This window comes from Aegilops tauschii, chromosome 6 (assembly GCF_002575655.3).
Source record: "Aegilops tauschii subsp. strangulata cultivar AL8/78 chromosome 6, Aet v6.0, whole genome shotgun sequence".
Classification (NCBI taxonomy): Eukaryota; Viridiplantae; Streptophyta; class Magnoliopsida; order Poales; family Poaceae; genus Aegilops; species Aegilops tauschii.
Window position 1 is genome coordinate 352,272,747 of NC_053040.3, and position 72,089 is coordinate 352,344,835.

Sequence of the window (72,089 nt, forward strand, 5' to 3'; positions counted from 1 at the left end):
AACATTAAGTTCTCTTGTTTTTTCCTCCTTGGTCATGGTGCACAACCAAAGATAACTTATTCAACTGGATGGAGGGAGTAGATGGTCAAAGTTTGACACAAAATTAATGCATTGGTAAACATAATTTTTTGAGGAAAACGAGTGCATTAATTGATTGTTTTTGCAAACTACAAAAATTATTCCACCACTCATCATCTACCTTGGTTGATGAGAATTTTGAATTGAGCCCTATAAACCGGAAAGGAGGTAGTACTAGTACTCCTACATTATTGGCGTCGGGTGCCTTGGCCATTGTTTCATCTTGTTGGACAGGTGTCACGACCGGATTTTGGGATACAAATTCCCAGAAAAACGGCCTGTGCGCTCATCAGCCCCAGGATTACTGTTAGCTGATGAGGTACCAACTTGATACAAGAATTCCAAGCAAGTACAAAAATATGTAGTACAAGACCATTTAAGCCTAGGGGTACAACACTAGGTTTGCTAGTGGTTGATGGCGGAAGCGGTCTGTGGTTCATCTGTGTCTATGGGACTCCATTTCCCACAAGAACAGCTGACCAGGATAACTCCTATCTTCGCGAGGTTTCACACGTCAACACGCGGGTTCTGATGTTGTCACCGCGATGCATATCTCCAAGCGAGGAATCTGGCCAAGACAATAGCCAGGGACAAGCCAGTGAGTACGTTTGAATGTACTCGCAAACATTAAGAACACGGGCAAAATATATCAAACATGCTCCGGATTAATGAGAGGGTCACACGTCTGACACGAAGTAGACGAAAAACCAAGATGCACACATATGGTTAAAAATGTACCAAAATAAAATACTGGGTGCCAAGCGAGTGTCTGAATGACTCCTCGAGCGAAAAAATGCAGAACAGTAATACTGGTGCCAAACGAGTGTCTGAAAGACTCCTCGAGCGGAAAATGCGGAATAATAATACAGGTGCCAAACGAGTGTCTGAAAGACTCCTCGAGCGAAAAATGCGGAATAGTAATGCCGCAGTCGGGCGTCTGAGCGACACCACAGAAAGGGCTTATAAGAAAATAATCACAGCGGATATCCAGGAGGTAGGACCATCCCAGGGATACTCAATCATATACATGAAATAAAAGGTTAGTCCAGAATAATAAAGATCATAATCCATAGGGGCCACAATCATAAATAATATTTAGTACAGTCGTTTCTCCATCCAAAAACCGATAATTTAGTCAAGTCGTATCTCCATCCGAATACCGTTACTACGATCCAGTTAACCGTGTCTCCATCCGAATACCGTTAGAGTTCTAGTTAAATCGTTCTCCATCCGAATACCGTTACCAGACTCGACTCAGACTGTGGTCTTTACTCAAGAACATGACTATCCAACAGGATATATCCTCTACAGAGGGAGTACCATTTTCCACGAGTAACGGGATTACTCAGTCCCTCGGGACTAATTCCGTCTACGATCTTTTGATTGAAAACACGCCTGACCTGCACACACCAGCTTAACTCACCAGTGTCTGGAATCACCCACGACACCTGCCAAGCAAAACTCTAAGTGGGGAGGCTACAACCTCGACGTAGCATGGGATCACAAAATTTATACCGCGCGCAATCTAGGGGAGCAACCCCCCCTCGGCTCCAACCGGAAACACCCATGCCCCCGGACCGAATGACAGGCTTTAATCCCTGGCCACGGGACCCTCATCACGGCCTCTCTGTACGGTGTGTGCTTTGGAAAGGGGTTGACAACCTACTGAACCATACCCTGTCCCCTGCAGGAACAAGTGGTGGTACCAACAAAAGGGAAGCTATTGATCCATACTCGGTCTACAATCGACTCAGGTGGTCCAAGCATCCACCAACAAAATTGCCACTAGTGAAATAAATCACCACTCCTCGAGCCTCACCAAGCTATGCCGGGCATACTCGTCTCGACGAGGGATTAGGGACAAGCTCGTGTCTACCCAAGACCACGACTTTCCCGGCTTCCTACCGGTGTGCAAGAGGAGCTCACGAGGATGACCCAAATCACTAGTGTATCCATTTGCTGACCACAAAACAACTCCAAAGTGCACTCATGCACGAGACTATATCGGTACATAAACTATCACATACTCCAAGTCACAAGGTGTTGTGATCGCATCAAAACACCTCAACAAAATATTATGCCAGAGTTCAGAAATGCTTGCCTTCAAGAGTATGCAAAGGATGCACTTATTGGAAGCTTTCCTTTTCCTCCAAAAATCCTATTTGCAAAATACACAAATAACAAATATTTCAAACACAGTACCAAAACCTGTCTCAAATATTTTTTAAATAAATCTTAAAATAAACTAGATGAAATTTGAGAGAGGTAGGAAAAAGAATCAACTCATTTGGAGTTTTATTTTAAAAGTTATAGCCAGTCAAAGTTTGGTCAACTCTGTTTTTAAATAAAACCAGAAAAAGGAAAACGCTTCGAGGGAAATACGCTTTCGCAGCAGAGAAACATACGCGGAGTTTTGCGCCACCACTTAACCAGAGAGGGCGGACGCGCGGGCCACTGACAGTGGGCCCAGAGGGCCCACTAGTCAGGTTTGACTGGTCTCCCTCTCCCTCCTTTCTCTGTGCCCGAACGGTGGCGGGGCTCCGGCGATCGCCGGCGACGAACGGCGGCTCCTCGAGGGCATCTGCGGGCAGGAATGGGTTGGCTAGACCGAGGCGATCCTCTGGGTGGTTGTTGGGTCGTCGGAGGTGGAAGGAATCGCCGACGGCGAGCTCCGCGGCGGAGAAAGGCCACGGTGGTGAAGTGCTTTTTGTGCTCCGGTGGTCTCTGCTCGAAGATGAGCAGCTGGGCAGCTCCGCAAGGACCAGAGGGAGCGACTGGTGGTGTTGGATTGGTGGGGGAGGGCTTGGCTGTGACGAACGGCACCGGAGCTTGGCGGCGGCCGAGCTGGCCGGAGTTGAGGAAGACGGCCACTACGGGTCGATCTACTGCGTGGGGAGCTCTACGGGGAGGGTCTGATGTCGCGTGAGTGCTCGGAGGGGCTCGGGGACCCTTTATATAGCGTGACGAGGCTGGCTCCGCGGCGGCAGAAGATAAGATCGCCGGCGACTACTTTCCTGTAGTTGCAGGGCATCGTGGCGGCGACGAACGCGTTGCGACGAGCGGGAGGATAAGCACGGCCTGTGCTCTGAGGCAGCTGGCGCGCGCTGGTGGTTTGGGCGGCGCCGTCCGCGGCGGAATCCGCTGCCGACGCCGGCGTGCCGCCAAGGGCGCGGCCAGCGGCGCAGCAGGGCGTCAGAGATACCGTGGAGCAGGGGGTGGCTAGTGCGCGGCTCAGCAATGCAGAGGGGGCCAGGGTCGGGTCGCGTCGAGTGCGGCAGTGTGACGTGTCGGCGTAGTGCGCGCGCGTGCAAAACGTGCGCTCTGGGCGCGCCCAGAGCACGCACGGCACCTGCTCGACGAATGCCAGCGCGCTCTAGAGCTCGAGGGTGGAGCTGGCACTGCACAGGATGGAGGTAGGGGTAGCAAGGCGCTCAGTGGACAAGGTGGATAGGTCAGGGGCCCAAGTCCACAATGCAAACCAGAGAGCTTGCCAAAAACGACTGTGCACACCAGGTGTTCGACATAATGTCCAGTGCACTTAGGCAACTCTTGGAGTGGTCAAACTCTCCAGATCAGTGTCTCCTTAGATGTAGGAGATGATGGTAAGGTTAGTTTGGCAAAAGCAGAAAGTTGATAGTGCAAGTTTTGCAAAACTCCAGTTTTGGACAGAAAGAAAAAGGGTTTAAAGCATGCACTTCAAAACCTCCAATGAGCACAATCTCCTGGACTTAAGAGTTTGGTAGGGAGGGCTACAAGTAGGAAAAAGCTCAGGGTTACTAGAGCAAAGGAAAATAAGGTTGCAGTACAAATCATCAAATTGGACCAGAATGCAAAATAGGCTGATCCACTCAAATTTTCCAAGGAACATCACTGGGTTTTTGCTTGAAGATGAATTTTATACATCCATTGACATCCTCAAACACTTGGAAGAATTTTTAAAGAAAAATTTAAATGGGTTGCAGTGTAAAAGTGCCTACTGGACCAGATTGGGAAAGTTGGTGAAGAGCTCAAAATCTCCAATGGCCAGAAGATATTTTTGCATAAAAGTGATGTGGGAACATTACATGACATCCCCAAATTTTGGTGGAATTTTTTAATACATTTGTAAAAAGGTTGTAGTGCAAAACAGGCCCCAAATGCAAAAGGGATCATTTTGAAGGGGTAAAGCTTTGAGAAAATAAATCTTGCAACAATAGAATCTACTGATAAATAATTGTTTTATTGTAGAGAGAAACCTAGTCCAACAATACCTTTGAAGGTTTTTTCCCACAAGGGGTACAGATCCAAAATCACAAAAGGTAAAACTTGACAATTGGAAAAGTTTTATTTCCTGGCAACATTTTAATAAATAAAAATAAGGCCAAAATTTTGGGTGTCACAACAGGATGAGGCTACTTCCAATGCATCGGTGCTTACATGGGGTGCTAAGCACATTAAAAACTTTAGCAACTAAATCTTCCAATGCATAGGTGCTTAACTTGTTGGTGCTAAGCATCCTTTATTTAATGATTTTGTAACTAAAGTTCTTCATGCATTGGTGGGATTCTTCCATTTAAGTCTTCTGTCTAGGTTCTCGCGCTTACTACTGGGGTCACCACACTTATCTCTCTCCTCTTAATCACCTTGCCACATCGGACTTTTTGCCTACATGGCAGCCTTAGCATCTGTACAATGCGGAGCATTGGGAGGGGCCTGAGCATACAAGCATAGGGATACTGTAGATAGGAAGTCTTCACGATCCATTATTCCCCATCTCGGTCAGAGAGAACTATTCAACTAGTTTTCACAGTGAAGTGACAATACATGCTGCAGCAGATGGGACACTTAATTAATAAGCTGAACCAGCATGTTGGTGTTACTAAATCAGCCTTACCCAGTACTGCCATCATGTTTGCCAGTGGAGCACGCTTCCGCAAATACGACTATGCACATCTATCCTCCATTAACTGACATATGGGCCCTCTTGAGGTAGACCCACATGTCATCGATGTAACTATTTACACTCCAAAGAACGGTATATCCTGGTAGTAGTACTAGTAGAATTGAGATTTAATGCACTTTCTTCCCCATCTTTCACTCTTCTTCCTCCTCTCTTCTTCTTCCTCCTCTCTTCCCCATCGTCGGCCGCACACCATTTCCCCCACTCACTGCTCGCCTACTCGTGCCATCTTCCTTGGTAGCTCGCGCGTACCATATCCCCCCGCTCACTGCTCGCCCACACGTGCCGTCTTCTTCGCTCGCCTGCCCGAATCCACTTCCCCGCTGGCTCGTAGGCACCGAAAACCCCAGTCACTCAGCGCCCTAAAAAACCCTATGGAAGAACTGACTGACACATAGAGCCGCGATTGGAATTCCCTCCCGATGTTCTCTTGGAGCAGATCTGTAATCGTATGGACCTGCTCAGCACCGTCCGTCTGGCCGCATGCTCGGTGTCTTTGTACCGTCTACTCGTCTGCAACCGGACGACTCTTTTCAACACACCCTGCTTGCTGATGCCCGATCCTCGCAGGTGGCCCAGACACCGACTTGACAATCCTACGGAGGTTGTCGTGGTGCCCCTCGACATGCTACCACTACCCGTCTGTCGGTGTCAAAACCGGCGGATCTCGGGTAGGGGTCCCGAACTGTGCGTCTAAGGTCAATGGTAACAGGAGACAAGGGACACAATGTTTACCTAGGTTTGGGCCCTCTCTATGGAGGTAATAACCTACTTCCTGCTTGATTGATCTTGATGAATATGAGTATTACAAGAGTTGATCTACCACGAGATCGTAATGGCTAAAACCCTAGAAGTCTAGCTTGTATGACTGTATCCATTTCCGGACTAAGCCCTCCGGTTTATATAGACACTGGAGGGGACTAGGGTTGTACAAAGTCGGTTACAGAAAAAGGAATCTTCATATTTGGTCGCCAAGCTTGCCTTCCACGCCAAGGAGAGTCCCATCCAGACACGAGAGAGAGTCTTCGGTCTTGTATCTTTACAGCCCATTAGTCCGGCCCATGTCCAACAGGCCGGATGCCCGAGGACCCCTTAGTCCACGACTCCCTCAGTAGCCCCTGAACCAGGCTTCAATGACGAGGTGTTTGGCGCGCAGATTGTCTTCGGCATTGCAAGGCGGGTTCCCCTTTCTGAATACTCCAAGATAGTCTTCGGACGCAACGAACATGGCCGGATCTGCAACACAAGTACCACACACAACCGCAGAGAGTATAATATTTCATGAGTCCAATCTGCTGACAACTTTTTGTAACGTGACATCATGCTTGTCCGGTCTTTATTTCGAACCGTTTCTTGTTCTGTCGTTCCACGTTTCGAGGCGTGGCTTTTATTGGCACGTCTTGTCGAAGCAGAGATTGTGTCCCCTTATTGCGGGATTCTCATCAATACGAGCGTGGGTAACCCAACCGTTCCACAGGGAAGATTCCTTAGGAATAGGCAGGTTTTCAGGCTTAGGAGGAGGCGTTCGATACCCGTTGCCTTTATAAAGGAGCCGAGGGTCGTCTCTTTTCACGCCAAACCTCTCCTCAGCCTTTCCAACCTCGAGTTCTAGCACCCAAGGTTCGACTTCGTTGCTTCAAGCTTCCCAATCATGTCCGGACCCAGCCCACAGGGCCGGTGGGTGGCTTCCTCTGTTACAGAGGAGGACATTGCGAAGCTTCGGGCGGCCAGATACCTGACCGCGGAGATCCCCCACAGGCTTCCTGCTCAAGGACAGGTTATTCCGACTCCTAGATCCGGCGAGAGGGCCGTATTCATCTCTCACTTCCTCCGAGGGCTAGGGTTCACTCTTCACCCCTTCGTTCGGGGGCTCATGTTTTATTACGGACTAGATTTTCACAATCTAGCCCCAGATTCTTTCCTCCATGTCTCGGCGTTCATCATCACGTGTGAGGCCTTCCTCCGAATTCCCCCACACTTCGGCTTATGGCTCAAGACCTTTAGTGTGAGGCCCAAGGTGGTCGACGGGAAACAGGCGGAGTGCGGCGGCGCTGTAGTGAGCAAGCTTACCAATACTCTCTGGCCAAAAGGCTCTTTCACCGAAACTTCCAACCAATGGCAGCGGGAGTGGTTCTACGTCACAGAACCCCGCGGTACCAAGTGGTCGGCTATACCTGCGTTCCGTTCTAGCCCTCCGTTACAGCTTGCATCATGGATTAATAAGGGGCTGGACTGGGGATCAGTTGATGAAGTGCAGACTCTACAGAGCCGCATCCGAACCCTCCTTGAGAAGGACATCGATCTTGTCAACGTGATTCAAATAATGCTAGTCCGCCGAGCCCTGCCATGCCAGCGTAGGCCTCTTCGCATGTGGGAGTTTAATCCGGAAGGACCATGAACCCTCCAACACTTCTTCGGCACTACGCACAAAGGGATGTGGAAGTTGTTTTTCGGGAAACGAAAACAGTGGCCGGACACCATCGAGGACATCGGCCTCGACTACAACCATCCGAATACCTCGGTAAGCGCTCAACTCCCGAACACTTTGTAGTTAAGTATGCCGTAATATGTTACTAAGCAAACTATCTTCTTCTAGGGCTGGATAAAGAAAGCGGAGCGAATTAGGTGTTCGGCCCCCTCCCCGAAGACTCAGCGGATCCCGTACTAACAAGGATGCTGGCCCCGGCACCATACCAGATGCTTGTGGAGGAGGACAAGGCGGAAAGCGGGAGGACCAAAAGCGGCCTCCATCCCGAAGGTATATCAGACATTGCGTCCGGGGGAATCAAAATTCCATCGTCCGAAGACAAAAGTGAAGGAGAAGTCAAGGTCTCTTCCCCCCAGGGTAAGAAAAGGGCTGCCTCCGAAGATTGGGGGGAAAGGGCTTCTAAGCGAGGCAAGGTGCCCCAGTCGGGCGGCTCGGGCTTGGAGGATGGCGTCCTCGCACAGTCCCACGATGAGGACAAGCCTCTAGCCGAATCGTAAGTGAACAAGGATGTTTTTAAACATATCCCGTTCCTTTCCTGTTACTAAGGTAACATCTAGAATATATGTTTTTGCAGCTCGGCAAATAGTCTTCTTCACCAATCCTCTTCCTCGGGAGATCTTCTTCCGGAGATGATGGAAAGGGAGACACCTCCACCGGTCTCCTCACCCAATAAGGCGGACGACTTTGAGGTGTCGTCCCGGAGGGTCTCTCCTGATCAACAAGTGGTGCGAGGGGTGATGAAGACACTACCCGAAGGTGATACTTCGGTAGCCCAGGATCCGGGGCCAACAATAAAGGCCCCGGACTGTCCGGTTTATAGCCAGAGACGACTCTGGGGACAGATAAACGGAACCCTACGAAGGGAGGCCGTGCTCATACAGCAGCTTCCGGAGGTCCAGAAGCGCCGGATATATTGATGAACATGCTGCAATAGGCGTCTGTCTCGGAGGAACATCGTACCTTGATGGGTACGGTGGTTGAAAAGGTTCTGACCGCGAAAAGAGGTTTGAATGAAGCCTGCGCGAGCCTGTTAAGAGGCTTCGAGGTTTGTACTGGAAAAATCTTTGAGTGTGTTTTATTCACAAACTGCACCTGTGTATAGGTAGTAGCCCTGAGACTCTGATTGGCTTCCCAAGGGAGGCGATCAGAGGATCAAAAAGATATGCCCAGGAAATAATCTGATTAATTGGAACACAGGTTGTTACCCCCTGGCGACTGCCGGGACTACAGAGGTTGCAGATCTGTAGCGGAAGCGTGATGTAGCGGATGATGACATTACGAGATGCAAGGTATGTCTCGGGGGTAGTCATTACATGCACGTGCTTGTAATTGATCATGATGCCAAGAATTGTATATTGAAATATGCATGACTGTAGATGGTGCCGCCGCGGTCGAGATCCTTCGGGCTGAGCTGGCCCGGGCCAAGGAGCAAGCCCGGATTGATAATGCGGCTGTCGAGAAGGCATCTGCCGAGTTAAAGGCCGAACAGGCTGCTCGGCGCCAATGCGAGGAGAGAATATCCAAGATGGCGCGTGAGTTAAAGGATGCCGCTAGCCGCTGTGAATTCCTCGAGAAGGATAATAAAGCCAAAACGGCTGATCTTGACAAGGCCTTATGAGAGGCGAAAGAAGTGCGGTCCGAATCTAGAGCGGCCCGGGAGGAGATCCGACAAGCTGGGGAGATCGCGGCTAGTAAGCCCTTTTTATTGCAAACTAAGTTCGGCGATCCGAATTATGCTCCGCTTAATCAAGTGTGGAGTTCTCCAGACGCGTTATTGGACTTGCCGAAGAGTGCTTCCGATGCGGCGCAGTTTTACCAGGCGCAAGAAGGGTATGCGACGGAGAAGCTTTTCTGGTCACAATTCGGTGCGTCAAAATGCCCGTTGTTGCTGAACGAACAGATGACCCAATGGGCCGAGCTCCATAGACTATCCGGTTCTGCCATGAAGGACGTCGTGACCAGGATGTGGCCGAACGAGCCAATTTCGAATAGTTATTTTGGTTTGGTGCGGCGACTTGCTGATGCGGTGTCGCGTATCGTCGTCGTTAAGCGGTCAACATGCATTGAAGGTGCACGGATGGCCTTTGCCCGTGTCAAGACATACTGGGCAAAGATGAAGGACATTGATGTTGCAGCGAAGGGTCCACCCAAGGGCAAGGACCATCACGCACCAAAGCATTATTTCGAGGATGTCCTGGAGGGTGCCCGCTTGATAGAGGGTCAATGCTCGAAAAACATGATATTCGAGTGAGATGTATGGAAACTTGTAAAAACAATATTATAATAAGGCTATTTTATGTAGTTTCGCCTAAAACTTTTGTTCCTCCTGTGCGGCCGTTTGTGTATTAATCTGAAAGTTTTCCAGTCAACGGCTTCAGCCCCCTTGTATAAAGTATGGGGGTGTTCGGAAAGGCATTTGATCACTCTTAACCCAACGTCTTGGTCCATTAAGGAGGTGTCAATGCGGTGAACTAGGCAATCGGACTATAGGGCGTTAACACTTTCACTTAGCCATAGGAGTTTTATGGGGGGCTACAATATAGCCCCTGGTATGTACACGGCTTACTCCAATATGGTGCGTTACATATATGACCTGAAGAAAAAGGTCCTTCATATAATACGGAGGGAATCGTGAAAGATTCCGATAAGTCATCGAGTGGTTGACCAGCTCTCGCCGCATCATGACAGTCAGTTTTCGACTTTCTCTACTAAGGTGCTTGACCAGATGAACCGGAAGCACAATTGCAGTAGTTCTCCCTTTACTACCCTAGCCGATAGAGCAGAACGTAAGGTAGCAAGCACAGGAGCCGGACAACCCAACTATTGACCCAAGACATGATTCGGAGCTGATGCATATAAGGCCAAACTCGCGATGCCGAAGTATGCTATAAAGCTGTTCGGACTTGTCGGCAACTCATTTGTTCCCATACCGAGCCCCTGGCAAGTTATGCCGAGGTGTATGTGTGAAACAATCACAGGAGCCAAATTCGGTTCTTTTAGGAAAAAGCGAATGCTGGATGCGGATTATGTTTACTGGGACCTGAGTGATATGCCCATCATTATTTTATAGATAACAAAGCCGCAACCTCGGCTATTTGACATGCCCGGGGTCGAGGGCGGAGGAATAAGGCACTTTACAGGCTCGAAATAAAGAGTGCGGTCTATGAAAAGTTATTTTGGACCTCCTGTCGCACGTCTACGCCGCCTGTCCTCAGTGAGGGGCCTCCTTGACGGAAATAGCCCTTAGGTGAGTGTACGAACCCGAACTCCGATTGAGTCCATGAGATGACCAGCTTTTGCGTCACCTGTGGTAAAGAAATGAAAAAGAAAGAGTAGTTAGAAAAGAAACAGAAGTTATGGGAGTACTTGCAGGCTCGTCCGTCTTGTGCTTTCGCCGATGCCCAGGGTATCTTATGTGCATAGTTATGTACGCGCGGTATAGATTTCGCAGTTATATGAGGTGGACGGCAGAAGCCAAGCTGCTAGTCCCGCTCCGGAATTGGTCGATCCTGTTGAATGGAGACCGGTGGCTTAATGGCCGACAAGGTATGCAGTTTAATAAGACCGCTTTGTACTTTGGCTAAGGTTGCCGTAGTATGATCCTCGGTCCGGAGGGAGTGCTTCTCCTGCTCCCTTGTAGAATTGTGTGTCACGTATACCATGTTCACTGTTTTTACTTCGGGGGGAAATTGCTTCTGACCCCCGGTATTTGGTTGGTGAGTCTCTTCGTCGTCGCTATCACCGGGCGGCCTCCTCCCCTTGTGTTCGGCGTTGAGCTTGCCGGCCTGCTTGAAGACCCAACAACTTCTGTTGGTATGATTAGCTGGTTTATCGGGGTGGCCATGAATCTGACAGGGCCAATCCAATATCTTGTCTAAATTGGATGGTCCGTCTCTATTTGCCTTGAATGGCTTTTTCCGTTGACCAGGTTTGGGACCGCTGAATCCGGCGTTAACCGCTGTGTCGTGCGTTTTTTCATTATTATTGCGACGTTTGTTCTTGCTGCGTCGCGGCTTGCCATTGTCGTCTCGGACTTTGGAAGTGCCCGGATCGCTGGCGCTGTTGCTTCTACGAGCGAGCCAGCTGTCTTCTCCCGCGCAAAAGCGGGTCATTAGAGCGGTAAGGGCTAACATGGATTTTGGTTTTTCTTGACCGAGGTGGCGGGCGAGCCACTCGTCCCGGACGCTGTGTTTGAAGGCCGCTAGGGCTTCCACGTCCAGACAGTCGACGATTTGGTTCTTTTTAAGTAAGAACCTAGTCCAGAGCTTCCTGGCTGACTTCCGGGCTGCTCGACAATGTGACTTAAGTCATCAGCATCTGGTGGCCGGACATATGTACCTTGGAAGTTGTCGCGGAAGGCGTCTTCCAAGTCCTCCCAGCTGCCAATAGAGTTTTCCAGCAGACTGTTTAACCAGTACCGAGCTGGTCCTTTGAGTTTTAACGGTAGGTATTTGATGGCATGGAGGTCATCTCTGCGGGCCATATGGATATGGAGAAGAAAATCCTCGATCCACACCGCGGGATCAGTTGTTGCATCGTATGATTCGATATTCACGAGTTTAAACCCTTCTGGGAATTCATGCTCCATTACTTTCTCAGTGAAGCAGAGTGGGTGTGTGGCGCCTCTATATTGGGCCACGTCGCGACGTAGCTCAGATGGAGTCCGTCTACGGTTTTCGGCCCGGGCGTGACTAGACTTGTCACATCCGAATAGGTAGCCGACGTTGCGTGTAGAGGCACGTCCTCGTGATCCGTAGATCGATCTGGTATGTTCTGCTCTACTGTCCAGGTCCTGCCGAGGGTCGTATGTATGACCCCGAGCTGTTTTGTCTCTGTTTTTTCATTGGGGTGAGGCGGGCTGCTGTTCGGCTTGAGCTGCCGCTTTATCCCGACCGCGTTGTGGTCGGTCGGCCGCATTGTCCCGACTGCGTGGTACAGGTTCCATCGCCTCCTCATCGAACTGAGGTAGCAATCTGCGCTTCGGGTAACCCTAGGTTGGGTGCTTGAGGTCGTATTCTTCGGCTGCTAGGATATCTGTCCATCTATCGTTGAGCAGGTCTTGGTCAGCTTGAAGCTGCTGCTGCTTCTTTTTTAGGCTCCTTGCAGTGGCTATTAGCCAGCGTTTAAAGCGCTCCTACTCGAGAGGTTCCTCAGGCACGATGAAATCCTCGTTGCCAAGGCTCTCCTCATCCTCAGAGAGTGGAAGATAATTACTGTCCTCCGAGTCTTCGTGTATGGCATGTTCATCAGGGCTAACGTGCCCGTCTTCCCGTTCATCTTGTTCGGAGGTTGCCTCAACAGGGTCTTCATTGTCTTCGGCATCGTCCGGAGTATTGCTTTCTCCGGTGCCGGTATTGCTATCTTTTGCACGACGTGACTTAGAGCGGCGCCGCTGACGCCAGCGTCTGGGCTATGTCTCAGGAGGTTTATCCTCAACTGGATCTTCTTTGTCATCGTCGTTAGTTTCTTTAGGTGTATCCACCATGTATACATCGTATGAAGAAGTGGCCGTCCAGCGTCCGGTAACGGGTTTTGGCCTTGTTCCTCATCGGCATTGTCGTCCATATCGTCGATGTCTTCGGAGCCGTGATCGAGCATGTCGGTTAAGTCCTCGACAGTAGCTATGTAGTGGGTGGCGGGTGGGAAGCGAAATTCCCCATCATCAGCCTCCAGTTCGAACCGTATATAGTTCGGTTGTGAGTTCCCCGCTAAGGATAGATTTTTAATGAGTTCAGCACGTCGTCTAAAGGCGAGTGCCGGAAGATGTCCGTGGCGCTGAATCCGGCGATCGATGACCGATCCAGCCCGACATACGCGGATGCACATGGTTCAGAACTTATTGCCGGAAACGAGTCCGAGGTTCCGGTGACATAGAAATCACTCGAGGTTAGGTCTGTGTGCGGCTCCAACGCCGCGGAATCTGTGGCCTCCGTGGCGGGGTTGATCTCCCCGTCCTTGGATGGCGCGATCTGCTCCGGATCTAAGGCCAGAGCGGTTACCGGTGCAATTTCCTGGGTATGGCCCGATGACAGATTTAAGTCATGTTCATCGTGGAGAAGGGGAACGACTGTCGTGGTCTCGAATCTATCGAATATCAAGTCTCTGCGAATGTCCACGACGTAGTTCAAGCTCCCGAATCTGACCTGATGGCCAGGGGCGTAGCTATCGATCTGCTCCAAATGGCCAAGCGAGTTGGCCCGCAGTGTGAAGCCACTGAACACGAAGATCTGTCTGGGGAGGAAGGTTTTGTTGGAAATATGCCCTAGAGGCAATAATAAATGGTTATTATTATATTTCTGTGTTCATGATAATAGTCTTTTATTCATGCTATAATTGTATTGTCCGGAAATCGTAATACATGTGTGAATACATAGACCACAACCTGTCCCTAGTAAGCCTCTAGTTGACTAGCTCGTTGATCAACAGATAGTCATGGTTTCCTGACTATGGACATAGGATGTCATTGATAACGGGATCACATCATTAGGAGAATGATGTGATGGACAAGACCCAACTTAAGCATAGCATAAAAGATCGTGTAGTTTCGTTTGCTAGAGCTTTTCCAATGTCAAGTATCTTTTCCTTAGACCATGAGATCGTGCAACTCCTGGATACCGTAGGAGTGCTTTGGGTGTGCCAAACGTCACAACGTAACTGGGTGACTATAAAGGTGCATTACGGGTATCTCCGAAAGTGTCTGTTGGGTTGGCACGGATCGAGACTGGGATTTGTCACTCCGTGTAAACGGAGAGGTATCTCTGGGCCCACTCGGTAATGCATCATCATAATGAGCTCAATGTGACTAAGGCGTTAGTCACGGGATCATGCATTGCGGTACGAGTAAAGAGACTTGCCGGTAACGAGATTGAACAAGGTATTGGGATACCGACGATCGAATCTCGGGCAAGTAACATACCGATTGACAAAGGGAATTGCATACGGATTGATTGAATCCTCGACACCGTGGTTCACCCGATGATATCATCGTGGAACATGTGGGAGCCAACATGGGTATCCAGATCCCGCTGTTGGTTATTGACCGGAGAGGCGTCTCGGTCATGTCTGCATGTCTCCCGAACCCGTAGGGTCTACACACTTAAGGTCCGGTGACGCTAGGGTTGTAGAGATATATGTATGCGGAAACCCGAAAGTTGTTCGGAGTCCCGGATGAGATCCCGGACGTCACGAGAGGTTCCGGAATGGTCCGGAGGTGAAGAATTATATATAGGAAGTCCAGTTTTGGCCACCGGGAAAGTTTCGGGGGTTATCGGTATTGTACCGGGACCACCGGAAGGGTCCCGGGGGTCCACCGGGTGGGGCCACCTGTCCCGGAGGGCCCCGTGGGCTGAAAGTGGAGGGGAACCAGCCCCTAATGGGCTGGGGCGCCACTTTGGGCCTCCCCCCCATGCGCCTAGGGTTGGGAACCCTAGGGGGGGGGAGTTTCCCCTTGCCTTGGGGGGCAAGGCAACCCCTCCCCCCTTGGCCGCCGCCCCCCCCCTTGGAGATCCCATCTCCAAGGGCTGCGCAACCCCCCTTGGGGGCCTATATAAAGGTGGGGGGGGAGGGCAGCATACTACAGCCTTTGGCGCCTCCCTCCTCCCCTGCAACACCTCTCTCTCTCGCGCAGAAGCTCGGTGAAGCCCTGCCGAAGAGCCGCTACATCCACCACCACACCGTCGTGCTGTTGGATCTCCATCAACCTCTCCTCCCCCCTTGCTGGATCAAGAAAGGAGGAGACGTCGCTGCACCGTACGTGTGTTGAACGCGGAGGTGCCGTCCGTTCGGCACTCGGTCATCGGTGATTTGGATCACGGCGAGTACGACTCCGTCATCCACGTTCATTGGAACGCTTCCGCTCGCGATCTACAAGGGTATGTAGATCCACTCCTTTCCCCTCGTTGCTAGTAGACTCCATAGATGCATCTTGGTGAGCGTAGGAAAATTTTAAATTATGCTACGATTCCCAACAGTGGCATCATGAGCCAGGCCTATGCGTAGTTACTATGCACGAGTAGAACACAAAGAAGTTGTGGGCGTTGATGTTGCCAATTCTTCTTGCCGCTACTAGTCGTTTCTTGTTTCGGCAGCATTTTAGGATGAAGCGGCCCGGACCGACCTTACACGTACGCTTACGTGAGACAGGTTCCACCGACTGACATGCACTAGTTGCATAAGGTGGCTAGCGGGTGTCTGTCTCTCCTACTTTAGTCGGAACGGATTCGATGAAAAGGGTCCTTATGAAGGGTAAATAGAAATTGGCAAATCACGTTGTGGTCATACGTAGGTAAGAAATCGTTCTTGCTAGAAACCTACAAACCACGTAAAAACTTGCAACAACAATTAGAGGACGTCTAACTTGTTTTTGCAGCAAGTGATATATGTGATATGATATGGCCAGAAGATGTGATGAATGATATATGTGATGTATGAGATTGATCATATTCTTGTAATAGGAATCACGACTTGCATGTCGATGAGTATGACAACCGGCAGGAGCCATAGGAGTTGTCTTTATTATTTTGCATGACCTGCGTGTCATTTGAATAACGCCATGTAATTTACTTTACTTTGTTGCTAAACGGTTAGCCATAGAAGTAGAAGTAATCATTGGCGTGACAACTTCATGAAGACACAATGATGGAGATCATGATGATGGAGATCATGGTGTCATGCCGGTGACGAAGATGATCATGGTGCCCCGAAGATGGAGATCAAAGGAGCATGATGATATTGGCCATATCATGTCACTATTCGATTGCATGTGATGTTTATCATGTTTTTGCATCTTATTTGCTTAGAACGACGGTAGCAAGTAGGATGATCCCTTATAATAATTTCAAGAAAGTGTTCACCCTAACTGTGCACCGTTGCGAAGGTTCGTCGTTTCGAAGCACCACGTGATGATCGGGTGTGATAGATTCTTACGTTCGCATACAACGGGTGTTGACGAGCCTAGCATGTACAGACATGGCCTCGGAACACACGCAATACACTTAGGTTGACTTGACGAGCCTAGCATGTACAGACATGGCCTCGGAACACGGAGAACCGAAAGGTCGAGCATGAGTCGTATAGAAGATACGATCAACATGGAGATGTTCACCGATCTTGACTAGTCCGTCTCACGTGATGATCGGACACGGCCTAGTTGAGTTCGGATCATGTTTCACTTAGATAACTAGAGGGATGTCTATCTGAGTGGGAGTTCATTAAATAATTTGATTATATGAACTTAATTATCATGAACTTAGTCTAAAAAATCTTTACACTATGTATTGTAGATCAAATGGCCCACGTTGTCCTCAATTTCAACGCGTTCCTAGAGAAAACCAAGCTGAAAGATGATGGCAGCAACTATACGGTCTGGGTCCGGAACCTGAGGCTCATCCTCATAGTTGCCAAGAAAGATTATGTCTTAGAAGCACCGCTAGGTGAAGCACCAATCCCTGAGAACCAAGACGTTATGAACGCTTGGCAGCAGCGTGCTGATGATTACTCCCTCGTTCAGTGCGGCATGCTTTACAGCTTAGAACCGGGTCTCCAAAAGCGTTTTGAGAAACATGGAGCATACGAGATGTTCGAGGAGCTGAAACTGGTTTTTCAAGCTCATGCCCGGGTCGAGAGATATGATGTCTCCGACAAGTTCTTCAGCTGTAAAATGGAGGAGAACAGTTCTGTTAGTGAGCACATACTCAGAATGTCTGGGTTGCACAACCGCTTGTCTCAGCTGGGAGTTAATCTCCCGGATGACGCGGTCATTGACAGAATCCTCCAGTCGCTTCCACCAAGCTACAAGAGCTTTGTGATGAACTACAATATGCAGGGGATGGAAAAGACCATTCCCGAGGTATATTCAATGCTGAAATCAGCTGAGGTAGAGATCAGAAAGGAACATGAAGTGTTGATGGTGAATAAAACCACTAAGTTCAAGAAGGGCAAGGGTAAGAAGAACTTCAAGAAGGACGGCAAGGGAGTTGCCGCGCCCGGTAAGCCAGTTACCGGGAAGAAGTCAAAGAATGGACCCAAGCCCGAGACTGAGTGCTTTTATTGCAAGGGAAGTGGTCACTGGAAGCGGAACTGCCCCAAATATTTAGCGGACAAGAAGAAGGCCGGCAACACCCAAGGTATATGTGATATACAAGTAATTGATGTGTACCTTACCAGTACTCGTAGTAGCTCCTGGGTATTTGATACCGGTGTGGTTGCTCATATTTGTAACTCAAATCAGGAACTACGGAATAAACGGAGACTGGCAAAAGACGAGGTAACGATGCGCGTCGGGAATGGTTCCAAGGTCGATGTGATCGCCGTCGGCACGCTACCTCTGCATCTACCCACGGGATTAGTTATAAACCTCAATAATTGTTATTTAGTGCCAGCTTTGAGCATGAACATTGTATCTGGATCTCGTTTAATTCGAGATGGCTACTCATTTAAATCTGAGAATAATGGTTGTTCTATTTATTTGAGAGATATGTTTTATGGTCATGCCCCGCTGGTCAATGGTTTATTCTTGATGAATCTCGAACGTGATGCTACACATGTTCATAGTGTAAATACCAAAAGATGTAAAGTTGATAACGATAGTCCCACATACTTGTGGCACTGCCGCCTTGGTCACATTGGTGTCAAGCGCATGAAGAAGCTCCATGCAGATGGACTTTTGGAGTCTCTTGATTACGAATCATTTGACACGTGCGAACCATGCCTCATGGGTAAGATGACCAAGACTCCGTTCTCCGGAACAATGGAGCGAGCAACCAACTTATTGGAAATCATACATACCGATGTGTGTGGTCCAATGAGTGTTGAGGCTCGCGGAGGATATCGTTATGTTCTCACTCTCACTGATGACTTAAGTAGATATGGGTATGTCTACCTAATGAAACACAAGTCTGAAACCTTTGAAAAGTTCAAGGAATTTCAGAGTGAAGTCGAGAATCAACGTGACAGGAAAATAAAATTCTTACGATCAGATCGTGGTGGAGAATATTTAAGTCACGAATTTGGTACACACTTAAGGAAATGTGGAATAGTTTCACAACTCACGCCGCCTGGAACACCTCAGAGAAATGGTGTGTCCGAACGTCGTAATCGCACTCTATTGGATATGGTGCGATCTATGATGTCTCTTACCGATTTACCGCTCTCATTTTGGGGTTATGCTTTAGAGACTGCCGCATTCACTTTAAATAGGGCACCGTCTAAATCCGTTGAGACGACACCGTATGAATTATGGTTTGGGAAGAAACCTAAGCTGTCGTTTCTAAAAGTTTGGGGATGCGATGCTTATGTCAAGAAACTTCAACCTGAAAAGCTCGAACCCAAATCGGAAAAATGCGTCTTCATAGGATACCCTAAGGAAACTATTGGGTACACCTTCTACCTCAGATCCGAAGGCAAGATCTTCGTTGCCAAGAACGGGTCCTTTCTAGAGAAGGAGTTTCTCTCGAAAGAATTGAGTGGGAGGAAAGTGGAACTTGATGAGGTGATAGTCACCCCTTCCGAGTCGGAAAATAGCGCAGCGCGGGAAAATGTTCCTGTGGTGCCTACACCGACGGGGGAGGAAGTTAATGATGATGATCATGAAGCTTCGGATCAAGTTGCCACTGAACTTCGTAGGTCCACAAGGACACGTTCCGCACCAGAGTGGTACGGCAACCCTGTCCTGGAAATCATGTTGTTAGACAACGGTGAACCTTCGAACTATGAAGAAGCGATGGCGGGCCCGGATTCCGACAAATGGCTAGAAGCCATGAAATCCGAGATAGAATCCATGTATGAAAACAAAGTATGGACTTTGACTGACTTGCCCGATGAGCGGCGAGCCATAGAAAACAAATGGATCTTTAAGAAGAAGACGGACGCAGATGGTAATGTGACCATCTACAAAGCTCGACTTGTCGCTAAGGGTTATCGGCAAGTTCAAGGGGTTGACTACGATGAGACTTTCTCACCCGTAGCGAAGCTGAAGTCCGTCCGAATCATGTTAGCAATTGCCGCATACTATGATTATGAGATATGGCAGATGGACGTCAAAACGGCATTCCTTAACGGCTTCCTTAAGGAAGAGTTGTATATGATGCAGCCGGAAGGTTTTGTCGATCCTAAGAATGCTAACAAAGTATGCAAGCTCCAGCGCTCAATCTATGGGCTGGTGCAAGCATCTCAGAGTTGGAACATTCGCTTTGATGAGATGATCAAAGCGTTTGGGTTTACACAGACTTATGGAGAAGCCTGTGTTTACAAGAAAGTGAGTGGGAGCTCTGTAGCATTTCTCATATTATATGTGGATGACATATTATTGATGGGAAATGATATAGAATTCTTGGAAAGTATAAAGGCCTATTTGAATAAATGTTTTCAATGAAGGACCTTGGAGAAGCTGCTTATATATTAGGCATCAAGATCTATAGAGATAGATCAAGACGCCTCATTGGTCTTTCACAGAGTACATACCTTGACAAGATATTGAAGAAGTTCAGTATGGATCAGTCCAAGAAGGGGTTCTTGCCTGTATTGCAAGGTGTGCAATTGAGCACGGCTCAATGCCCGACCACGGCAGAAGATATAGAAGAGATGAGTGTCATCCCCTATGCCTCGGCCATAGGGTCTATTATGTATGCCATGCTGTGTACCAGACCTGATGTAAACCTTGCCGTAAGTTTGGTAGGAAGGTACCAAAGTAATCCCGGCAAGGAACACTGGACAGCGGTCAAGAATATCCTGAAGTACCTGAAGAGGACTAAGGATATGTTTCTCGTCTATGGAGGTGACGAAGAGCTCGTCGTAAAGGGTTACGTCGACGCTAGCTTCGACACAGATCCGGATGACTCGAAGTCACAGACCGGATACGTGTATATTATGAATAGAGGAGCAGTAAGCTGGTGCAGTTGCAAGCAAAGCGTCGTGGCGGGATCTATATGTGAAGCGGAATACATGGCAGCCTCGGAGGCAGCACAGGAAGCAGTCTGGATGAAGGAGTTCATTACCGACCTAGGGGTGATTCCCAATGCGTCGGGCCCAATGACTCTCTTCTGTGACAACACTGGAGCTATTGCCCTTGCGAAGGAGCCCAGGTTTCACAGGAAGACCAGGCATATCAAGCGTCGCTTCAACTCCATTCGTGAAAGTGTTCAAAATGGAGACATAGATATTTGTAAAGTACACACGGACCTGAATGTAGCAGATCCGTTGACTAAACCTCTCCCTAGGGCAAAACATGATCAACACCAGGACGCAATGGGTGTTCGATTCATCACAATGTAACTAGATTATTGACTCTAGTGCAAGTGGGAGACTGTTGGAAATATGCCCTAGAGGCAATAATAAATGGTTATTATTATATTTCTGTGTTCATGATAATAGTCTTTTATTCATGCTATAATTGTATTGTCCGGAAATCGTAATACATGTGTGAATACATAGACCACAACCTGTCCCTAGTAAGCCTCTAGTTGACTAGCTCGTTGATCAACAGATAGTCATGGTTTCCTGACTATGGACATAGGATGTCATTGATAACGGGATCACATCATTAGGAGAATGATGTGATGGACAAGACCCAACTTAAGCATAGCATAAAAGATCGTGTAGTTTCGTTTGCTAGAGCTTTTCCAATGTCAAGTATCTTTTCCTTAGACCATGAGATCGTGCAACTCCCGGATACCGTAGGAGTGCTTTGGGTGTGCCAAACGTCACAACGTAACTGGGTGACTATAAAGGTGCATTACGGGTATCTCCGAAAGTGGCTGTTGGGTTGGCACGGATCGAGACTGGGATTTGTCACTCCGTGTAAACGGAGAGGTATCTCTGGGCCCACTCGGTAATGCATCATCATAATGAGCTCAATGTGACTAAGGCGTTAGTCACAGGATCATGCATTGCGGTACGAGTAAAGAGACTTGCCGGTAACGAGATTGAACAAGGTATTGGGATACCGACGATCGAATCTCGGGCAAGTAACATACCGATTGACAAAGGGAATTGCATACGGATTGATTGAATCCTCGACACCGTGGTTCACCCGATGATATCATCGTGGAACATGTGGGAGCCAACATGGGTATCCAGATCCCGCTGTTGGTTATTGACCGGAGAGGCGTCTCGGTCATGTCTGCATGTCTCCCGAACCCGTAGGGTCTACACACTTAAGGTCCGGTGACGCTAGGGTTGTAGAGATATATGTATGCGGAAACCCGAAAGTTGTTCGGAGTCCCGGATGAGATCCCGGACGTCACGAGAGGTTCCAGAATGGTCCGGAGGTGAAGAATTATATATAGGAAGTCCAGTTTTGGCCACCGGGAAAGTTTCGGGGGTTATCGGTATTGTACCGGGACCACCGGAAGGGTCCCGGGGGTCCACCGGGTGGGGCCACCTGTCCCGGAGGGCCCCGTGGGCTGAAAGTGGAGGGGAACCAGCCCCTAATGGGCTGGGGCGCCACTTTGGGCCTCCCCCCCATGCGCCTAGGGTTGGGAACCCTAGGGGGGGGGGAGTTTCCCCTTGCCTTGGGGGGCAAGGCAACCCCTCCCCCCTTGGCCGCCGCCCCCCCTTGGAGATCCCATCTCCAAGGGCTCCGCAACCCCCCTTGGGGGCCTATATAAAGGGGGGGAGGGCAGCATACTACAGCCTTTGGCGCCTCCCTCCTCCCCTGCAACACCTCTCTCTCTCGCGCAGAAGCTCGGTGAAGCCCTGCCGAAGAGCCGCTACATCCACCACCACACCGTCGTGCTGTTGGATCTCCATCAACCTCTCCTCCCCCCTTGCTGGATCAAGAAAGGAGGAGACGTCGCTGCACCGTACGTGTGTTGAACGCGGAGGTGCCGTCCGTTCGGCACTCGGTCATCGGTGATTTGGATCACGGCGAGTACGACTCCGTCATCCACGTTCATTGGAACGCTTCCGCTCGCGATCTACAAGGGTATGTAGATCCACTCCTTTCCCCTCGTTGCTAGTAGACTCCATAGATGCATCTTGGTGAGCGTAGGAAAATTTTAAATTATGCTACGATTCCCAACAGGTTTCCCCTTGGACAGCATCGTTGTTGACGTTTGAAGGAGCCATCAAACCTTTTGGGGACGGCACAGTGGAACTCTCAATGAAAGCACCAATGTCGGTGTCAAAACCGGCGGATCTCGGGTAGGGGGTCCTGAACTGTGCGTTTAAGGTCAATGGTAACAGGAGACAAGGGACACGATGTTTACCCAGGTTCGGGCCCTCTCTATGGAGGTAATACCCTACTTCCTGCTTGATTGATCTTGATGAATATGAGTATTACAAGAGTTGATCTACCACGAGATCATAATGGCTAAAACCCTAGAAGTCTAGCTTGTATGACTATATCCGTTTCCGGACTAAGCCCTCCGGTTTATATAGACACCGGAGGGGACTAGGGTTGTACAAAGTCGGTTACAGAAAAAGGAATCTTCATATTTGGTCACCAAGCTTGCCTTCCACGCCAAGGAGAGTCCCATCCGGACACGAGAGAGATTCTTCAGTCTTGTATCTTTACAGCCCATTAGTCCGGCCCATGTCCAACAGGCCGGATGCCCGAGGACCCCTTAGTCTAGGACTCCCTCACCGTCCACATGTCCTTCATGCGCGGCCACTATTGGGCGGGCATGAAGGCCAACTGGATCGTCCTCATCCACCAATCCGGTAGTCCATGGCGTCTCGTGGATATCTACACCCAGCGAGAGATCACCCTTCCATCGTTGGATACCGCCGCCATCGAGCCTCGCGGCCCGCCGGACACTCCTGCCTACTATGCACGAGACGCGTCGAGCTTTTTGGCTCGACCTCTGTTTGCTGAAGGTTGTAATCTGCGAAGTGCCCACACCATCAGAAGACTACATGGATTACAAGCTCATTGCCGTGTTCAACATGGGATTAGTCTATCTGGAATCCGGTCACCATACATGGTTATGGCTCATCGTCAATCCTCTCCAGCCAACATTTCTGTCTGATACACAGATTGGCTGCCTATACTGGTGGAATCTATCGTCGTGTAATTGTTCTATCTCATCTCATCTTTACCTTATGAATACGACTGCCTGTTCATTGTTACAAATTTAGAATATATAAGGCCTGTTCGGTAATTCTCCCGCTTCGTGAAATCTGAGAATTTGTAGAGCGCCTCCTTCCCCACTCCGTGATTTTAAACTGTGGCTCCTCCAGCTCCCGGAGCGGAGTTGTGGAGGAGGAGGGAATCCGAACAGGCCTATAGTATGTCTATAACCACATCATTGCTATATGTTCCTCTCATTTCCTAGATTTTTATGACCACACATTTTATTGTTAGAGTTGATATGAGAACAATTGGCATCTAATGATTGTTAGAATAGATATTATGAGTATAACCTCATGATTGCTATATGTTACTCTCATTTCCAGGATTTTTATAACAACGCATGTTATTGCTTAGAGTTGATATGATAAATGTAGTAAGTGCTATGGTAGAATATGAGTAGGCCCTGTCATATCTGTTTTCCTCTCATTGTTACATGATGTTTGAACCATGATATATTGCTAGAATATAAAAGCCATTGGCTTATTTTTTTAACTTGGGGTATGATTATGACCACGGCATTGTAATTCTCCGAGTCTATGATATGTGTCACTGTTATAATAATCTTAATTCCACACATACTCTGAACATGATTGTTTATTTTTGTCCTTTTGGTCTCCAATTTGAATTATTGCAGCATACGCAAATGCGCTGACCTTCATGATTCCAGGGCCTGGAATCATACCAGCCGATGGGTGGTGGTTTATCGCTCGTTCAGTCGACGGCGGTCATTTGATGCTCATTTGCACGTACCAAATTGACCAAACCATTTCATCAAACCACACGCAGTACAATGCCTGGGGTGTTCGTGACATTGATGGCTATGGCTGCTTCGTGTCGAGAAAGACCCCAGCTCCGTTGGGCCAGGCGTATTCAACTGGAGGCGGGTTTACAGCCTTGACAACCACTCCATGTTCCTCGGGCTCAATTATCCGATCATCCAACCAATCATCGATCATATCACCGGCAATGATTACCGTGCTATGCAACTTCCATTCGCCAGGGGGAACTGTGTTTACACATCATACCATGGGTTTCATGAATCACCATATCCAGAGATTCGTCGGCACAGCTTGTTGCCAGATAATCTTCAGTGTGTGAAAGGCATCAAGCTTCCATGCGATGGATGGCTTTTGCAAACCCGACATGCGGCGATGTGGTTCATGCCAACAGCAAATATGCACAACTTGATTCGTACTGATATCTAGACTGAGCCATGTATCCTGCTGCTGTAGCCATACACACACACACACACACACACACACATATATACCCATATATATATAAATAGGGTATATATATATGTATATATATATATATATCAATTAGGCTTCAAGTGTGTACTTGTTGGTGAAAGTGTTGTCCAATGGGAATTATATTTTGTATTACTCATGTAGCCTACAAAGTCTGTCGCACAGCCTTGTAACTTCTTACCCTATTTCTAAATTTGTACTAGTCCTCTATACCGTATATTGCGCTACTCGTACTACTACCTCCCTCCTGGTTTACTGGTCCCCTTCGTAATTTGTGTCAAATTTTGACCATCAATTTCACTAACTAAATGTTAATGCATGTCACAAAAAATTATATCGTTTTATTCGTATTTGAACATAGTTTCCAATGGAATAATTTTCAGTGACATGCATTGACATTTTATTAGTTAAACATATGGTTAAAATGGGACACTAAATACGACTAGTAAGTAGTACATTAGCAGTATTGCTATACGTCGGTCAAATTATTCATCATGTCCTCACATTGAATTGACGTGACAACACGCTGCGCGTGAGGTGACACAAGAATCCCGGCGGCGTGTTCAGGTATTGTGGACTTCAGATTTGGTGTACTACAACTTATCTGTCGAAATCTTTCATCATTCACTTGAAACAGTCGATTGATCATACATTGAGTACCATATAACTGGAATTAACCGATGCAACTCCAAGAAGGATTGGCCGGTGTTGCCGGCTGGCGTCAAGTTCGATCCCACGGATCAGGAGCTGATCGAGCACCTTGAGGCCAAAGTGAGTGCTGACAGTGTGATATCTCACACTCTCATCGATTTGTTCATACCAACCATCGATAGTGAGCACGGTATATGCTACACCCATCCTAAGAAACTTCCAGGTAAGACACCGATCGGCCGTCTACTTGCACAAACCTATTCCTTTGTTTATAGCTCTATTTTTCTTTTTAGACGCGGACCTAGTGAAGCAATTACAATTTGACAGTTAATAAAAAGTGAAACAAGTGACTGCAACATGCCAAAGATGTTATGAAAATACCAACTACGTACACTAAAACATGTATTCGACAATACTGCAGGTATCACACTGAGTGGCCTAAGCAAGCATTTCTTCCAGCGCAATTTCAGGGCGTTCAAAAGGGGCACATGGACGCGTCGCAAGATACAGTCAGAGTGTGGCATGCACGCGATGTGGCACAAGACCGGCAATACCTTGCTGGTGATGGTCAATGGTCGGCAGACGGGCAGCCAAAAGGTTTTGGTGCTGCATACCAACAAGAACTTCGACCATTCCCGCAAAAAAAAGAACTTCGACTAGCAGAGGACCAACTGGGTGATGCACCAGTACCACCTCGGGGACCTGGAGCAAGAGAAGGAGCGGGAGCTGGTCCTCTGCAAGATTTTCTACCAGACGAACACTAGGGCCAGGATTAAAAAGATTATAAGTTAGTTTGGTATTGGTACTTGTACTACCTTGTCGTCCACAAGTTGGTATTGCTGTTAACGATCTTTCGGTATGAACTTGGCATTTGCTTCCAACCATCATGCCAAGGGTCGACGTGGATATAAAGCTGAATCATTTGTTTCGAAACGAATTTTCAAGCACCTGATTTTTATTTGATGGGTAGCATAAGCACCTGCCGTTTGAATTCCCAGTTCTCCGAATTTTTCGAAACAAGTGCATTCACTTATTATCACAATGAAAAAACAATATACCTGCTGCATCCCAGTTATCAGTCTGTACTTGCAGAATTCTCTCGTTTATTGAGCAGGTATATTGTTTTTTCAGGTCGAGCAAGTTTCAACTGGGCTGTAGACTGCCCAGGCTTGGTTTTGTTTTTAACAGGCCTAGCCCATGACGACAACGGGGCACAAAGATCCAGCAGGTATCTACTGGCCTCTGGCCCGCCAGCGTTAGTTATATTTTGTCTTACAACATCCGCGGGCAGTTTTTTTACTGAATCAAACACACAGCCCAGTTCTATTTCCCTCTTGAAACGCCATGTCCCACTTCCGTTTTCTAATCTCTACCTATAGTTTTACTAGTTCATATACACGTATCATTATATTGAAAATACATAAAGTTCCCTTTTCATATTTACATCTTTATTTTTGTTGTTGTTTTCCCTCCCAGCGCTGATTTTTTACCACTGGTTTTCCCTTAAACCAACTCAATTGTCCCACGTCTTGTTTGCTTACAAAAACAAAATGATTTTTTGGCAAATCAATAAGTTCTTAAAAAATGTTTATCATTTCGGGATTACAACAGTTCGGACTCCACCGAAATATGCAAAATAAGGTTGAACTTTTTGACCGTGGTCCTGGGCAGAAAATGGGCTATAATAAATTACTTAAGAATTAGCAAATGGGCTGCAAATTATTAAAAAATAGCAAATGGGCTCTATGTTGTCTGCCGCAGATTTGGAGGCTGACTTGTGGTCCTACTAAGTTCATGCGTACACAAGGTTTCTCAAAAAACGAAACTTAGTCAACAATTGACTCTACCAGCGTCAGACCGTTAGATGTCAATCTAACGGCAATCGCGCTTCTTCAGTCTCTGATCTTCCTGCTCCAGCCGCACAAACCAGCGCCGGCAGAACCGCCTGCTCCCGCCTCTCATGGCCGGTTGTGCTGCCGGGCAGGCCTCACGGCCCCACCATACTCGCATCCCTGGCCTAGCTATCCCTCTACTCACCCACACCTCCTGTTATTTTCTGGCGACGGCAGCCGAACCAGTCAACCCTCGTACTCCCCACCGTGTGGGCAGCCACTGTCGTGTCTTCCCCGACTCCATGTCGTTCCCTTCGTAGGCCTCGCTGTCATCCACCGCCCCGGTGCTCTCGGCGCGGCGTGGTCAACGTGGTCAACGAACGACATCCCTCGGAAGTGGACTGTACGTGGAGAGGCTGACAGCTAGGTCCACGGTTGCACACAAGGAAATGCCTCCTTATTACGTGCAAAATAATGGTTCCTCCACCTGACATATGTGACCAACCGAAAGGGCCTCTGCATTTCACGAAAAAAACATTCCCGCCACTGACAGCTCGGACCCACAAGCTATATCTTTGCACGCAAGGAAGTGCTTCCTTATTACGCACAAAAAAATGAATACTCCCCCTGCTAGCTGATGACCCACAAGTGTAGGGGATCTATCATAGTCCTTTTGATAAGTAAGAGTGTCGAACTGTAACGCCCACGATGCGGCTATATCTCCCACGTGTCAAGGCACGACTTAGAGGCATAACCGCATAGTGGTTTTGTCGCAAGAAGGGTCATCTTCACACAATCCCATGTAATGAACAAGAATGGGATAATGAGTTGGCTTACAATCGCCACTTCACACAATACATAAATATAATTCATACATCATCCAAAATACAAACATATAGACCGACTACGGTCAAAATCCAGATGAAAATAAGACAACCCCAAATGCTAGATCCCCGATCGTCCCAACTGGGCTCCACTACTGATCATCAGGAAAAGACACATAGTAACGACCACTGTTGAGGATATAGACCTTAGAGTCACCCGCCAGGAGGGGCCGGGTTACTCGCGTGGTCATTGCCAGAATCCAGGAGCCAAGTTTGAAGATGATGGGCCAGAGATGGGCTGAGACCCGGATATGGCTTAAGGCCCGTAGTTACAATCATTATTATGGTAGAACTTGTAGTGTAAGGCAAGTATGATTGAGAGTCCGAGCCGGACACTCTTATGAGCCGGCCGGGACTCTAAGGGCTGCTAGGCGTCAACCTCCCTATATAAAGGGACGACCCGGCAGCGGTTTAGGGGGGACAATATCATCGAGAGCCGGGCATAGCAGTTTAGCTCCCTGGTGATCATAACCCTAATCAATACCACCTCAAACTGGACGTAGGCTTTACCTTCACCGTAAGGGGCCGAACCAGTATAAACCCTCGTGTTCCTTGTCCCGCATTAACCCCTTCAAGCTTCCTAGTTGCGATGGCTCCACGACTAAGTCCTAGCTCGAGGACATCTGCCGTGACAATTCCACGACAGTTGGCGCCCAACGTGGGGCTAGCGCACGGTGGATTTGAGTTCTTGAAGGGCAGCTTCGAAGGGCTCAAGGGATACGTTGTGGGCCGGATGACCAAGAGTCGTCGCGGCAAGCTCTACATCGACGATGCAAACTGGGGCCCCGACGCCGGCTCAATTGAGTACGGGTACCGGGTCCCCTTCGGCGGAATTCACGTCTTCATTGGCAAGATTGGTGAGCCGGGCCCTGAGCCGGGTCTCTGCGCTGATCTCATCGAGACGGCTCAGCTTGCGCGACCCGCCCGGGCCCGGCCTGCCTTAAGGCATGCTTTTGTGGGGTGTATCCATGGAGGACTCTCCGATCGATCTAGATCTGGTGATGAGACGGCCGCCGGCTCTGACGGCGAGTCGGCCACCGATGAGTCAAACTCGTTGTACCAACTTCAAGATGGCAGGCTCATGGGTTGTTCCGATGGTGACAGTATTCCGGACCTTTTTGAGCCGCCAAGTCAGGTTGGAGTTTTTATGGCTGGTGCGCAGCCTGTTCAGAACCCCGCTGCTGGAGCAGGAAACCCGGTGCCTTCTCCGGCTTAGGTGCTAATGGATCTCACGGACAAGATGACGGCCCTGTTAACTGCCATGGTTGACCCGGCGGATCAAGCTCAGCATGATGCGGAGGTGGCGCAGTTAAAATTGGATCTAATGAAAGCTAAGGAGGATCTTGCAGCGGAAGGGATCAGGCTGGCTGCGGAGAGGGCGGCTCTCGATGCCCGAACTCAGCTGATCCAGGCGCAGTCTTTCCAACTCACGATGGATCAGAACGCGGCCAATGAGGTCCTGAGAAGGAGGCATCAAAAGGCCCAATCTCGACTCCCTCCGGTTTACGATCCACGCAACCTCTTCAACACGCCAGGTGCAGGGTCTAGTAACCCGCCAGGGGTCATAGTGCCCGGGTCCGGAACCCCTATTCAGCCACAGGTGATGGGACCTCCCCAGGTGCCCCTGCCCCGCCTCAGTACGTGCCAATACCCCCGGGTCATTATAATAACCCGCTGGAGAACATGGTCGCTGCGGCAGCACGGCTGGCGGCTCTCCCAGTTGACGGCGACTCTCCGACGGCTATTGAAACCCGCCGGGTCAGGGAACTCCTTCAGACGGCACTGGCGCAGCAGGAGGCGTACTCCTACAGCCGGGATAGGATCCACTCGACCCCTCGTCTGGGTCAGAGCCCGAGTTACAGCAGGCACATGGTCTCAGCGACCGGCTCAAGTAACGTCCGACGCCACGACCCGCCCCCTGGCCACGGCCCAGCTTATAACGGAGCCTTTCATGTGGCAGACCAGGACAAAGCACGGCAAGAGGCGGAGCAAGTGCCTCAGTTGACGGCTTATCAGACCCCCCCGGCTTATCCGACGACCTCCGTCGACGTGGGTATCCCTACCAGGACCGGGGGCGTCCCTTGTTTAGTGCCAGCTATCCGTAATGAGCGTCTACCCAAGGACTTCAAAGGCCCTAGAAAGGTGCCTAATTACACAGCTGACTTACAACCCGCAGCCTGGATCGAGAGTTATGAGATGGCTATGGAGCTGCTGGAGGTCAGTGAGGCGGCCATGGCCAAGTATTTCACCATGATGTTAGATGGAACTGCCCGCACTTGGTTGAAAGGGCTACCACCGAATTCCATTGGGTCTTGGGCTGAGCTGAAAGCCCGGTTCATCCAAAACTTCAAAGATACCTGTAGGCAGTCTATGTCAATTGTGGATTTGACTAACTGTAAGCAGCAGGAGGGTGAGTCCACGACACATTGGGTTCGCCGGGTTAAGGAGATCATACATTCATCAGATAAGATGGATGCCGGTTCTGCAGTCTTAATGCTGGAGCAGAACTATCGTTTTGTGCCCCTAAAGATGAAACTCGGGCGGCTTAAGCGCGACTGCAGTGATATGGGTACACTAATGGCAGCTCTTGTTAAGTACGCCGATTCTGATGGTACCAAGGATCCCCCTTCAGATGATTAAAGGACAGGGAAGGGAAAGAAGAACGGCAATGGCAAGGGTCCTCAGTTTAACCCGGGGAACCAAGGAGGAGGCAAGCGCAAGGCCGATGGCAGCCTAGAGTTTGTAGCCAACGCCAACTCCCAAGGTAATAACCAGCGACGCAAGGGGAGGCCCCCTCCCCGAGGCGGCGGGTCAGGTCCGACGCTGGAGCAGCTGTTGAATGAACCTTGTCCAAGGCATGGCTCTAGAGAGAAGCCAACGACTCATCTGTGGAAGGATTGCACAATCATGAAGGCCTTTAAAAATTACAATGGCCCGGGCGGCGGCTCAGGCGCTGGCGGTTTTCATGGCCCGGGCGGCGGCTCAAATTCCGGTCCTCAGAACGGTCAAGGGGGCTTTAATCAACAGTCTGGCCAGGGTCATCAACAGCAGCAGGGGGGTTATCAGACCAATCCAAAGCAGCTTAGTGGTGGACAGTATCATGTGTTTACCACTAGTCTATGCAAGCGAGATCAGAAGCTTCACAAGAGGGCTGTGAATGCCGTTGAGCCGGCGGTCCCACGCTACTTGCGGTGGTCTGAACAGCCTATAGTGTGGAGCAGGGAGGATCACCCTCCCTGGGTGTATAACCCGGGCCACTTGGCCTTAGTAGTGGCTCCTCAAGTGGGAGGATACAAGTTCACAAAGGTGCTCATGGATGGAGGCAGCAGCATCAACATCCTCTATTATGAGACTTTTCCCCGTATGGGGTTGGTTGATAAGAACCTCAGCCAGTCAAACACTATCTTCCATGGTGTGGTACCTGGTAAGTCGGCTTATCCAGTCGGCAAGATCGAATTGGAAGTGGCTTTTGGTGATGAGAACAACTACAGGGTGGAGAAGTTAACCTTTGAGGTGGTCAAGATAAGAAGTCCATATCATGCTATATTTGGGCGGCCGGCTTACGCCAAGTTCATGGCACGACCGTGTTATGTGTACTTACACCTCAAGATGCCGGGTCACAATGGGACTATTACGGTTCACGGTAGCCGGAAAGTGGCTCTGGAGTGTGAGGAAGGCGATGCGGCTTATGCAGAGTCTGTTTGTGCTACAGAGGAGTTGAAGTTTTACAAAGACAATGTTGACCCAACAGATATGACCTCTCTGAAAAAGCCGACTACGGAGACTGAGCCGGCGATGAAATTTAAGTCGGCTGATGAAACTAAGCTTGTTGATTTTGTTCCAGGAGATTCATCTCAGCAGTTTAGCATCAGTGCCAATCTGGATCCAAAATAGGGAAGCGCGCTCATCGAGTTCATCCGTGAGAATAGGGACATCTTCGCATGGGAACCTTCTGACATGCCAGGTGTACCTAGAGAACTCGCTGAGCATACTCTCAATGTTGATCCGAAATTTAAGACGGTCAGACAGTTCCTTCGGCGGTTTAATGAAGAGAGGCGGAAAGCCATTGGGGAAGAAGTGGCCCAGCTCTTGGCGGCCGGGTTTATCGTTGAAGTCTTTCACCCAGAGTGGTTAGCTAACCCGGTGCTAGTACTCAAGAAGAATGGCACCTGGCGGATGTGTGTGGACTACATGGACTTGAACAAGGCGTGTCCGGCTGATCCTTTTGCCCTCCCCCGTATTGATCAAATCATTGATGCTACGGCAGGTTGTGCACGCTTAAGTTTCTTGGATGCTTATTCTTGTTATCATCAGATTAAGATGGCAGTTAAGGACCAGGAGAAGACGGCGTTCATCACTCCCTTTGGAGCGTTCTGCTATGTGTCTATGCCCTTTGGGCTCAAGTGTGCACAGGCGACTTACCAGCGTTGTGTACAAAACAGTCTTCATAAGCAGATTGGGCGCAATGTTCACGCTTACGTGGACGACATTGTGGTTAAGTCCATAAAAGAGGAAACCCTGATAGATGATTTAAAGGAGACCTTTGATAATCTCCGGGTCTATAAGATGATGCTTAACCCGGCCAAGTGTGTCTTTGGTGTTCCCGCAGGCAAACTCTTGGGCTTTTTGGTTTCTGACAGAGGCATTGAGGCTAACCCGGAGAAGATCAAGGCTATCACCTCTCTGGCTAAGCCGGCGTGTGTAAATGACGTTTAGCGTCTGGCGGGTCGCATCGCTGCTTTAAGCCGGTTTATAAGCCGTTTGGGTGAGAAGGCCATGCCCTTATATCAGTTGATGAAGAAAACTGATAACTTTGTCTGGAATGATGCAGCTAATACCGCCTTTGAGGATTTGAAGAAGCAGCTGGCAGAGCCTCCAGTCCTTGCTGCTCCAGTTGATAAGGAACCCTTATTATTGTATGTGGCGGCAAACGCACGAGCCGTCAGTGTGGCTATCGTGGTGGAGCGCAAGGAGGAGGGTAAGGAGCACCCGGTTCAGCGGCCGGTTTATTATGTCAGCGAAGTGCTCATTGAGTCCAAGCAGCGGTACCCGCATTGGCAGAAGCTGGTATATGGTGTGTTCATGGCAAGCCGGAAACTTAAGCATTATTTTCAGGGTCATCCCATCACTGTGGTCAGTTCTGCCCCCCTTGGTGATATCATTCAAAACAGAGAGGCCACAGGGAGAATTGCTAAGTGGGCCATAGAACTTGGACCTCATGGTCTCAAATATGTGCCACGCACTGCTGTTAAGTCTCAGGCCTTGGTGGATTTCATCAACGATTGGACAGAGTCACAAGTGCCCGAGCAAAAGCCGGATAACACGTATTGGACTATTCATTTCGATGGGTCCAAGCAGTTGGAGGGCTCGGGGGCTGGCGTTGTATTGGCATCCCCTAAAGGTGACAAGTTCCATTATGTGCTACAGTTGATGTTTCCTTGCACTAACAACGCGGCTGAGTACGAGGCCCTGCTCCACGGTCTTCGGATGGCTAAGGAGATGAGCTTGAGCCGGGTAAGGTGCTTTGGTGACTCAGACTTGGTGGCTCAACAAGTATCAGGCAAGTGGGATTCTAAGGATCCTCTCATGGTGGCTTATCGCCGCGAGGTTGATGCCATTGCTGGGCACTTTCAGGGCTACCAAGTGGAGCACATTGATCGCAGGAAGAACGAGGCGGCTGATGCTCTAAGCCGGCTGGGCTCTCAGCGAAAGCCGGTGCCGCCTAACACTTTCCTGGACGTCCTGTGTAACCCTTCGGTTAAGTTGCCTACAGAGGAAGACTTGGCTATCCCTGACCCGGAGGCACGTCTGGTGGCGGCTCTTCAGGTCATACCAGACTGGACAATGCCATATCTGGCTTATATAACCCAGGGAGAGTTGCCTGAGGATGAAACTTTGGCCAGGCAAATAACCCGGCGGGCTAAGTCAATGATCGTTATCGATGGCGAGTTGCATCATCAAGTGTTACAGGAGCATTTCAGCGTTCTGTCTCCCCTGAGGAAGGTCAAGAGATCTTGCGTGAGATCCATGAAGGGGATTGTGGTCATCATGCCGGCTCAAAGTCCCTTGTGGCCAAAGCTTTCCGTCATGGTTTTTATTGGTTGACGGCTCATGCTGATGCAGAGGACTTGGTCAGTAAATGTGATGGTTGCCAGAGGTTCTCACGACGGGCTCATGTGCCGGCTCAGGAGCTGAGGATGATTCCAATCACTTGGCCCTTTGCGGTCTGGGGGCTTGATATGGTTGGTCCTTTTAAAAGGTCCAAGGATAAGAAGACCCACCTCTTGGTGGCAGTTGATAAATTCACAAAGTGGGTGGAAGCTGAGCCAGTTAGCAAGTGCGATGCAGCCACGGCGGTTCAATTTATGAAAAAGGTGATTTTCCGCTTTGGCTTTCCGCACAACATTATAACTGACAATGGCACCAATCTCTCCAAGGGCGCCATGGAAGAGTTTTGTCAACGAGAGCATATCCGACTTGATGTTTCTTCAGTGGCTCATCCTCAATCCAATGGTCAAGCTGAGAGAGCTAATCAGGAGATTCTGAAGGGCATCAAGCCCCGGCTTTTGGTCCCTTTGCAGCGGACGCCGAGTTGTTGGGTGGAGGAGTTGTCGTCCATCTTATGGAGTATCAACACTACTCCTAACAGGTCTACAGGCTTCACGCCTTTCTTCATGGTTTATGGAGCAGAAGCAGTCCTTCCTAGTGACATCCGTCACAACTCACCTCGCGTGGCGGCTTACGTTGAGACGGATAATGAACAGGCGCGTCAAGATGCTCTTGACTTGTTGGACGAACAGCGTGATGTGGCAGCAGCCCGTTCAGCGATTTACCAACAAGACCTGCGTCGTTATCATAGCCGCCGGGTCAAATCCCGGGTCTTCCAGGAAGGCGACCTTGTGCTCCGGCTCATCCAGGATCAAACAGATGCACACAAGTTATCCCCGCCTTCGGAAGGGCCCTTTGTGGTCAGCAAGAACTTGCACAACGGGTCATATTACCTCATTGACATTCGGGAGCACAAAGATTCACGTAAGTCAGAGGAAGAGACCCGTCGGCCGTGGAACATAGCTCAGCTTCGGCCTTACTACACTTGAGCCACCGGCTCTCGTGGTGTACATATTTCTCTCAGCCATGTATATATTATGATAAGCAATAAAGCAGGACCTCTGTCCTTTTTTCTCCTCCAAATATGTGCGTGTTGTTTACATGATGACTTAAAGGAGGATCCGGCTTATGATCGTATTCGAATCTAGCCGTAAGCGGTAAAGTCTCTTGGGGGCTTCCTGTTCACACATGGGTCGTATTCGAACCAAAGAGAACATAGCTGTCGATACCCATTTGATTGGCAAAGTGCCGAGCTCATTGGGAGGTTACCTTTGGTCATATTTGAATCATAGTTTAACCCCTCTGAGAACCGACGTGGATCGTATTCGAATCAGCGTCGTTAAACAATTCTAAAATTCACTTGGGGGCTTCCTGTTCAAACATGGGTCGTATTCGAACCAAAGAGAACATAGCTGTCGGTACCCTCTTGATTGGCATCGCCACACCCATTGGGGGCTATATGATCGTATCCGAATCTTGGCTTAACCCCTTTGGGCCGGGTCTCTGGTCGTATTCGAACCGGAAGCCCCTAAGTTCCTCTGCTTTATCACAAGTTTACTCTGATTATGTCAAGGTGTGTACGGCCGGGTCTCACTTTACTGGCTTAACTTTGGTTTACAGTGTTCGTTGAACGCCATGGGTGTCATTACAACAGGTAAATCGGAGTTAAGATACCAACCTGGTTACCCGGGTTATTTAAACCGGAAGTATGCTTACAGGCCGCTAAGTGTGTTATTACGGCTGTGTTAAGGATATCATGGAGGACCAGTCTTTTTTGATTCATATTCCGGGTTATCTATCCAAAGCACCTGACTCTCAGGGCGGTAAGCCGCCTTGAGACTTGTGATTTGCCTTTCTATGCAGGATACTTAAAGGCACCTCTTTGAGGTTGAGAAAAACAAAGGGATGGTTATAACCCGGAGAAACATCAAAGAGACAACTTCAAAGGACTTTCGCATTCAATACGTGCACGATGGCACGGCAGAGATGAACTGTTGCACCTACTCTATTACAAAAACTCATCAAGTCTAAAAACGGGTGGAGCATTGTTTGGTAAATCGCCAGCCGAGTCACGATGCCCGCTGAGTTGAAGTCTCCGGCTCATTCCTGTCTTCTCCTCCGGCTGATCCCAAGACCTGGAAGTTTGATGACTTCCAGTCGATGCCGCTGAGAGCTTCGAATTGGGCTTCCTCGTCAATTAACCCGGCCGGGTCAATCTCCGGGGCAAAGGTGTGCTGACGAGCAGGAGGGATCAGGTTGAGGGCATCATAGCGAGGGGTTGGAATCCTCTAATTCTCCGCATCATAACCCGGCTGATACTTGGTCAGATCCGTGTCATTCCCGATAAGGGTGGCCACCGGGCGTACCGCCTTCACGCAGGCTGCGAAATCCTTCTGGTCAAAAGCTGAGCCGTCTTCCTTCAGGCTTGGATAACCCAGGGCGATGTCTGCCGGGTCTAGCTCCGGCAGGAATGCCTTGGCCCGGCTCAGCGCGGCGATTGCTCCGGCTCTCACAGAGGCCCGTCGCAGCTCTTGGATCCGCTGAGGCAGAACGGCGAGCCGGCGCAGGACTTCGGCCAGGTGAGTTGGCACCTCGTTGGATAGGGCCACCACAGCTAAGGCACGCTGTGACCCGGTGTAGAGCTGTTCCACCAGGGTATACACGGCCTTTAGCTTGGTGACCACACTCTGGTTGAGGTTGGCACTTCTGGGGCCTGTTTAACAGAATCAAGTAAGCTGGTGGCAAGGATGAATAATGAGATATAAACATTCCAACATTGATGAAAGCCGGTGAGGCGACTTACCGAAGATGGCGGCCACCATTTGGGAAACCTGGCGCTTTAGGCCGGAGAGCTCGGCGGTCTTCTCAGAGAGAGCCTTCTCCGCCTGTTCCACCCGGGTCACCAGTGCGGCCTTCTCTTCGGCCCAGGCTTTTCGCTCAGCATCAAACTCGGTCTTCAGCTTTTCTTGAGTGGCGATGCTAGATACAAACTTGGCGTTTGCCTTCCGGGTCTCCATCTCCTGCATTTTCAGCCGGCTCTTGAGATCCGCAAGGTCCGCCTCTAGCTTCTTGCCCACAGCCTGTGTAAATTTCCGGGTTATTAACAGTTATTATGTAAGTCCCAAGCGTTTTCCAAGCAAAGACACTTGGCACTTGGGGGCTAATGCATATTGAACGTATCTATCTACATACTGCCGGCTCAATTGCGTAAGCCGGAACCTAAGTCTACAACATATTCAATCATAAGTTATCGACTTGGGGGCTAGCATGGCAAAGGTATTTATGCGGTAAGTAAGAAGACAGCAGAAGAATACCTCAGATTTTTGTTGGATCTGGTTTACCATGGCGACCTCCGCGTCCCGGCTCTTGTGCACCTGGCTGATGTAGCCAGAGACGAGCTCTCCAATGCTCAAGTTGGTGTAGTCGGAGAGGTCCAAGTTCACCCGGTGGGGCTGCAGCAACTCCCCCTTCGCGGAGCATTTGGCCAACACGGTTGGTCTCCCCGGCTCAACGAACTCCGTCCGGGTGATTACCACGTCCGGGTCGTCTGCTGGCGGAGCTGAGCCGGAGGCCTCCGGGTTAACCGAAGCTTCGGTTGTTGCCTTGGTAGTTGGGGCAGTGGCTTCAGGCGCCGTGTCCATTGGAGTGGTGGCTTCGGGGGCGGAGGCAGCTAGCGGTTCTTGGACTGTCGCCGCCGGCTCAGGCAGGTCCGGCACTCCGGCCGCCTTGGTTTTCTTCACCCTCTTGGTGAGCTTTGCCTGGGCACTGAAAGAACAACAAAGGTTGGTACAAAGAATATGAATAAAGATCTGAACAGCATAAGATGCTTGTTGTTACCCGGGTGCGGTCTTGAAAGCCGGCAGATTTGATTGCATGGAGTCACCCGAAGAGGGGGAGGTCTCCTGGTAACTAGAGAGCTGACGGATAACGCCCGCCAACGGGTGAAAAGGGTACAAGTGAGAAAAAACCTCAGTTCGACGCTTCCTTGTTGCGTTGGGTAACCCGGCGGAGAGATCGGTGTCCTTATTGGTCCGGGTGTGACGCCGGCTTTCATGAACCTGTCGCTTCAAAATAAATTGAGGGTCTTGGTAAGCTAAAGGATGTGAAAAGCTTACTTTCCGGGTTACCCTTCGGACTTTCAGCTGTGGCAAGGGCTCCGAGTCGGAGGAAAGTGACATTACCTCTTCAACCACCGGGTTACTGGCGCCGGTGTCATCCTGTCAATGAGCAAGTGTTGATAAGGCGGACAGCAACAAACAACCAATACAGCAAGAATTTAAAGGCTTAGGGGTTACCTCTGACTCGGAGCTGTCGCTTAATTGCATCAGCTCCGAAGCAGTAGGTCTGCTTCCTTTTTTGCGAGGGGCGGCTTTCTTGGCGGCTTTCTTCGCCTTCCTGGTCTTCTTGGCCGCCTCATGGTCATATTTGACCCGCCAGAACTTATCATCAGCCTGAAAGATACAATGGTGAATTCTTACAACGATTCAGATGAAGGTTATATGCAGAAAAGGATAATAAGTTAAAGTCAGCGGCTTACCGCTGGGGCTGGGTTGGTCTTGCAGAAGGGGGCTAACCCGGTCCTTCCGCAGTCTGCCAAGCTCTCGTTTAAAAGAGCCTTGGTCTCTTCTTCTGCAACGTCTTCTGGAAGATCATTGCGACTATGCCTCTGAGGGTCATCTTTTCGCCCGGTGTACTCACACATTAAGCCGGGGCGGCGGCTCAATGGGATCACCCGCCATGAGATTCAGACCCGGACCAGGTCGATTCCGTTCAGACCGTTGCCCAGGAGGGCTTTGATCTTATTGATAGTGGGAAGCAGAGGCTGGCGCTCCGCTGCAGTCAGCTTGTCCGACAGCGGGTGAGTCGGCTCTAGACGTGTTGGGCGAAAGCCGGGCAGCGGGCTTTCATCAGCCGGGGATGTATCTTGGCAGTAGAACCAAGTCATATTCCAGTCCTTGGGGTGGCTCGGCGGCTCTGCATAAGGGAACAGACAGTCTCTACGCCGTTGGATGGAGATGCCACCTAACTCCAGACTTGGCCCGTTGGCGCACTCATTCTGGCGGTTTAAGTAAAACAGCTCTCTGAAGAGCAGCAGACTAGGCTCTTCTGCAAGGTACACTTCGCAAAAGACTTGGAAATTGCAGATGTTGGATACGGAGTTGGGTCCTATATCTTGAGGCCGCGAGTCGAAGAAGTTGAGCACGTCCCTAAAAAACTTTGAGCCGGGCGGTGCGAAGCCTCGGCTCATATGATCTGCGAAGATCACTACCTCCCCCTCCCTTGGCTGCGGTCTCTCTTCCGACGGGTCAGGGGCACGGTAGGACATGATTTCCTTCTTAGGAAAATATCCGGACTTAACAAAATTGGCCAGGGTCTCGTTGGTGACGTTGGACCTCATCCAGTTGCAAGTGATGGAAGCCTTGGGAGGCATGGTGAAAGTTGATGGTCTATGACAAAAAAGGAAAAATGTCCGGGTTAATTATAAGCCGGAGATCTACAGTTCAAAACTATGATGGCGGCTTATGAAGGGGACTAATGGTATATACTCAAATACGGTGGTTTTCTTTAAGTCGGAGGATTCTGCGAAGCATGGTTTTCTGTAAGTCGGAGGATTCGGCAGCGTGTGGTTTCTTTAACCCGGAATCGTAAGCCGCCAAGATTCAATGGTTGCAGTTTTTACTAAGTGTGGTAAAACAGATTTCACATATTGCAGTAAATTTTTTGGATCAAAATGGTCGGGTGAAATGAAACTTTTCTAGACCTAGAAACAGATGAGCGGATGTTCTGGAGCTCGAACGAAGCATCTATACAGTGGAAAGAGATTTACTGGCACTTGAAATGAGCCCTAAACAACTACCGCACTAGTTCTATACAAGGCTAAAGATCAAACAAGTGCAGTGACTACGAGAACTACCGAGGCTTGTGGCAATGGCGATGAACGCAAAGAACACAGACGAACCCTACGGTAGATCTATCTTACAGGGCAAGCAAGACTTACCGGAGTTGGAGAGCTGCGGAGGTTGTTGCGTTTCTCTGGTCCGTTCAGGGTGATGCAGCGGCCTGAGCTTGGTGACGACGAGAAGACCCGCAGCGGCGACGGCGGAGGAGCTCGGGCAGAAGAGCGATGGCGCGAGGAGGAAGAAGAGAGCGTGAGAAGAGCCCGTCGGGCCGGCCTATTTATAAGGCAAGGTCATAAGTGGGCGCGAGATTCAAGGAGACCATGGCGTGGTTATCTCCCCCCCACGACGCCTCGATTTTCGGGATGACAGTAAAAGCAAAGATCCGTTGCGGATCTGGCAGAGTAAAAAACGGACTTAATGGAGGATGACGTCACGGCGGATTATCCGGAGTCCAGAGGATGACGTCACTCCGGGTTATGGCCTTCACATGAATGGTAAGCCGGAGATTTTTTCTGTTGGAGGAGTTGAAGATTGACATGAGCCGGCTCAAATCAATCTGGGGCCTAATGTTGAGGATATAGACCTTAGAGTCACCCGCCAGGAGGGGCCGGGTTACTCGCGTGGTCATTGCCAGAAGCCCGGAGCCAAGTTTGAAGACGATGGGCCAGAGATGGCTGAGACCCGGATATGGCTTAAGGCCCGTAGTTACAATCATTATTAAGGTAGAACTTGTAGTGTAAGGCAAGTATGATTGAGAGTCCGAGCCGGACACTCTTATGAGCCGACCGGGACTCTAAGGGCTGCTAGGCGTCAACCTCCCTATATAAAGGGACGACCCGGCAGCGGTTTAGGGGGGACAATCTCATCGAGAGCCGGGCATAGCAGTTTAGCTCCCTGGTGATCGTAACCCTAATCAATACCACCTCAAACTGGACGTAGGCTTTACCTTCACCGTAAGGGGGCCAACCAGTATAAACCCTCGTGTTCCTTGTCCCGCATTAACCCCTTCAAGCTTCCTAGTTGCGATGGCTCCACGACTAAGTCCTAGCTCGAGGATATCTGCCGTGACAATTCCACGACAACCACGTTCCTCATCGAACTCCCACTTGAGATCGATCCCATCATCTGCACTGGCATCGTCGGCACCTGCAACTGTTTTGGTAGAATCTGTGAGTCACGGGGACTCAGCAATCTCACACCCGCGAGATCAATACTATTTAAGCTTATAGGAAAGGAAGGTGTAATAAGGTGGAGCTGCAGCAGCAATAAGCATATATGGTGGCTAACAAACGCAAATGAGAGCGAGAAGAGAAGCAACGGAACGGTCGTCATCTAGCAATGACCAAGAAGTGATCCTGAACTCCTACTTACGTCATACATAACTCAGACCGTGTTCACTTCCCGGACTTCGCCGAGAAGAGACCATTACGGCTACACACGCAGTTGATGTATTTTAATTGGGTCAAGTGACAAGTTCTCTACAACCGGACATTAACAAATTCCCATCTGCCTCATAACCGCAGGCACGGCTTTCGAAAGATAATACCCTGCAGGGGTGTCCCAACTTAGCCCATCATCAGCTCTCACGGTCAACGAAGGATAAACCTTCTCCCGGAAAGACCCGATCAGTCTCGGAATCCCGGTTTACAAGACATTTCGACAATGGTAAAACAAGACCAGCAAAGCCACCCGAATGTGTCGACAAATCCCGATAGGAGCTGCACATATCTCGTTCTCAGGGCACACCGGATGGGCAAGACGTCGGGTTGGCATAGACCCTGGTTGCCCAGGGGGCGCCGGACATCGCCCAGTTTGGGCCAGCACTCGAAGGAGCACTGGTCCGGGGTTTTAAAATAAAGATGACCCTCGGGCTCACGAAAACTCGGGGGAAAAGGCTTAGGTGGCAAATGGTAAAACCAAGGTTGGGCCTTGCTGGAGGAGTTTTATTCAAGGCGAACTGTCAAGGGGGTCCCATAAATCACCCAACCGCGTAAGGAACGCAAACTCAAGGAACATAATCCCGGTATAATAGAAACTAGGGCGGCAAGAGTGGAACAAAACACCAGGCATAAGGCCGAGCCTTCCACCCTTTACCAAATATATATAGATGCATTAATTAAATAAGAGATATTGTGATATCCCAACATAACCATGTTCCGACATGGAACAAACTTCAACTCCACCTGCAACTAGCAACGCTATAAGAGGGGCTGAGCAAAAGCGGTAAAATAGCCAAACAACGGTTTGCTAGGAAAGGATGGTTAGGGGCTGACATGGCAATATGGGAGGCATGATATAGCAAGTGATAGGTAACGCGGCATGGCAATAGAGCGAACAACTAGCAAAGCAAAGATAGAAGTGATTTCAAGGGGTGGTCATCTTGCCTGCAAGGTTCTCAGAGTTGTCGAGAGCTTGATCCTCGTAAGCGTACTCAACAGGTTCCTCGTTCAAGAACTCGTCTCCCGGATCTACCCAAGACAAGAACACAAACAAATGGAACCACAATCAATCACGAGAAATGCACAAGCAACATGATGCGAGACATGTATGATATGCGAGATATGATATGCGAGATATGATATGCGATGCATATGCGTGCTCCGGAAGGAAAATAATGAACATGGCAATAACTTGGCAAACCAAGCCTGCCACTGGAAAGATGAGATGATTTCGGTCGAAATCGATATAAAGATCACCGGAAACGGATGCACGGTTTGCAAATGGCAAGCAAAACAAGAATGACACGAATCTGCGATTAACAGCATGATAGCACTTAAAATGCAATAAGTAACAATGCTACAGCACTCCAACATAGCAACAAAGCATATGGAAGTAATCTACAGGAGATTCCTGACAAAAGATGAACACTGAGCTACGGCTAGTTCACAACGTAAAAAGCTCAAACAAGCATGGCAAAAGTGCAAAAGATAACAGGATCACAGACTTGGTGAAATTACTGGACATGCAGAAAACAGTATCAGGTAGCAATGTTCAGAGCACGAAATCAACATCCTACAAGAACTTAACATGGCAAAACAAGGCATGGCAGTATTCTACTAAATGCATATGACAAAAGTCCCTTACTGACCATAAGCCAAAAAGGACCAGAAGATATGGTGGTAAGCATGTAAACATAGCAAGTTTCGTTATCAGGTTTCAGACTTAGCAGAATTCAGAGCATCGCAGAAACAATAAGATGAGGACATGTTGGTGAGCTTGATGCACTCACCACAAAGTAATTCATGACAAAACAAGCATACCTACAGCAATATGGCATGTTTATGAATCTATTCATGGCAAGAACAAAAGCATAGCAGGTATGGATCAACTACACCAAGCTTGGCAAAAAATGAATATCATGTTAAGAATCTGCCAGAAATATTTTATAGCAAAAGTAGAGCAAGATTGAGTCATGCTATGGCACTCCATAATTGCAAACAACTACAGGAACGGATCAATTACAACTATATCTACAAAACATCCTTACTGAACATCTCCAAAATATGCATGGATCTCTCTGTAGCATCAAGTTTAAATGATGAGCATCACGAGTCGAACAATTTGACATATTACACGCGTGAAACAGAGCTATATGCAGAGTCAAAAGACTTACGGAAAATAAGGGGGTAAGGGGAAAAGTCAACCGTACGGGCTCCGTTCAGATCGGATCGAGGAGGGGCTCGAGGAGCTCGCCGGTGGCGGTTGCCGACGGCGGCGCGGAGAAGGAGGAGGCACCGGGGAGGTGCGGTGGCCGACGGGGAAGAGGGGGCGGCGCCGGAGGGAGGCCACGTCGGGCGCGGGCGGCGCCGGCGGGGCGACGCGGGCGCCGGCGGCGGCGAGGACGGCGGGGCCGGCCGGCGGCGGCGGGGCGAGGCACCGGCGCGGAGGAGAGCGCGGGCCCGCGGGGGCCGGCTGCGGGCTTCCCGGGCCGCGGGCGGCGCGGCGTACGGCGGCGGGCCGGGCGACACGTGGCGGCCACTGATTGGTCGCGGGCGGCGGCGGAGAAACGTCCGGCGCCGGGCGGACGTGTCCGGCGCGCGGAGGGAGGCGGCTAGGGTTTGGACTGCGGTTGTTTTTCGGGAGGGTCACATATTTATAGGTAGAGGGAGCTAGGAGAGTCCAAATGAGGTGCGGTTTTCGCCCACACGATCGTGATCGAACGACCTACAGCATGGAAGAGAGTTTGGTGGGTTTTGGGCTGGTTTTGAGGGGGTTTTTGCTGCAACACACAAATGGACTTTGCGGATGCCCGGTTAACCGTTGGAGTACCAAACGACCTCCAAATGGAACGAAACTTGACTGGTGGTCTCCGGGTGGTATACCAAGGCCACTTGACAAGCCTCCGTCCTTTCCGGGAATGTTTGACACCCGCTCACGAAAGAAAACAAGAGGGGTGCACCGGAGGAGATAGGAGCGCCGGATTGCAAAACGGACAACGGGGAAAATGCTCGGATGCATGAGACGAACACGTATGCGAATGCAATGCACATGATGACATGATATGAAATGCATGACAAGAACAAAATACAAAACGAAGAACAAAACCCGACCATGGAGGGAATATCATAACACATAGCCGAAAATGGCAAGAGTCGGAGTTACAAATATGGAAAGTTACATGCGGGGTGTTACAACACTCCACCACTACGAGAGGATCTCGTCCCGAGATCTAGGACTGAAAGAACTCCGGATATTCGGAACGGAGATGGTCCTCGCGTTCCCAGGTGGCTTCCCAGTCGGAATGGTGCGACCACTTCACTTTCAGGAATTTGATTGACTTGTTGCGAGTCTTGCGCTCAGTTTCTTCAAGAATAGCAACGGGGTGCTCATGATAAGACAAATCTTCTTGAAGGTCAATCTCTTCGAAGTTGATAGTGCGCTTAGGCGTCTTGAAGCACTTGCGGAGCTGTGACACGTGGAACACATCGTGCACATTCGCGAAGTTGGAAGGAAGCTCAAGTTGATAGGCGAGGTCGCCTCTTTTGCCAATGATCTTGAAAGGACCCACGTATCTAGGGGCAAGCTTCCCCTTGATACCGAAGCGACGAGTGCCTTTCATTGGAGAGACGCGGAGGTAGACATGGTCTCCGATCTCGAAAACCACATCACGGTGCTTACTGTCGTAGTAACTCTTCTGGCGCGATTGCGCGGCTTTGAGATTATCACGGATGACTTTACACATTTCTTCAGCTTCAGTGATTAAGTCATTGCTAAGAAGTTGGCGTTCACCAGTCTCTGACCAATTGAGAGGAGTACGGCACTTTCTGCCATAGAGAATCTCGAATGGGGCCTTGCCCGAACTTGCTTGGAAGCTGTTGTTGTAGGAGAATTCAGCATATGGAAGACAATCTTCCCATTTCATGCCAAAGGAAATGACACAAGCCCTGAGCATATCTTCAAGAATTTGATTGACTCGCTCGACTTGGCCACTAGTTTGAGGATGGAAGGCTGTGCTGAAGCGAATGTTTGTGCCCATGGCCTTCTGGAAGGAGTCCTAGAACTTAGAGGTGAAGATGCTTCCACGATCTGAAGAAATCAATTGTGGAATGCCGTGCAAGGAGACAATTCTGGAGGTGTATAGCTCTGCCAACTGAGCTGCTGTGATGGATTCTTTGATTGGGAGGAAATGAGCCACTTTAGAAAGCTTGTCAATGACAACGAAGATGGCATCATTTCCATGCTTGGACTTTGGAAAACCAGTCACGAAGTCCATTTCGATATGATCAAACTTCCACTCTGGGATAGCAAGAGGTTGGAGGAGACCAGCTGGTCGTTGGTGTTCTGCTTTCACTCTTCGACAGACATCACATTCATTCACGAATTGAGCAATTTCTCGCTTCATTCGAGTCCACCAATACGACTGCTTGAGGTCATGGTACATCTTCGTACTTCCAGGATGAATGGACAGAAGAGAATTGTGCGCTTCGTTCATTATGACTTTCCTTAGATCACCTTTAGGAACCACAATCCGGTCCTCGAAGAATAAAGTGTCTCTGTCATCAATGCGATAGCACTTGTATTTGGAAAGACCCTTGTCGATACCACGTTTCACCTTCTTCACCATGGCATCAAGAAGTTGTGCCTCACGAATTTGATCTTCCAAAGTAGGAGAGACTATGAGGTTGGCAAGAAAGCCTTCAGGACCAACTTGGAGATTCAGCTTGCGGAAAGCTTCACAAAGATCCGGTTGGAAAGGCTTGAGAAATAAGATGTTGCAATAAGCCTTCCTGCTTAAAGCATCTGCAATGACATTGGCCTTGCCTGGAGTATATTCAATACTCGGATTGTACTCTTGAATCATTTCGACCCATCGAGTCTGTCTGAGGTTGAGGTTGGGCTGAGTGAAGATGTACTTGAGACTCTTGTGATCGGTGAAAATGTCCACTTGTCTTCCCAACAAGAGATGTCTCCACGTTATTAATGCATGGACAACTGCCGCCAACTCAAGATCGTGAGTGGGGTAGTTCTTCTCGTTGGGCTTCAACTGACGAGAGGTATAGGCCACAACTTTCTTCTCTTGCATTAACATAGCACCGAGACCTTGGAGAGAAGCATCACAGAAAACTTCAAATGGCTTGGATTCATCAGGAGGAGTTAAGACAGGAGCTGTGACTAGTTTCTCTTTGAGAGTGTTGAAAGCAACGTCACACTCAGGAGACCAGGCATACTTCACATGCTTCTGGAGGAGGTTGGAAAGAGCCTTTGCAATCTTAGAGAAATTCTCAACGAATCTTCGGCAATAGCTTGCAAGACCGAGAAAACTGCGGAGCTGCTTAACATTCTGAGGGGGTTCCCAATTCACAATTGCGGACACCTTCTCGGGGTTAACAGCGATGCCCTTGGCAGAGATGATGTGACCAAGGAAAAGAACTTCATCGAGCCAAAACTCACATTTATAGAACTTCGCATAGAATTGGTACTCTCTGAGCTTGTCGAGCACCAATCGCAAATGTTTGGCATGATCCTTCTTATTCTTGGAGAAGACCAAGATATCATCGAGGTACACCAGAACGAATTCATTGGTATAGGGGTTGAAGATGAAATTCATCATCCGAGAGAATACTGGAGGAGCATTGACAAGGCCGAAAGACACGACAGTATATTCATAAGAACCAAAGCTTGTTCTGAATGCTGTCTTGGGAATATCTTCTTCACGAATGCGAATCTGATGATAACCCATACGAAGGTCAAGCTTGGAGAAGACTTTAGCACCTTTGAGTTGCTCGAATAACTCATTGATGTTGGGAAGTGGATACTTGTTCTTGATTGTCTTCTTGTTCAATGGGCGGTAGTCAACACAAAGTCGGTCCGTGCCATCCTTCTTCTTGACAAAAAGAACACCACAACCCCATGGAGAAGAACTCGGTCTGATCAAACCCAGACGCTCTTGTTCATCGAGCTGTTTCTTCAATTCCTTCAGCTCGTTGGGTCCAAGCTTGTATGGACGCTTGCAAATGGGTTCAGTGCCAGGCTCTAGTTCGATAACGAACTCAACTGGCCGGTGAGGAGGCATACCCGGAAGCTCTTCTGGAAAGACATCTTGATACTCACAAACGACTGGAATTTGAGAGATGGCATTCAATTCGCCCTTCTCATTGAGAGAAAATAACCGAATGGTTTCATCATGAGCGGCATAAATGATAACATCCTCAGAAGAGTGAGTCAATAGAATTTCCCTGGCAGCACAATCAAGTTGAGCATTGTGCTTAGAAAGCCAGTCCATCCCGAGAATTAAATCAATATCCGAGTCACCAAGAACCATTGGAGAAGACGGAAATTTATAATTTCCCATCTTGATGGAAACATCCGGAGCCATCATTTTTGTATTCATGAATAATCCCGGAGAGGAAACCGCTATCCGCTTAGGCAGATCAACAGTATGCAAATTGTTCATGGATGCAAAAGGTCTTGATATGAAAGAAATAGATGCACCAGTATCAAACAAGACTTTTGCAGGAATATCATTAACAGGAAGATTACCCATTATCACATCAGTAGATTCCTCCGCTTGAGCTGCATTCATCATGTTCACCTTTGCAGACTTTGGATTATGCTTGACCACTGCATTGCTGGAAGATCTGACAGGAGGAGGAGGCGGAAGGCGCCTTTGGTTGAAGCACTTGTTAGCATAGTGACCTTTCTGCTGACACTTGTTGCAAGTCACCTCTGAGAGTGGACGGTGATAAGGAGCATTGGACTTTGGAGCTTGATTCTGAGACTTGTTCTGATAGCCAGAGTTGGAAGAGTAGGAAGAACCATGGCCACCTTTGTTCTTCTGCTGGTAAGACTGACGAAACGGAGGAGGAGGAGGCAACCAGAACTTCTGTTGCTTAGCTACCACAAGTGAGGAAGAAGAAGACTGAACTGCGTCTCTGACTCTCTTCTTAGAAGCCTCACACTTGAGCTGAGCAGCCTCTTGCTTCAGTGCCATATTATAGAATTGATCAAACTGAGTAGGCTCAACAAGAACGAGAGCTAACTGCAGATCCTCTCTAAGGCCACCTCTGAAGTGATAGATCATGCTCTTTTCATCAGGAACGTCTTGTTTAGCGAAGCGAGCAAGTTTCTGAAACTGGATGTTGTATTGATACACAGACATGTTGCCTTGCTTGAGATTGTGGAACTCCTCACGCTTGCTCTCAACAACACTTTGTGGAATGTGGTGCGCTTTGAAGTCCCGACAGAAGCCAGTCCAAGTGATCACACGACCTCCTCTGGAATCTTTGTATTGTTGAAACCAATCAGCAGCTTGGTCCTTGAGCTGAAAAGAAGCGAACTTGACATAGTCCTCAGGCCTGACATTGCTACATTCAAAATGCTTGTTGATGTCCACAAGCCAATCATCGGCATCCGTGGCCTCGGCACAGTAGCTGAAAGACTTGGGCTGATTTGCGAGAAACTGGTTGAGTGTAGCGAAGTGAAACTGATTGTTGCCTTGACCTTGATTGCCTTGATTGCCTTGCCCTTGGGTGCGTTCTTGCAAGAGTTGCAGAATCATCTGAGCATTGGCGTTGGTGGCTGCCATGATAGCTTGCCATGCCTCCGGAGGCGGAGGTGGTGGCGGAGGGTTCGCTTGACTCCCTTCATTGCGATCCGGATTCTGACGCGTTGGCGGAGCCATCCTGAAGAGGGTGACATCCGTTAGCATCTTGATAGACAAATAGATAAGTAGAATCAACGGATAGAAATTGCAACATATAGTCTTCACAATAAACATTCGAGCGAGGATGAACGAATGAATTCCGTAGTAAATCATCACACTTCCATAAGTTGAGAAGCCACTTGAAAAAGATATGGAATCAACATATGTCTTCGAAGCAACTCGAATACCAGAATACAAAACAAAACAAGTATTGGCTTGCAGAATAAGCCGGAACAAACATATGATAGAGATTTCGTCCGGAGTTTTCGTGGTGGGGCCCACACGGGCTCAATCGTACAGCACCATCATGTACAAGGCTGTGCACATGACATACGAAGCGTCCTCGAGTCGGCATAGCCAAGGACTCTTTAAGACACTACGAGACCACTGTAAAACCAACCGTGTACAGGCGGACCACTAGACGTCGAACCCCAATCTCATATCATGCGTCTGTCGGAAAAATATCCTAAGGCTACTTGAATTCCCACTTATAAACTCCCGAAACTTTCTGGTTATGCAATCTGGTGTTGGGGATACAGGGGCACAAAATATATCACCCAAACTAGCAATCCCTAGATCCAGCTGTATCCATCCGTCAACACATAACCAAGAAACCTTCGGAAATCGTTTACCTCAACCTTCGAAAAGCATCCGTTATACGAGTTATGGCAATACTCCCGAACTCCCGCCCCAGTACTGGGTGGCGTCGAGGTGATCTCACCAACAACTGCATAAAAGAGATTTCGATGTCGGCGAACCTCAGGTATTCCAGAACTGCAACGATAAAATTGTGACGACAACACCTCGGAGCTCAACTCCCCGGGACACTGCCACAACCCCTAAATGTCAGGAGGCACCAAGAACAATGTTCTCGCCACAAAACCATCGGAACGATTCCAAGATACCCGCGTGATCCTAAAAAAAATTAGTGAAATTTGAGGAGAGAATAGTCAAAACTTCTACGTCAGGAGACCTCACCAGAGCGACGAAGGGACTGAGGAGTAAAAAGAATCCTACTCTCGAACAGCAAAGCCACCCGAATGTGTCGACAAATCCTGATAGGAGCTGCACATATCTTGTTCTCAGGGCACACCGGATGGGCAAGACGTCGGGTTGGCATAGACCCTGGTTGCCCAGGGGGCGCCGGACATCGCCCAGTTTGGGCCAGCACTCGAAGGAGCACTGGTCCGGGGTTTTAAAATAAAGATGACCCTCGGGCTCGCGAAAACCCGGGGGAAAAGGCTTAGGTGGCAAATGGTAAAACCAAGGTTGGGCCTTGCTGGAGGAGTTTTATTCAAGGCGAACTGTCAAGGGGGTCCCATAAATCACCCAACCGCGTAAGGAACGCAAACTCAAGGAACATAATCCCGGTATAATAGAAACTAGGGCGGCAAGAGTGGAACAAAACACCAGGCATAAGGCCGAGCCTTCCACCCTTTACCAAATATATATAGATGCATTAATTAAATAAGAGATATTGTGATATCCCAACATAACCATGTTCCGACATGGAACAAACTTCAACTCCACCTGCAACTAGCAACGCTATAAGAGGGGCTGAGCAAAAGCGGTAAAATAGCCAAACAACGGTTTGCTAGGAAAGGATGGTTAGGGGCTGACATGTCAATATGGGAGGCATGATATAGCAAGTGATAGGTAACGCGGCATGGCAATAGAGCGAACAACTAGCAAAGCAAAGATAGAAGTGATTTCAAGGGGTGGTCATCTTGCCTGCAAGGTTCTCAGAGTTGTCGAGAGCTTGATCCTCGTAAGCGTACTCAACAGGTTCCTCGTTCACGAACTCGTCTCCCGGCTCTTCCCAAGACAAGAACACAAACAAACGGAACCACAATCAATCACGAGAAATGCACAAGCAACATGATGCGAGACATGTATGATATGCGAGATATGATATGCGATGCATATGCGTGCTCCGGAAGGAAAATGATGAACATGGCAGTAACTTGGCAAACCAATCATGCCACTGGAAAGATAAGATGATTTCGGTCGAAATCGATATAAAGATCACCGGAAACGGATGCACGGTTTGCAAATGGCAAGCAAAACAAGAATGACACGAATCTGCGATTAACAGCATGATAGTACTTAAAATGCAACAAGTAACAATGCTACATCACTCCAACATATCAACAAAGCATATGGCAGTAATCTACGGGAGATGCTTGACAAAAGATGAACACTGAGCTACGGCTAGTTCACAACATAACAAGCTCAAACAAGCATGGCAAAAGTGCAAAAGATAACAGGATCACAGACTTGGTGAAATTACTGGACATGCAGAAAACAGCATCAGGTAGCAATGTTCAGAGCACGAAATCAACATGCTACAGGAACTTAACATGGCAAAACAAGGCATGGCAGTATTCTACTAAATGCATATGACAAAAGTCCCTTACTGACCATAAACGAAAAAGGACCAGAAGATATGGTGGCGAGCATGTAAACATAGCAAGTTTCGTTATCAGGTTTCAGACTTGGCAGAATTCAGAGCATAGCAGAAACAATAAGATGAGGACATGTTGGTGAGCTTGATGCACTCACCACAAAGTAATGCATGACAAAACAAGCATACCTACAGCAAGATGGCATGTTTATGACGCTATCCATGGCAAGAACAAAAGCATAGCATGTATGGATTAACTACACCAAGCTTGGCAAAAAATGAATATCATGTTAAGAATCTGACAGAAATATTTTATAGCAAAAGTAGAGAAAGATTGAGTCATGCTATGGCACTCCATAATTACAAACAACTGCAGGAATGGACCAATTACAACTATATCTACAAAACATTCTTACTGAACATCTCCAAAATATGCATGGATCTCTCTGTAGCATCAAGTTTACATGGCAACAAAATAACAACACACAAGGACTTAGAGAAATTACTAAGTCCCCGAAATCAGAAACATTACGGAGCCTACTTTGCATGCTTGTGCTAGTCACCACAGAGATCACAAAAATACATGGCATACACCCTTGGAAATATGGCGTGGCATACAACAAAACACATGTAGAGCTCATGCCCATAAGATGCACAGATTAAATGATACAAAAATGACAAATCTCCAAGTTCTGATAAGAACCAGAAGATAACAACAACTAGCCCTCTTGCAACAGAGATTTGGGCATCAAGATGACCTCTAATGGACATGGTGCAACTGAACAAAATGAAGAGCATCACGAGACGAACAATTTGACATATTACACGCGCGAAACAGAGCTATATGCAGAGAGTTATGCACTGATGAACATGGGCACTTGTCATCAGAATCAAAAGACTTGGGGAAATAAGGGGGTCGGGGGAAAAGTCAACCGTACGGGCTCCGTTCAGATCGGATCGAGGAGGGGCTCGAGGAGCTCGCTAGTGGCGGTTGCCGACGGCGGCGCGGAGAACGAGGAGGCGCCGGGGAGGCGCGGTGGCCGACGGGGAAGAGGGGGCGGCGCCGGAGGGAGGCCACGTCGGGCGCTGGCGGCGCCGGCGGGCGCGGCGGCCGGCGGCGGCGAGGACGGCGGGGCCGGCCGGCGGCGGGGCGAGGCGCCGGCGCGGAGGAGAGCGCGGGCCCGCGGGGGCCAGCTGCGGGCTTCCCGGGCCGCGGGCGGCGCGGCGTACGGCGGCGGGCCGGGCGACACGTGGCGGCCACTGATTGGTCGCGGGCGGCGGCGGAGAAACGTCCGGCGCCGGGCGGACGTGTCCGGCGCGCGGAGGGAGGCGGCTAGGGTTTGGAGTGCAGTTGTTTTTCGTGAGGGTCACATATTTATAGGTAGAGGGAGCTAGGAGAGTCCAAATGAGGTGCGGTTTTCGCCCACACGATCGTGATCGAACGACCTACAGCATGGAAGAGAGTTTGGTGGGTTTTGGGCTGGTTTTGAGGGGAGTTTTGCTGCAACACACAAATGGACTTTGCGGATGCCCGGTTAACCGTTGGAGTACCAAACGACCTCCAAATGGAACGAAACTTGACCGGTGGTCTCCGGGTGGGATAATCGTGGTGACAATGGGTTATTCTATTGATTCACTTGATGTATGTTTTGGTGATCAACTTGCGGGTTTCGCCCATGAACCTATGCATAGGGGTTGGCACACATTTTCGTCTTGACTCTCCGGTAGAAACTTTGGTGCACTCTTTGAGGTTCTATGTGTTGGTTGAATAGATGAATCTGAGATTGTGTGATGCATATCGTATAATCATTCCCACAGATACTTGAGGTGACATTGGAGTATCTAGGTGATATTAGGGTTTTTGTTGATGCGTGTCTTAAGGTGTTATTTTACTACGAACTCTAGGGCTGTTTGTGACACTTATAGGAATAGCCCAATGGATTGATCGGAAAGAATAACTTTGAGGTGGTTTCGTACCCTACCATAATCTCTTTGTTTGTTCTCCGCTATTAGTGACTTTGGAGTGACTCTTTGTTGCATGTTGAGGGATAGTTATATGATCCAATTATGTTATTATTGTTGAGAGAACTTGCACTAGTGAAAGTATGAACCCTAGGCCTTGTTTCCTAGCATTGCAATACCATTTACGCTCACTTTTATCATTAGTTACCTTGCTGTTTTTATATTTTCAGATTACAAAAACCTATATCTATCATCCATATTGCACTTGTATCACCATCTCTTCGCCGAACTAGTGCACCTATACAATTACCATTGTATTGGGTGTGTTGGGGACACAAGAGACTCTTTTTTATTTGGTTGAAGGGTTGCTTGAGAGAGACCATCTTCATCCTATGCCTCCCACGGATTGATAAACCTTAGGTCATCCACTTGAGGGAAATTTGCTACTGTCCTACAAACCTCTGCACTTGGAGGCCCAACAACGTCTACAAGAAGAAGGTTGTGTAGTAGACATCACGTGGCAACATGCAGCTTCCAGGCCAACTCATCAAGCGCCTACATGGCGGCATGCAGATCTTCGTGAAGTCCCTACCACCGCGCCACCTCAGCTGCCTGCCTGCCTACATGGCGCCGCACGCATCGCTGGCCAGGGCGCGTGTCGAAGCGAGGAAGAGCGGTGACGGACGGGACGGGCCTCGCCCCCGTCCCCGATAAAGCTAGGGGACACCTCAGTTGCGCATTAAATGTGAATTGTCCTGTAATACGAGCGATAAGCTCATAGCACTGTGCGCCTTTCCACCTCCTGTATGCCATTGTGGGAGCCCCTTTCGCCTATAAAAGGAGGCCCATGGCATACTGCAGAAGGATTCGGCTCTTTCGAACCACACACTCACCACAGCTAGTTCGAGAGCTCAAGAACTCTCTGAAATACACCCACCAAAGCAGGACTAGGGTTTTACGCATCCTCGCGGCCCGAACCTGGGTAAATGATCCTCGTGCTGGTTACCAATCCTGCTCTTCTCGCAACCCTGCGCCCCGGCAACCGTAGTAGGGATTCTTGTGATCCCATAGGTGTCGTTCCACACCGACATCTTTGGCGCGCCAGGTAGGGGCACAATTGTGAGAATTTGGTCTAGTAGTCAGCCTAGCAGATCTTCGTCGCCATGGCTCCCAAGAAGAAGACGGCCACGGCGATCGGCTCGTTGGGAGCCGAACGGCCCGTGCTGGTGCGGACGAGCAGTGGACCGGTCGCAGACAGGACCCGGGCCGCGGTCCACGAGCACCAGCATCGCCCTGGCAGTCAGAGCGTGGCGAGCGGCGTCGTTCGCGCGTCAGATGAACGGCCGCACGTCGCCAGATCCAAAGACGGAGCTGGGCCCCCCGCAGGCGGCGCGGGGCCCTCCAGGGGTGTCGTTGTGCCACCTCCGGGTGGCGCAGCGGCCTCCAAGACGCCCACACCGGCGACCACTGCGCGCTCTTCCCATGGTGTGCGCGCCGAGCAGCGTCACCACGCTGGTGACCCTGGGCACCATCGTGGGAAGAGCCCTATGCGTCATCCGCGGGATGAAGGGGTTCAGCATGCCCGCCGAAGTGCTGGCGAAGATGGCACGCAGCCGCTGGGTCGTAACGGGGCTCCTTCTAACGTAGTTAGAAGTCGAAGCGCGTCGCGATCCACGCAGCTGTCGCCGCCGCCCACGCCAGCAGAAGCTTTGGCGCGCGCGCAGCTGCTCCTCGACTTCCCTCCTGCTGCGGAGAAGCTCGACGAGTGGAGGGCCACCATTCGGAGCCTCGTTGCCGTCGCCAACAAAGACGATCCGCGACCGGCGGGGCGCTCTGGTCGGCGCTCCACCGAGCCATCACGTGCTGGCGCTGGGAGGACCGGGGGAGCTGCGGCCACGGTGCACTCTCCTCCTCCCCGCCAGCCGCCGCGGGCGTCTGCCCGTCGTGACGACGCTTGTGATAACATCTCTATAGCATTGTCCGACCCGCGGACCCACCGCGACCAGCGCCAAGTTCTTCGAGAACGAGCTCACGAAGATGCTCGAACCACCATCGCGCCTCGGCGCGATACACGCCACCAGTCGAACAAGCGGGCGGGACCCACCATGGACCACCCAGCACCGGGGGGCTCCGGCGGCCTACCTTACGAGGTGGGCTGCCCGGCCTTCACCCGTGAGCTGCGGCAGTTCCAGTGGCCGTCCCACCGCACGTTCAAGCCCGACGTCGACGAGAAGTACACTGGCAAGACCCATCCGTCCGAGTTCCTCAGCATCTACACCATCGCGATGCAGGCTGCTGGAGCTCGCGACGACAAGGTTCTTGCCAACTATTTCCCGCTGGCACTGAAGCCCAATGTTATGTCCTGGTTGATGCACTTGCCGGCGGATTCCATTTCTTCTTGGTCGGATCTGTGCCATGAGTTCGTTGGCGCCTTCACAGGAGGCCACCAAGCTCATGGCCAGGCCAGTGATCTGCATATCATTCCCAGAAGGAAGGGGAAACCCTGCGCAAGTACATCCAGAGATTCAGCCTGGTGCAGTACAACATCCCCGACGTTCATCCCGCGGCTGTAATCAGCGTGTTCCATCAGAACGTGCACAACCGCAAGATGCACGAAGAGCTGGCGATGACCAAGGTTAAGGATGTGGCCGAGCTCTACGTTCTGGCCGATAGGTGCTCCTGGGCTGAAGAGGGAAGGAAGTACCCCGGCGAAGACGCCGGTGCGGAAAACGACTCTACCGACGAAGACGCCGCCACCCCGACGAAGAAGGGCCAGCATCGCAACAGGAAACGCAAAGGCAAGGCCGTGCTTGCCGTTGAAGGATCTGACGACACCGGCGCTGGCAAGAAGGTCAAGGCAGACGCCCCCGGCAAGGAGATTGCTGGGTGCACCGCCTGCCGGGCCTTGGCGGCTACCGACAAGCCAGGAAGCTCCGGCAAGCAATACTGTAAGATCCACCGCACCAAGGGCCACGACCTCCAGAACAGCCGATAAGTCGAGCTGCTTGCTGAGAAGCAAAGAGCTGAGTACAAGAGGCGGGACAAGGAGAAGGACCAGGATGGTGCTGAGGGATCCGGCAAGAAGCGTGGCGGCCAAGGAGGCCGCCGCGGCAAGGACAACCAGCAAGAGAGGCCCGCCCGGGGCCGTGACAAGAAACAAGACGAGGATCACGACGAGGACGACGAGTCTGGTGAGCAAGAGTTCTAGAAGGCTACGGAGGCCATGTGCGTCGATGGTGGCGCCTCATTGCTACTTCTCACCGCCAGCTCAAGCAGTGGGCGCGTGAGATTACAGCAGCGGAACCATCGTTCGATGCTCAGAAGCCGCTGAAGTGGTCCAGCACGCCCCTCATCTTTGACACCGAGGACCACCCTGACCGCACAACCGCGGTCGGGTGTTTGCCATTGTTGGTCTCACCAACGATACGCAACCTCAAGGTGAACAAGATGTTGGTTGACGGCGGGGCCGGCCTGAACTTGATCTCGCCTGTCGTGATCAAAAGACTGCAAATTCCTGATGGAGACCTCGAGGAAACGGGTACGTTTCAAGGGGTCAATCCGGGGAGGAGCCAGCCGAAGGGGAAGGTCACACTGTCCGTGACGTTTGGAGGAGAGTTGAACTACAGGACGGAGAGGATCATCTTCGACGTGGCCGAGATCCCCTTGCCCTACAACGGGATCCTCGACCGCCCGGCACTAGCCAAGTTCATGGCAGCATCACACTACGCCTACAACATGCTAAAGATGCCCGGGCCGTTGACCATCATCTCCGTCCCCTCCGACAAGAAGGACGCGCTGATCTGCGCCGACCAACTCTACCGGGAAGCAGTTACAGCAGCTGCCGTCAAGGCACCTGCTCCTGCCGCTGGAGGCCCGGAAGGGAAGGGGAAGCCCGACAAGACCTCTCGCACCCACTCCGGCAAGCACGCCTCTTAGGAGTGCTACACTACCGTCGAGGACGTGCCAGAGAGCTCTACCGGCAAGAGCAAGAAATCCAGAGCCGAGCCACCGCAGACCAAGAAGGTGTCCACCAGGGAGGATGGCACGGGAGGGGCCTTCACCATAGGCTCCACCCTCGACAGCAAATAGGAAGGCGCGCTCGTCACCTTCCTGCGGGCGAATGTCGACGTGTTTGCGTGGCAAGCATCCGACATCCCCGGTGTTCCCAGGGAGGTGATTGAGCACCACCTAGCTGTCTGCCTTCATGCACGGCCCGTCAAGCAGAAGGTCAGAAAGCAGGCTCTGGAGAGGCAGGAGTTCATCACAGAGGAGATCAGGAAGTTGGAAGCGGCAGGTTTGGTGAGAGGAGTGCTCCACCCGACGTGGTTGGCCAATCCAGTAGTGGTGCGCAAGGCGAATGGGAAGTGGAGGCTGTGTATTGATTACACAGATATCAATAAGGCTTGTCCTAAGGACTCCTTCCCGTTGCTGCGCATCGACCAGATTGTTGACCCCACGGCCGGGTGTGATCTGTTATCATTCCTCGACGCCTACTCGGGCTACCACCAAATCTTCATGACAAGAGATGATGAAGAAAAGACAGCATTCATCACCCCATGTGGTACGTATTGCTTTTTACGGATGCCTTTCGGGTTGAAGAGTGCTGGCTCGATGTTTGCAAGAGCAGTCCAAATTGGTTTTGAACCTCAGCTCCATAGAAATATGTAGGCATACATGGACGACATAGTGGTCAAAACCAAGGATGGGCCAACTCTTGTGCAAGATCTGGAAGAGACATTTGCCAACCTGCGCAAGATCAACCTTAAGATGAACCCTGAGAAGTGTGTCTTCGGCGTTCCGTCTGGCAAGCTTCTCGGATTCTTTGTGTCGCAGCGCGGGATCGAGGCAAACCCAGACAAAATCAAGGCTATTGAGCAGATTGAGGCGCCCAAGCGGATCAAGGATGTGCGTCGGCTCACCGGCTGCGTCACCACCATGAGCCGATTCATCTCCAAGTCCGCCGAGCGCACCCTTCCTTTCTTCAAAATCTTGAAGAAGGCAGGCCCAATGGAGTGGACCCCAGAAGCCGAGGCAGCATTGCAGGATCTGAAGAAATACCTTTCCTCCACGCCAATACTGGTTGCGCCTAAACCACAAGAGTCGTTGCTGCTATATCTGGCGGTGACGAATCAAGTGGTCAGCGCCGCACTGGTGGCACAGAGGGAGGTCGACGAGGAGGCAGTGACGGCGGCAGAACCAGCGGATGGCAAGCCAAAGATTCCCTCGGCAGGGCCTGGTGCCGGCAAGGCGCGGCCCCCGGCAGAGTCTGATGCCACCAAGGCAGTGCCTGCGCAGTCGAGTGAGGTGGTGCAGAAGAAGAAGATGATGCAGCACCCGGATTACTTTGTCAGCTCCCTCTTGCAGGGGGGCTAGGTCGAGGTATTCCGGTGTGCAAAAATTGCTCTTCGGCCTCCTTATGGCCTCGAGGAAGATGCGTCATTACTTCCAAGCCCACGAGATCACTGTCGTCACCCGCCTCCCATTGCAACGGATACTGCATAACCCAGATGCAACCGGAAGGATTGTGGAATGGGCCTTGGAGTTATCAAGTTTCGGTTTGAAGTTTGAAAGTACCTCGACAATCCAGAGCAGAGTCTTGGCGGAGTTCATTGCAGAATGGACCTCAACGCCTAACGAAGAAATCCAGGAGACCACTCTCCCCGGCAAGGAAGCAGACCGCGATTGGATCATGTACTTTGATGGGGCTTTCTCGCTGCAAGGCGCCGGTGCCGGTGTGCTGCTCGTCGCGCCCACCGGAGAGCACCTCAAGTACGTGATCCAGATGCACTTCCCCAGGGAGATGTCCACCAACAACACTACTGAGTACGAGGGATTGCTCGCCGGTCTCAGGATCGCGGCAGACCTCGGGGTTAAGAAGCTCATCGTCAGGGGTGACTCGCAGCTTGTTGTTAGGCAGGTCAACAAGGATTACCAGAGCCCATTGATGGAGGCCTACGTAGATGAGGTGAGGAAGCTGGAGGAACACTTTGACGGTATCCAAGCGGAGCACGTCCCCCGAATGGAGAACGACATCGCCGATTACCTGTCAAAGCGTGCTGCATTCAAGCTACCTGTGGAACCAGGTACCTTTTTGCTCCGGTTAACTCAACCATCCGTCGAGCCATCAACGGGGCAGAACAAGCGGAGGAAGTCAGGTCCCACCAAGTACTTTCCTACTGAGCCCCCTGGGCTGCCGGCAAGGGTGCTGCCGCGGACGCTGGGCCTGCCCAAGAGCAACTAGCTCCGGCAGGGCGTCAAGCCCTGGCCGTAAAGACAGCCGCTCCCATGGCGGAAGAAATGCCTTTGGTCCTTGCCGTCGAGCCCCAGGCTCTGGCATGGGCGCAACATGCCGTCTGATTCCTCCAAACAGGGGAGCTTCCTGAGGAGCAGGAAGAAGCGGAAAAAGTAGCCCGTCGGTCTGCCATGTACCAGTTCGTCGATGACGTCCTGTACAGGAGAAGGCCGAACGGTGTGAAACTGAAGTGCATCCCCGGGAGGAAGGACTGGAGCTGTTGGCAGAGATACATGGAGGCATATGTGGCTCCCACATAGGGTCGAGGGCCCTTGCCGGAAAGGCGTTCTGGCAAGGTTTCTTCTGGCCCACCGCCCTCCAGGATGCAATGCCACTAGTAACCAAGTGTGAAGCGTGTCAGTTCCATTCAAAGAAGCTTCATCAACCAGCTCAAGCCCTTCAAACAATCCCTCTCTCCTGGCCATTCTCGGTCTGGGGGCTCGATTTACTGGGCCCTTTCCCCCGCGCTATCGGGGGCTTTGAGTACTTGTACGTTGCAATCGACAAGTTCACAAAGTGGCCGGAAGTGGAAGCAGTGAGAAAGGTGACTGCTCAGTCAGCCGTCAAGTTCTTCAAGGGACTGGTCTGCCGTTTTGGTGTGCCAAACAGAGTCATCACCGACAACGGCACGCAGTTCACAAGCCACACCTTCATGCAATACATTCAAGACCTCGGTAGCAAGGTCTGTTTTGCTTCCGTGGCACACCCACGGAGCAACGGCCAAGCGGAGAGGACAAATGCTGAAGTGTTGCGAGGCCTGAGAACGAAGACCTTTGACAAGCTGCACAAGAGTGAAAGGCGCTAGATTGATGAGTTGCCGGCGGTTCTTTGGTCAATCAGGACAACGCCAAATCGAGCCACCAGCCAGACACCTGTTGCCCTGGTATACGGGGCAGAAGCAGTTCTCCCCACGGAACTCATATACGGGTCACCTCGAGTGCTCGCTTATGATGAGCTTGAGCAAGAGCAGTTGCGCCAAGATGACGCGACGCTCCTTGAGGAAGATCGTCTTTGGGCGGCTGTGAGAGCAGCACGCTACCAGCAAGCCTTGCGCCGCTACCATAGCCGCAAGGTTCATGCCCGAAGCTTTGAGGAAGGCGACCTTGTTCTTCGGCGCGTTCAGTCGGCCAAGAATTCCAACAAGTTGACGCCAAAGTGGGAAGGCCCTTATCGGGTAATGCGAGTCACCAGGCCCGGTGCAGTCCGCCTGGAGACCGAAGATGCTGTCCCAGTGAGCAACTCCTGGAACATCGAGCATCTTCGCAAGTTTTACCCGTAAGGCGCGGGCCCGGCACCTTTTGTACAAGCTTTGCCGGCAAGGCATGTGACCCTTTGTACAAAGCCAGGCGCAGACCCTGAGCATAAATAAATGAAGCGCTGGCGCCCTAAGTTATAGCATGCATGCTAGGTCGAGTCTCTTCCTTGGTTAGGGCTGATAGTGCTTAGCGGCGACTAACCCCTAGCCTAGAGGTCGAGTGCGTGTCTATCTGTTTCTTTTCTGTCCTCCTTTGGTTCGCAGGGCAGATGAGCACTTCTGCTGAGCTACTTGGAAGAAAGGAAACGGACCGACATCCCGACCCCGGCAAACCAGAGTTGCCGGGGGCTGCAAGCACAAGGATCCAACCGCGGCAAGACAAGGTTGCCGGGGGCTACAGATCCAGATAAGTCTTTCATCCTCTTTCATGCATTTTGGAACGGAACTGGGATATGTGAAACCTCGTTTTATTTCTAGGCCACCGTGCTCCCCTTTTCTATACCCAAGGATTATCTCCTGGGCCCGGATTTGGTTGTAGTCGCGGTGGCAAGGAAGTAGAACGAGGAGCCTAAGCCCGCTTCATCCCTGTCTCCGCCAAGGGCGCGAGAATGGTCGAGCGAAGTGGGGGGCGGCAAGGCATGTTGCCGGGTGAAAACGTTTATCTTAAATAGTAACAAGGATTCGCTCCTTGTCGCGGGGTCTACCCACGACCGAAAAACCCGGCAAACATCCCTTTTTCATTAAAAAACATCCCATACAGGTACAGTCCGTACGGAATGAAAAACATGAGCAAGGGGGATTACAAGCTTTAAATTTAACAAGGCCCGAAGGCTTACAGATTAAAAAAGAGATAAGATGCCCATAATCCCTTTCTTGTCCCTCTCCTCAGGAGGCAGGTCAAGAAGGCTAAAGAGCAAAAGGGGCGCCTAGGCGAGCTACGAGCAGCAAAAAGCACCAAGAGAACACCTCGGTGGCCGCCCACGGGTGGGCCGGTGATGACGGTGCCGGGAAAGGACCTGGAAGACGAGGCAGCAGGACCGGCTGTACGCGATGAAGGCGTCGGTGCCCGCGTACTCCGAGTTGACGGCCTTGCCGCCCGCCCTCTTCCCCTTCCGCAGCCTCCCAACGCCAGCCGCCCAAGGAGACGGCCCTGAGAAGTTCAAGGAGCTGGCCCAACCCCCGGCAAAACTCTGCCGGAGGAGCGGCCAGGTGCAGATGCTGCTGCTGCCGCACCCGCCCAGGCGCGAGGCGTCCGACACCTAGTCGGACTCGTCCCCGTCATCTGCCCCGCTGTCCTCCTCGTGACTTTCGATCGAGGAAGAGCTTCCATCGTCGGAATCTCCGTCGGAGGAGCTCTCCACGCAGCACTTCAGGCGAGTCCCGAAGTCTCCGAAGACCTTGATGGAGAGCAGGCCGTCCTCCATTAATTTGAAGTAGAGGACGAGCCCCGCCGTCAGGCTGTGGATGCGAGCGAACGTCTTCCATCCGCGACGGAGGTACATAACCCGAGGAGCCGGGAAGTCGACGTCGACCCGCGTGCCCCCATTCCCACAGCCCCTCATATGCAATCTGAGGGATTGGGGCGAGTCGCGCTCCATCTCCCGAGCAAACGGGGCGGGAAGACGAAGACGGCGACGCGGAGGCCGGCCCGGCCTGGTGAAGAACTCGTGGGGCTGGTCTCCGACATGGCCTTCCATCGGAAAAGGCATCATTGGCGGGGGCGAAGCCGGCGCGCCGCCCTGTCCTCCTCTTCCCCGAGCACTACGACCTCTGCCCCGGCCTCGCCCACGGCCTCGCTCCCTCCACCTTCCCCTCGCGGCCGGCTCCACCACCGCGGGCTCAGGAGGGGGAGGGACGCGCTGTCGAGCAGCGACCCTCGCCGCCACCGACGAAGGACCAGGATTCCCTTTCTCCATGGCGAGTGAAAGGAAGAAGCGGAAGCAGGAGGAGATAGATGACAAAAGAGTGCGGGATCCCATCCCCCCTTCCCCCTCCTTATAAAGGGGCGGGGTCGGGGCTCGGCCGCCCCGCTCGGCCAATCTAGCCACCAGAGGCGCAGGGAATCGGAACCGACCCGCTGCCCCAACCAGCAACGGCCCGGTTTCCCGCCTCCACCGCCTGCCACCCCAAGCGCATGGAGGACGCGTGGCGAACGTGCAGAATTGAGGGGACGGGTGAGGCGACCTCTCCCCACCCCATGATCATGGGGTGTGGACGCCTTGAAGACCGCGACCCGGCCCCGCGTGGTAAATGAGCCGCGCCTCCACGCCTCCCTCTTTTTATGGGGAAGGCGCGAGCCGCCTCTTTACTACGATATGACGCATGCATGCGGGAACTGTCCCACACATGCCGCCCACGTCACGCGCACCCCTCCATGCCGCGCGACGCCACGCGCGGGTCATGGGAAGTGAAGCGCGCGAAAAGTTTTACCGCGGTAAAAACCGCCCCGCCTGCCCGCGCACCGTTTTGGGCCTGGCCCAACAACGCGTCGCGCTTATGTGTGGCCCAGGCCCGGGGGCTCCTGTCGGTGTACAAAAGTAGGGGCGCACTTTTGTACCCCTTTACTTGTGCACGGGCAGTCGGAGCCGCGCACACGGTCACACCAAGCAGAACAGGGGAGGTGAGCCAAGGTAAGACCGAAGCCCAAGATAACCAGAGCAACGCCAAGGCCAAGACCACAAAGAGCGGAGGGACGAAGCAGGTTCCCCCGGCAAGACCCTTGCCGGGGCAGCTCGCCCCACACCAACAGAGTGAGCCACACTTGAGCCCACGGTCTCCAACATCACGTTGGGCCAGGGCTCGAGAGGCACTTCCATGGTGGCACGTAGATCTTTGTGAAAATTTGGGATGTTACAAATCTACCCCCCTTAGAATGAATCTCGTCCTCGAGATTCGAGTTGGCTAGCAAAGGTTAAAGATGGGTACTTGATATAATCCATACTCCAAAGTTTCAAGGCTTACTCATTGCATATTTCCAAATCTGCCTTGACACGACCAAATATGATGCATCAATGCTGAAAGAACGGTCACAATACTTGATCTTAATTAAGAATCTTACCAAAGACTGGTGCATTATCTGGTCTTCCTACCCTCGTGTGATTCACGTGTCCACTTTCGAAATGATCAATCTCCTTCTCTCCAGAATTCCCATTGTCATAATTCATATTCTTTAGCTCAGGACAGTTTGTTGAATAGTGTCCTGGGTTCCTGCATCTATAACAAAGTAACCGGCTTAGATCCTTCTTTGTGGGCGTCGAAAGGTCGTGGTTGTTGTTGCCATTCATCTTACCATTGTGGTTGTGTCCATTGTTGTTGTGATGATTATGCCCATTGTAAATGTCCACTTCAGAACCATAGTACGCAGAGGATGATGATGAATTACGGTGCTTCCGTTGTCCTTCAGAATTGAATTCTGTCTCACTCACCTTCCTCTTGCGGTTCTCCACCTCTTGAAACTTGCCTTCAAGTACAATCGCCTTATCAATAAGCTCTTGACAATTGTTGAATGTTACCACTGTCAACTGAATACTCAACTCATCATCCAGTCCTTCAAGAAACTTCTCCTGTCTAGCAGCATCAGTGTTAACATCATTAGGGGCATACCTTGCAAGATTATTGAATTCCTCCACATATGCATTCACAGTGCGACCTCCCTGACGCAAGCTACGAAACTCCTTCTTCAGACTCATAGCACCAGCAGACACATGTGTGGCGCGAAAACCTGCCTGAAACTGTGCCCAAGTGACAATAGCAATAGGATAAGTGACCAAGTAATTATCCCACCATGCTGCGGCTGGTCCTTCTAACAAATGTGAGGCAAACCGCACTCTCTCTGCATCAGTGCAACCAACTGTCTCCAAATTCCTATTAACTGAGCGAAGCCAATCATCAGCCACAATAGGTTCAGGGGTACTAGACAACCTCTGAGGATTCAACCTCAAGAAACGAGTAAGTGCATCAACTGGGGGTGGTGGTGGATTATTGTTGTTGTTGTTGTTGTTCTGGTTCTGAACAAGTAACTGGATCAACTGAGTCTGTCCCTAAAGCAGCTGCTGCATGTATGGCGGTATGTCATTGTTGTTATTGTCTCCTGAACCACTGCCTCTAGAGTTACGCCTCGGCGGCATCTGATGGGTAAGCAGGGGTGAGATATAGACAGAAATAGATCTAAGGGGAAAACACTACCCATATGCTCATGCTAGCAACTAAAACTCCAACAACAACAAAAACAAACACTAAATTCATACAATTCACACAAATCACCAAAATTATCCTAAAGTAATCACATCAAAGAACACATATGATCAATCAAAGTACCCAATTGCATAATACATACAATCCATGAAATATGACAACACGGAAAGCAATGACCAACCAAACATATGACATATCACACAACACAAGCAAAACCTACATGCAAGGTCATATCCCCAAGAGATATGCTCTCATCATACTACCGCAAATCGTTTATCGAACACAACTTAAGAATGGTGGTCTGCCAACTAACCTCCTTAAATAACATAATATAATTCCATGGGTCATCTATATTTGAAAAGTAAAGATATGAGTACAAGAGTATGAACTAACAAGTTGTAAAGTAAGTTTTTCACTCCTATGGCTTTTCTAATCCATTTTCTAGGGTCACGACCTACAGTCAACACACTGCTTTGATACCATCTGTAACGACCCGAACCTGATAAGATTCGATGTCTCTGTGCTCACTGTGCTAGTCCCTGGATCGACTCGCTAGCACACACAGTACATATGAATATCAAATAACAAGTGCATCATTTTACTACAACGTATGATCCAGAACTCATAAAGTATTACAAACTGAATAGCACATGGCTAACTTATTCAATAATAACAGCGGAAAGGTAGCATAATAAACGACGAGTCCATCAATGCCCACTGGAGAACATGTTGAGTGAAGACTCGCGACCCTACTGTATCTCACTGATCATCTGAAAATCCTGCAACATGATAAGTTGCAGCCACAAAGGGTCAATACATTGAATGTATTGGCAAATCACACAATATGATATAGCAAACCTACATCCACAAAGCAATGTATGACAAATAAAACACACAAGTTAGTTTGGAAAAGAATGTCTTCACCTACCTCCACTACCTGAACTCACAACCGTCTCTAATTTACTTGCCCAAGATAACCCAAAGATTCTAAATAAACATGACAAGAACTTCAGAAGTATGTCTCAAGTGCGCTCTGTCAGTGGCGCATTCTCTAGGAACAATAGAGCGCTCTGCCAAGGACGCATTCACCTGATTTAAATTCCGAAAACTATACCTCGCCTCAAGTGCGCTCTGTTAATGGCGCATTCTCTAGGGACAATAGAGCGCTCTGCCAGTGACACATTCACCTGGTTAATAATCCCGAGCCTACGGCTATAAACACTCACCACTTTCATGGATCACTCGACACATGCCCGCGTCTACCATATCAAGTTGATCACACCATCACATAACACAATCGATAACAAAACATGGCAACACGAGATACACATATCAAGCCAAACATTTATCATAGCAATGAAACCACACATGCATAGCAGAAATATAGGATGAGCAAAATCAAAAGTGCAAACTTGCCTTGAACGCTGTTGAAGCACTCAAACGATTAATTCCGACCTGCTTCGCACTCCGGACAATCTATACGATTAACGGAGGCACCGATAAATAAGTCGTACTCACATAACACCACAATAAAGTAAACATCAATGAATTCAAATAAAAACTTAATTAACAGAACATATCAGTAGGTATATATTATCTACATGCTAGTAGGATCACAATGCAAAAAGAATCAACTGATTTGGATCAACGGTTTAAAATATATGGCCTCCGAAAGTTTGAATTCAAATTTAAATAAATTCAAATTTTAATACTTCAAAATTGTGAAATTTTAGTTCTACAATATTCTCCTGGTCTCTACGAGTACACAGGAAAAAGAATCGGTGAATTTGGATATACGGATCTCAAGATATACCTAAACGAACATTTGATATGAAATCTAAAAACAAAAAATTGTGCCAAAACAGCTTTCGTGGAAGAACTGATGTGGCTGCTGTGGATGTGCCACGTGGCGGGACGTGAATGGCTGGAAGCTGTCCGCTGCTAGGCTTAAACGGCGAACGGCCACAACATAGAGAAAAATGGTTCGGCAAAAAAAACGTATGCCATCCACTATCAGCAGTTGGATGGAGATCGGACGGTTGAGGGTGGCTCACCGAAGGAAACAGGTTGCGGCATCACCGGAGTTGGAGAAGAACGACGCCGGCGGCTCAGGCGGCGATGGTGGCGCGTCTCCGGCGGGTCTCCGGAGGCGGTGAGTGGATGGATGGATGCGGAGGCGTACGGCGGTTGGTTAGGTGACGTTGTACAGCGACGGGGCTTCCTCTGTTGGTGATGCCGAAGGGCTGGAGAGTGTCGCCGGCGGTGCTCTGCTTCGGGCGGAGGTCCTAGCGCTCGTTCTAGTGCTCCCCTGCGAGAACTGGTAGGTGAGGGAGGGAGAGGAGGTCAAGGCGAAGACAACAGAGGTAAGTATCGGGGCAGAAACCTTCTGGTCGTGACGAATTTGACCGGCGGAGGAGTTTCTCCGGCGGCGGACTCCGACGAGATCGGGATGGTGTTCTAGGGCACGGGAGGTCCAAATTTTTTCGAAAAAAATATTGGAAGATTCGGAGGTGGAGATTACTTATAAGGAGTCAGGCGTGGCAAGGGGCAAGGATTGATGCGATTCGGGTGAAGATTTGGGATCGGAATCAGTGTCCAGGAAGAACAAGGCAGAGGAGAAAGATGACAAGTGGGGCCAGGTGGTCAGTGGCAGAGAGCAGCGCTGCGGATCGGGGGCGGGTGCTGCGTACCGGTTCGGGTGGCCACTGGGCCGGGGTGTGGGGCACTGCTGGGCCGCGGGCTGGCTGGCTGGCCGTCCGGCTCGCTGGCTCTCTTTCTCTCTCTCTCTCTCTCTCTCTCTTAAAAAAACATTTGCTACAGGAATTAAACTTATAGCTAAATAAAATACTAAGCTGGAAACATAAAATAACGAAAACACACAGTAAAATATTATATCTAAATTATAAACAGTGAACATTTTTACAACACAAATGCACTTAAAAAACAATTATGCAATACAAGCACATAAAGAGCATCATAAACAAGTAATAAATAATTTTGAGTTCAAAAACTCCAAAATAATTTACTTAGACACGAGAATATATTCTTAGCGTTTTCCAAATATAATTAATAGGGGAGAAGTCATATTATCTCCACTCCAAAAAATTTGCCTTGAGTTGGAAAACACTTTGAATAAACAGAAAATTCAAATATGCATAGAAATCACGATGAAAAATAATGATCCTATTACCATACCAAATCTGAAAATTTGGGATGTTACATTGGAAGACGAGGCGGCAGGACCGGCTGTACGCGATGAAGGCGTCGGTGCCCGCGTACTCCGAGTTGACGGCCTTGCCGCCCGCCCTCTTCCCCTTCCGCAGCCTCCCAACGCCAGCCGCCCAGGGAGACGGACCTGAGAAGTTCAAGGAGCTGGCCCAACCCCCGGCAAAACACTGCCGGAGGAGCGGCCAGGTGCAGATGCTGCTGCTGCCGCACCCGCCCAGTCGCGGGGCCTCCGACACCTAGTCGGACTCGTCCCCGTCATCTGCCCCGCTGTCCTCCTCGTCACTTTCGCTCGAGGAAGAGCTTCCATCGTCGGAATCTCCGTCGGAGGAGCTCTCCACGCAGCACTTCAGGCAAGTCCCCAAGTCTTCGAAGACCTTGACAGAGAGCAGGTCGTCCTCCATTAATTTGAAGTAGAGGACGAGCCCCGCCGTCAGGCTGTGGATGCAAGCGAACGTCTTCCATCCGCGACGGAGGTACATGACCCGAGGAGCCAGGAAGTCGACGTCGACCCGCGTGCCCCCATTCCCACAGCCCCTCATGTGCAATCTGAGGGATTGGGGCGGGTCGCGCTCCATCTCCCGAGCAAACGGGGCGGGAAGACGAAGACGGCGACGCGGAGGCCGGCGCGGCCTGGTGAAGAACTCGTGGGGCTGGTCTCCGACATGGCCTTCCATCGGAAAAGGCATCATTGGCGGGGGCGAAGCCGGCGCGCCGCCCCGTCCTCCTCTTCCCCGAGCACTACGACCTCCGCCCCGGCCTCGCCCACGGCCTCGCCCCCTCCCCCTTCCCCTCGCGGCCGGCTCCACCACCGCGGGCTCAGGAGGGGGAGGGACGCGCTGTCGAGCAGCGACCCTCGCGCCACCGACGAAGGACCAGGATTCCCTTTCTCCATGGCGAGTGAAAGGAAGAAGCGGAAGCAGGAGGAGATAGATGACAGAAGAGTGCGGGATCCCATCACCCCCTTCCCCCTCCTTATAAAGGGGCGGGGTCGGGGCTCGGCCGCCCCGCTCGGCCAATCCAGCCACCAGAGGCGCAGGGAATCGGGACCGACCCGCTGCCCCAACCAGCAACGGCCCTGTTTCCCGCCTCCACCGCCTGCCACCCCAAGCGCATGGAGGACGCGTGGCGAACGTGCAGAATCAAGGGGACGGGTGAGGCGACCTCTCCCCACCCCATGATCATGGGGTGTGGACGCTTGAAGACCCCGACCCGGCCCCGCGTGGTAAATGAGCCGCGCCTCCAGGCCTCCCTCTTTTTATGGGAAAGGCGCGAGCCGCCTCTTTACTACGATATGACGCATGCATGCGGGAACTGCCCCACACATGCCGCCCACGTCACGCGCACCCCTCCATGCCGCGCCACGCCACGCGCAGGTCGTGGGAAGTGAAGCGCGCGAAAAAATTTACTACGGTGAAAACCGCCCCGCCTGCCTGCGCACCGTTTTGGGCCTGGCCCAACAATGCGTCGCGCTTATGTGTGGCCTAGGCCCGGGGGCTCCTGTCGGTGTACAAAAGTAGGGGCGCACTTTTGTACCCCTTTACCTGTGCACGGGCAGTCGGAGCCGCGCCCATGGTCACACCAAGCAGAACAGGGGAGGTGAGCCAAGGTAAGACTGAAGCCCAAGATAACCAGAGCAACGCCAAGGCCAAGACCACAAAGAGCGGAGGGACGAAGCAGGTTCCCCCGGCAAGACCCTTGCCGGGGCAGCCTCAGCAGCCCCGACAAGACCCTTGCCGGGGCAGCTCGCCCCACACCGCTAGAGCGAGCCACCCTTGAGCCCACGGTCTCCAACATCACGTTGGGCCAGGGCTCGGGAGGCACCTCCATGGTGGCACGCAGATCTTTGTGAAGACAAGGAACACCCAAGATCAGATGAGGATTAGAAGACGACGATCCTCGGCAAGATCCTTGCCGAGGAAAGCCACAAGACCCTCGGCAAGATCCTTGCCGAGGACGACAGCGCGCCACGGCAAGACCCTTGCCGGGCCACCCGGCAAGGCCCTCGCCAAAGACGCCAGCAGGGCCACTGCCAGGCCCGCACCAACCAAGTCTCCACCGCTGTTCGCATGCAGCTGCCAACCCGACCAGCTGGGCAGGCACCTGCGTGGCAACATGCAGCTTCCAGTCCAACTCATCAAGCACCTGCGTGGCGGCATGCAGATCTTCGTGAAGACCCTACCACCGCGCCACCTCAGCTGCCTGCCTGCCTACATGGCGCCGCACGCATCGCTGGCCAGGGCGCGTGTCGAAGCGAGGAGGAGCGGCGACGGACGGGATGGGCCTCGCCCCCGTCCCCGATAAAGCTAGGGGACACCTCAGCGGCGCATTAAATGCGACTTGTCCTGTAATACAAGTGATAAGCTCATAGCACTGTGCGCCTTTCCACCTCCTGTATGCCACTGCGGTAGCCCCTTTCGCCTATAAAAGGAGGCCCATGGCATACTGGAGAAGGATTCGGCTCTTTCAAACCACACACTCACCACAGCTAGTTCGAGAGCTTAAGAACTCTCTGAAATACACCCACCAAAGCAGGACTAGGGTTTTACACATCCTCGCGGACCGAACCTGGGTAAACGATCCTCATGCTAGTTACTAATCCTGCTCTTCTCGCAACCCTGCGCCCCGACAACCGTAGTAGGGATTCTTGTGATCCCATAGGTGTCCACACCGACATATATATATATGTATGTATATATATATATATTGTCATATGATTTCTTATGCTAAATAACAATCTATTCACAATGTAAAGTATGAATCACAAACTTCATTGAAAACTAACAAACTATGATCTCAGTCATTGAAGCAATTGCAATTTATCATAACATCGGAAAGAGTCAATATAAGAGCTTTTCAGCAAGTCCACATACTCAACTATCATTTAGTCTTTCACAATTGCTAACACTCACGCAATACTTATGGGTATGGAGTTTTAATCGGACACAGAGAAAGATAGGGGCTTATAGTGTTGCCTCCCAACCTTTTACCTCAAGGGTAATGTCAACAATAATAGTTTATGATGACTTACATCCAATTGGATATATGTATCAGGATCTTTCCAACACAATGTGCTTGCCAAAGGATAAAATGTAAAAAAAAGGAAAGGTGAAGATCACCATGACTCTTGTATAAGGTATAAGACAAGAATAAAAGATAGGCCCTTCACAGAGGGAAGCAGAGGCTGTCATGTGCTTTTATAGTTGGATGCACGAAATCTTAATGCAAAAGAACTTCACTTTATATTGCCACTTGTGATATGGACCTTTATTATGCAGTCCGTCGCTTTTATTTCTTCCATATCACAAGATTGTATAAATCTTATTTTCTCCACACTAATAGATCGTACATATTTAGAGAGCAATTTTCATTGCATGCAACAATGACAACTTACTTGAAGGATCTTACTCAATCCA

General features: G+C 50.4%; 1 long non-coding RNA gene and 1 pseudogene across 1 annotated transcript; one reads left to right on the forward strand and one right to left on the reverse strand.

The window, feature by feature from the left end:
* The first annotated feature begins 8,469 nt into the window (after positions 1-8,469).
* On the forward strand, positions 8,470-37,064 carry LOC120965868 (NAC domain-containing protein 75-like; annotated as a pseudogene).
* A 29,358-nt stretch (positions 37,065-66,422) lies between these two features.
* On the reverse strand, positions 66,423-68,082 carry LOC123494271 (uncharacterized). Its single transcript, XR_006664842.2, has 3 exons — positions 67,832-68,082; positions 67,503-67,756; positions 66,423-66,924 (listed from the first exon to the last, which is right to left on the reverse strand). It is a non-coding gene; the product is annotated as an uncharacterized lncRNA (long non-coding RNA).
* Positions 68,083-72,089: the final 4,007 nt, after the last annotated feature.